The sequence below is a fragment of the Mirounga leonina genome, unplaced genomic scaffold (assembly GCF_011800145.1).
Source record: "Mirounga leonina isolate KUSES-001 unplaced genomic scaffold, KU_Mleo_1.0 Mir_101609, whole genome shotgun sequence".
Taxonomy (NCBI): domain Eukaryota; kingdom Metazoa; phylum Chordata; class Mammalia; order Carnivora; family Phocidae; genus Mirounga; species Mirounga leonina.
The window spans coordinates 8,197,692-8,269,780 of NW_023270164.1; positions in this window are offsets into that span (position 1 = coordinate 8,197,692).

The following is a 72,089-nucleotide window of genomic DNA, read 5'->3' on the forward strand; positions in this document are numbered from 1 at the left end:
GTCCGTGATATTATAATGGTGCTGTATGGTGACAGATGGTAGCCACACTTGCAGTGAGCACAGCATAAGGTACAGACTTGTCAAATCACTATGCTGTACACCTGAAATGGCTGTAACATTGTGTGTCAGCTATACTTCAATAAAAAAATTAAATTAAAAATCTGCTATGGAATTTAGGCAGGGAATGGTCATTCAATTCTGGCCAAAGTAGAATAATAGGGACTATATTTACCCCCCAACCTGAAACAATTAAGAGAGCAAACAAAATATATACTCTAAGGGTTTTTAGACATTGGATATCAGGCATAGGACAATGATTCCTATACAAGGGTAAACAGATAAGGGAAGCCCTATGACTGCCCCGGCTTACTGTCAAGACAAAGTTTCCAGGCCACCACACAGACAGAGGGAACTCAGGCAGAGCCCAACAGTGTCTCCAAGTTAAGAAGATGGTATGGGGGGTGGTCCAGGGAGGCCATGGTGGCTTAAGTTTACAGGGCAGGGCAACAGAGGAGACACCACAGAGACGGAGTTCCACAGAGTTGTTGAAGTATTTTAGAACGTAGCCTTATTTGAAAATAGGGTCACTGCAGATATAATTAGTTAAGATGAGGTCATGCTGGGGGCGCCTGGGTGGCTCGGTCGGTTTAAGCATTTGCCTTTGGCTCAGGTCATGATCCCAGGGTCCTGGGATCGAGCCCCACATCAGATGCCCCAGTCTGCTTGTCCTTCTATCCTTCTCCCAGCTCATGCTTGTTCACTCTCTCTCTCTCTCAAATAAATAAATAAAATCTTTAAAAAAAAAAAAAAAGATAAGGTCATGCTGGAGTAGGGTACACCCCTAATCCAATATGACTGGTGTCCCTCTAGAAAGGGGAAATTTGGATGCAGACACACACAGAAAGAATGCCATGTGAACATGAAGGCAGAGATGCTTCTACCAGCAAGGAATGTCATTGATTGCCATTAAACCATCAGGAGCTAGGGGAGAGGCAGAGAACAGGTTATTCCTCATAGCACTCAAAAGGAACCAACCCTGCCGGTACCTTGATCTCAGACATCCAGTCTCCAGAACCGTGAGACAATAAATTTTTAAGCCCTCAGTTTGTGGTACCTTATCATGGCAACCCTAGCAAACTAACACAATGGGCATAAAATAATACATCTTATTGTTAAGTCTTGTATTAGGTTTCTCTAGAAAAGAGAGAGTTTTTTTATAAGGAATTGGTTGACACAATTATGGAGACTGAGAAGTCCCAAGATCAGCAACTGGCAAGCTAGAGACCCAAGAAGAGCCAATGTTGCAGCTCAAGTCCAAAGGCAGAAAACACAGCAGCTCGGGGCGCCTCGGTGGCTCAGTCGTTAAGCATCTGCCTTCGGCTCAGGTCATGATCCCAGGGTCCTGGGATCGAGCTCCGCATCGGGCTCCCTGCTCAGCGGGAGGCCTGCTTCTCCCTCTCCCACTCCCCCTGCTTGTGTTTCCTCTCTGTGTCTCTCTCTGTCAAATAAATAAATAAAATCTTTAAAAAAAAGAGAGAAAAGAAAATACAGCAGCTGAAGTCATCAGGCAGGAGGAGGTCCCTCTTACTCAGCCTTTATGTTCTGTTCAGGTCTTTGATTGCATGAGGCCAACCCCCACTGAAGAGGATCTGTTTTCTTCCAACTACCAACTCAAAGGTTAATCTCATGTAGAAACACCCCAACAAACCTACCCAGAATAATGTTTGGCCAAATGTCTGGGCACTCTGTGGCCTAGTTAGGATGACATATAAAATTAACCACCAAGGGTGTGCATTTTAGCATCAACAAAATTGTGCAATTCTGGTATGTTTAGTGTTTTGTGGTTTGTTTGTTTGTTTGTTTGCTTGCTTGCTTGCTTCTTTTGTGAATTGCTTGCTCCTATCCTCGGCCCCATTTTTCTATTGGAGGACGCACTTAAAAGCTCCGTGCTTGTTTAAAAAAATAAATAAATAAAAATAAAAGCTCCGTGCTCACTTAATTGAAAGGCCATAGAACAATTAATAAGCCTGTTGAGAGCAGATACGAGCACCCATAACTCAAAACTATTTTTATTTTCAAATGTTCCCTTGCAGTTATTTTTCATTCTGAAAGCTTATTGTTGCATGATAGCAGACATAATATATAATTCTGTATTATGGTGTCTTGATTTATTTGACATCAAATCTTAAAAATATCATTTGATATCCTATCCTAAACTCAAAGTGGGGAGGAGGAGGCAGTTTGAAAAAAAGGCATTTGTTGAAATAGAACCAAAGGTGAAAAGGAAGCTTATTAGTTTTATTGTATTTCTTTCCCCCTCCTTACTTCCTACCTTAACGGCTTTTGTCTCTCTTACTACTTTGCTATACACTCTAGAAATGGCCCTGCGCTGTCCACGATTAAATAACTTTGTGTCAACTTTGACCAGGTGAGGCAGGTTCTCTTCTCAGATCTAACCTGGCAAAGCCTGCTCACTACAAATTGGTGCTACAGACTCTAATTTGAATGGAATGAGGCCCAGAATAGAAGGTTCTGGAAAACAGTGGTTTTAGTTTATTTTTGTTTTTTAAAGTCACATCCAATCAGGTCTGAAAGTCACATACATAGCAAAGGACCTTTCAGATATGCTGAGCCAAGCATGTCTGAAAGGCTGTATTTCTCCAAGGGGTTCAGGTTACTTCCCTTGTACCCAAGGCAGTTATCTCTTGAAAGACACAGCTGGAGAGCAGCTTGAGGCAATTTTTCTCCAGCAAAGCGGCCTAGGGCATTGGAAAAATGCATTTAGAATTAAGAGGCCCAAAAAACTGGGGAAAGAGAGTGACTTCCTTCAATTTACACCTGGAATGAGTACTGGGACAAAGATTCTGTTTCCTCATGTGTTCAAAGGAATTATTTGCTTGAATACTCTTTAAAGTTAAGGTAACCTCTATTCTACAATTCTAAATCTATTGGTTGGTAGACTGAGTTCAGATCACGACTTTGCCTCTTACTGGCGATATAATTTTGTTAAAATATTTATCTGTGGCTTTTACAGATAAAGAACCACCTCACTTATCAGTTATAATATACAGAAAATATGAAGTTCAGTGCCTAGCCCAGAGCAACCAATTAATAGCAGCAACAGATCATAAAAAAAAATAATTCCCTTTTCACTAATATACAGAAACCTTTTCCGTTTTACAGAATGATAAAAATGTTTAAAATCTAGGTTTCTACACTTGAACTTAGCCAACAGTAGTTGAATTTGCTACCCTTACACGTGAGAAATCTGAACGTGAGACCTGGTCAAATCACCCAGCTAGTTGTAGAACCAGAACTGGAAGCCTGGCTCCCTGGCCCTCAGCTCTGCCTGCTGTATCCCTCTCCAGGTCCACTTCTGGTCTGCCTTATTCCCAGACTAGAAACGCCCCGCAGTCTGGGTGTCCTGGTATCAAGGCCTCTACTTTCCCCTACACCTTCTTAAGGTTCCTCCAGGGAGAGGATAAAGCCCCTTTGGGTCTTACTCCTGATCATGCCTATTTCTAGAAAGGTAAGTCTTGCCCTTCCTGAACTCAACTCTCTTACTTACCTAGGCCATTCGGTCAACTAACTAGAGCAGCTCCCTGCTCTAGTTCTTTCTTTTCCCATTACCTGTGCCCTAGCACAACTCTTGGATAATCCATGGATCTGGTCACAGGATTGCTCTTTCCCATTTTGATTTCAAATAATTTATATTCCCAAAGGCAGGAGCCTGTGCCCTATGGAGGAAAAAAGAACACCTCTCTCTCTCTGCTTGATTAATGCATTTCCCCTCCTCCCTATTGGTGAAATCTAATCAGAGGACTTTTCCGACAACTTGCTTCTCCATTTAGTTCCCAACGTGGAATTTGTTTAAGTATAGATACTCCCTGGGATATTCTGGGTGTACAAGAAGAGAGAGAACAATTATTAAGGTTCAGAAGAGGTCACAGATCCTCCACTCCAGATGTCATCAAGAGAGAAACTGAGGCCAAGAGGGGTTCAATGATAGCTTCTTTGACTCAAGAGCTATGTGGTGGAGTTTATTGGATCAGACCCAAGGAGAATGGGTAAACAAGTCTTAGAAGTTTGGGGTTTCAGAACCATCTGCAATATCTTTCATTTCTTTCTGTTCTGGATGTGAGGGAGGAGGCAAGACAGGCTGGCAGTGCAAATGGAAAGATATGGTGGCAACCATGGAAGAGATGAATAGGGATTGTTTTCCCTATCTTCCTCGGAGTTTTCAATGTACTGTGGGAAGGGGAAACAAAGGCGGCACATCCCCAAGAGGAAGGGTCTGGATCACAGGTTTCAGAAGGGACCGAAAGCTGTATTTGCTGTGCTTTCTGGAGAAACTGGAACACATGTGCCTGAATAAGTGTTAGCTGGCAGGGGTGCCTGGGTGGCTCAGTCGGTTGAGGGTCTGACTCTTGGTTTTGGCTCAGGTCATGATCTCAGGGTCCTGGGATCAAGCCCCATGTAGGGCTCCATGCTCAGTGGGGAATCTGCTTGAGTACTCTCTCTCTCCCTCCCACTCTCTCTTTCTCACTGCCCCCCCACCAAATAAATAAATAAATAAATATTTTTTTAAACGTATGAGCTTGCACAGCCAAGTTCATCATCAGGGAGTGTGAGGCTACCTTATTTATGACCAATGAAATTCACATCAATGAACAGAATAAGAATTGAGAGCATAGCCTATACCAGGCTCCAAAAGCAGTCATATCTATGTATACTCATACACATACACACACATATGTATTTACCAATGCCTTTTCCTTCCTGGTTATTATATTTGTGTGTTTGCGCTATTAGAGGTGGCAGAATTTAAGAAGTCGTTCTGAGGCATGGACTTAAGTATTCTGTATGACATATTCACGAGGAGAAACACCAGAAGACAGTTTATATTTCATTAAACTAGTCACACAGGAGACCTGCAAGAGGGAACACTCAGAAATGTTCTAACTAGATATGGGACTATGGACATGGCAGGACGGAAGCCCAGGTTCAAATCCATAGATGGCTCAAGACACAAAATTCATTCCATTCCTTTTTTACCTAGCTATTCTTCTGTCTTTATGTTATAGAACTTTGCTTTGTTGAATACTGTCTATGTAAAGGTTGAAAAATAAAACTTCTATGCTAAGTAAGTTTAATCAAGATCATAACAGTATATAAGAATAGGTAAAGATAATAGATTGAACAAATTCACTTCAATAACTTAAAGGCACAAAACCACAAGGATGTGGTAAACAGGAGAGCACACAACAGTAACAACATTTTGGAAACTAGAAAGCTGACAGGCAAGCAAGGGTAAAGGATTTTAGGAGACATGAACACTTGATCTTAAGCCAGCAGCAAGGAAACAACTTGAAGTACATCAGTTCACACAACAAAATTCTCAAAGGCAGCATTAGATACCTCTAGAAGGGAGGACAGCTGGGGAAAAGAAAGATCCGAAATACCGAACATGAGCTAAAATCTATTTAGGCAGCAATTAGGTCCCCAGATCCTTTCCTTCACTCATTGAAACTTCTTCCACTCACCCCAGAACATCACTGAAGATTGATCCTCTAGAAAGGGCAAAAGTAGAGTCTTTGTGCCTGGTAACCTCCAGTTCAGTCAAGATACAAACAGACCGAGTAGATCAATACTAGATGGTGAGCTCTCCCCAGACGTCTGCCCTACTCTGCTCCCAGAAATACAGGTCATTATGCCTTTATCCTCAAAGGAAGCTACTGAAAAAGCCTTTGCTCGGGAATACGACCAGTGAAAGAGGTAAACCTAATCAAAGTTCCCCCAAAGAAATGGCCCAGCCAGATAACCCTACAGGGATATTTACAGTTGACAACTCCCACAGGTGCTACAAGCTTCCAATCAGCTTTTTAGTGTCCCTCTTGTAAATGGAAATGGACAGCCAAGGATCACCAGATATGGATGAAAAAGGCAATGAGAGGAAACATTCTCTGTCTGACATTTCTTCTCCCTGAACAATCCTCTATCGATGCCTCACAATAACGTATGTTACATGATAAGTATACACACATATGCATATACTCAGTCATCTCAAATACATACCAGGTTTCCCTCTGTCTTGTCCCTGTGGACAAGGACACACCCAGTGATGGCTAGAAGGTTCTTTAAACACTTCAGGCACCAAGACTGTGTACACAAAATCCCAAGACGTAACCCATGTGCATGAAATTACAGTCCACTAAAATAGTTTTCTTACACCCATTACTATAATTTACACCATTTACTGAACGGCTACTATGTACTAATAATTAAGCTGGGTGCCTTTTCTACATTCTCTCATTCTCTCATTTAGTCCTCACAGCCCTGCAAGGCAGTATTACTAGAGAGGTGAAGTAACTGGCTGGCACTCAGATGGTAAATGAGGGAGATGTGGGATATGCCCAAATCTCCCCAAGTTCAAACCCGTTCAAGTGCAACATGGGTAGTATGAAATCCATTCCATGGCTGGCCTCATTACCAGTAGATTTAGGGTCTTCGCATGGGCACAGCCTGGGTGGTCTGGCCTTGCCATGTTCTCTTATTCGTTCTCTTCCTCCATGTTGAATCGTCCATGCACAAACCATTCTTCTGAACACTCAAGACTAAGATAATACACTCCTTGGCTGAGATAATGTTATCATTTTATACCCACAGAGACACACGCAAGCACACATAATTTTTGCATTTCTCTTCCTTAGTTTACTATTGCTCTTCTCCCCCAGGGATATTTTTTCCCCAATTGTGTCTGGACACATAGGCCTAACAAACCCTGGCAGGATTGTAAATCCTGATGTTCAGAGCACAGAGTTGTCATCTTTCCTGTCGAGCTGGCCATTCTGGTAAGTAATTGTTTGTTTGTTTTTAATTGCCCAAAGTCAGTCTCGGAACCTGCCCTCCTGTGAACCAGTAGCAGACACAGAACATCCAGGTTAGAACATCTGTTCTGCCAAATTAAAGGCTACTGTAAATTGGTGGTTTATTCAAATGAAGCTTTAAGAATGGAATAGGGTTCTCAGCGGCACAAGTCTTGTTTATATGGGATACAGCAAGGAAATATCACATCCTAACCTCCTGCAGGTTATTAGCCTGCTGGCTTTTCCACCTCTTGACCACCTCCAGAGTGCCAAAGGACCCTGCTTAATGAAGGGGTGGCAACATATGACCCACAGATTTACAGGGCCTCAAACTAAATTTTCTCAGTGCACAGAGTTAATGAGGCTTTGAGAATTGAGTCACATTGAACCATCACCCAGATATCTTCTGAGGTCAGACAATACTAGCCATAGGATCTGGGTACTTGCTGACTTCAGGTACAGAGGGTGGTTTGTTTCTCATTCTGAGACTTCCTGTGGTTTTGGACTTCTGCTTATATAGCCCCTAACTTCAGGATCTCTCATATTTCTCTAGGATTAAAGTAAGAGGGTGGTGTGGGGAATGTCTTACCAAACAAATACATCAACATCTGATTTTAACCCATTCTTATTTGCACAGAATTTTGGAGAATTTCTCCAAGACTGGTTCATGGACCACTTACAACAGGATTACCCAGGAAGCTTGGATCTTAAGCTCTGCTCACTGGACACCTGACCTAAGACAAAGGTTTTGATATAGGTAGTTTATTTGGGGAGTGAACACAGGGAGCAGGAGTAAGGGACTGAAGGAATGAGAGGGAAGGAGGACAAAACAACACAAGAATGCAACCAGCGAGTTGGCCACTGCCACTGGTGACTGGTGGTTGATTTTAGCGAGATCCCTAAAGACCAAATTGCAAAGGGTTTTAGACCTATTCACCTGAGGATGAGAGAAAGAAGCTTTTACTCATTCGATTTCATCTCCCATTGGTCAAGTGCTGCCCATGGGGTATTAATTGACCCATACTTCTGAGTCATTCACATGTCACTACTGAGTGAGCTGTAGCAGGCATTCCACGAGATCGTACTGGAGAAACCTGAGCAAGAAGGAAGAGCTACTGTCTTTGTGGGAGGGCAGAGGTATATCCAGGTGCCCCCATATGAAATGGATCAAAATCTGCTTAGAACTGGTTGGCATCAGGATATTGGAGTCTAAGATGGAGCCAAAATTAATAAGCAGCAGCTCAAGAAGTTGTCAAAACAATATGTAAAAATGCCATTTCCTGGGGGCGCCTGGGTGGCACAGTCAGATGAGCATCCAACTCTTGGTTTGAGTTTGGGTCATGATCTCAGGGTCATGGGATCGGCCCCATGTTGGGCTCAGCGATCAGCGTGGAGTCAGCTTGGCATTCTCTCTCCCTATCTCTCTGCCCCTCCCGTTCGTGCTTGCTCTCTCTCTCTCTCTCTAAAATAAATAAATAAATCTTTTTAAAAATGCCACTTCCTAGTAACCCAGCCACTGTTACGGGTTGAATTTTGTCTCCCTCAAAATTCAAATGTTGATGTTCTAACTCCCAGTACACCTCAGAATGTGACCTTATTCGGAACTAGGATCATCTCAGAAGGGTTTAGTTACATAATTCTTCAGTTAGAATACAGTAGGCCCCAAATCCAATCTGATTGGTAAACTCATAAAAAGGAAAAACTTGCAGGGCACCTGGGTGACTCGGTCAGTTAAGTGTCTGCCTTGGGCTCAGGTCATGATCCCAGGGCCCTGGGATCGAGCCACACATTGGGCTCCCTGCTCAGCGGGGATCCTGCTTCTCCCTCTGCCTCTTCAGCTCCCCCTGCCTGTGCTCGCTCTGTCAAATAAATAAATAAATAAATCTTTTTAAAAAAGGATGGGGGGGACTTGGACACAGACACCCAGGGAGAACACCATGTACAGGCCCTAGTTATCCTGCCACAAACCAAGGAAGTACCAGAAGTTAACAGAGAGGGCTGGAACAGATCCTTCACCAGTGCCCTCAGAGGAAACATAGCCCTGCCGACACATCAATCTCAGATTTCCAGCCTCTAGAACAGTGAAACAATACATTTCTGTTGTTTAAGCCACCCAGTTTGTGATACTTTGTTAAGGCGGTCTTAGGAAACTGAATAAATCCATGCTCTATTGGACCATGGTCTGAAGAGGTATCATCTACACTTCTGCGTTTCTAACAAGGTCTACAGGGAGTTCTACGAACACTGCATTTTTATAAAACCTAATCTAGAGTGAAGTATTGGAGTACCTGTGCCCATGCACCCCAGGGAAAGTCAATCCAAAGGGCATGCTTTCACCCAAACACTCCTCTGAAAATCTAAAACACACTGGATGCCAAACCATATCAGATGTAGGGAATTCTCTTTTCAAATGTCAACTCAAGTAGCAAGTCTAGGCCAGGACTGTTCCTCAAAACCAGAAGCGAGAAAAACCATGAAGGAACAGAGTACAGCTATAACCCCACACACACCCAAAACCAAAGAGCAGAGTAGATCAATTAAGGCACACAGTGCCCCTGTACTTTCTCAGTCTCTATCAAAACATGTGTGCATATATGCGGTATAATCAGTTATACCTTGTGAAATAAATAATAAAGTGATGCTTGGAAAAGAGAGCACATTAACCTGTTATTTCAAAATAGAATGGAAGTGTTCAGTATATGTAAATGTTAAGAAAATGCAGAGCAGGGCACCTGGATGGCTCAGTGGGTTAAGCGTCCGCCTTCGGCTCAGGTCATGATCCCAGGGTCCTGGGATCAAGCCCCGTATCAGGCTCCCTGCTTAGCGGGGAGTCTGCTTTTCCCTCTCCCTCTACCCCTCCCCCCTGCTCATGCTTTCTCACTCTCTCTCTCTCTCTCAAATAAATAAAACCTTAAAAAGAAAAGAAAATGCAGGGCAAATGGAAGAGATGAAGTGAGAAACCCCAAAATGGGAGGGGGGGGCATTGAAACCATCAACAACAGCCTATTCTACCTTTGTAAACGAGTAAAACACTTGAGGGCAGGAAGCAGGTCTATCCCCCTCTGTAAGAGTCCCCACTCGGTAAGTGTTCACTGAGTGCAGAACCACCTGAGATGCAGTTCCTGCCCTTGTGGGACCTAGATTCTCGTTCCAGATTAACAGTCCCTCCACCATTTTGCAAGCACTCTGCAGACTGGCTGGTCTGCACTCCTATCTCTCCGGCACTGTGCTTCAGACGGAGATAGGATAGGACTCTGAACTCTGGCTTTGGGTTGTTCTCCTTGCTAGCCCTTCTTCCAATAGCCTATCATTCGTCATATGCCCAGACTACTCCAGTCCCAATACCTATCTGAGTGAACGAAATGTGCATCATTGCAGGGGGATTTTCTTTTGACCTCTGATGTAAAAAGGTACTAAATATTCTAATGAATTTTTAGAGAATGAACAAATGGGTGAATAGATAGGGCACAGAAGACCATCTGTTCACATGAACAAACATTTTTAGGGTGAAGGTAATGTAGACTGGAAGAGGATGACCACCACCTGAGAGAGTACTTTCATATAAATTATAGGAGGGGCACCTGGGTGGCTCAGTCAGTTAAGCATCCCACTCTTGATTACAGCTCAGGTTATGATCTCAGGGTCATGGGATTAAGCCCCACATCAGGCTCCACACTCAGTGGGGAGTCTGCTTGTGATCCTCTTCTTCTCCCTCTCCCCCTGCCCCTCCCTTTCTCTCTCTCTCTCTCTCTCACTCAAGTAATAAATAAATTTTTTTAAAAAAATTATAGGAAACAGCAGATACCAAGGCACATGCAAATCGAAAACATGGGTAAGTAGAAAGTAAGAGCCTTAAAATGAAGCCTGCCCAATACAGAGTAGAGAAGAAGAGTTGTTGTTTTTTTTTTCCTGGTGGACAAGAGGTATGGGGAGAGAGACGGAGATACTGAGAGAAGAAAAAGAAGAAAGGTATAATAGAGAACTCAAAGAGTAGTTACCTGGCAGATTTATAATTGAGAGGGATTTCTTATAAGCAATCGTTTTTAAATTTCTGACTTGAGTGACTTTCTCTTGTAACTAAACAACTCCTAATAGAAATGGCCACCAATAGGATGTAGGCTCAATGTGCATAGGAATTTTTGTCTATTTTATTCACACCAACTACAGCCTGGTGCTAAATAGGGGGCTCGGTAGAGGCATACCTAAATCTACAAAGTTGGAGGTATGACTCAAGCAAATAGATGACTTTGTCATCTCCTTGCGCTACACCCTACGTTGAAGGGGTTTCTAATAGGGAAGGTGCACCAGGATTTATCTTTCATCTGTCCCTTCAAATCTGCTCTCCATCCTGCTCTCCGCCTTGAAAGCCTGATCTGTATAAACTCTATCAATGTCTTCCTTGTCCTTTACTGTCCAGTGGGCTTGGCTCATGAAGACCCTTGCCAGAAGATCAGAGAGAAAATTAAATGAGGCCAGGGTATGTATTTCTGTTATCTCCCTCCCTGCCAATTTGCCTCGAGCTGGATGGTTTCTTCAACCAAAAGCAACCATCTCTACAAAACTCACAGCTTCTGGGTCCCAGTAAGTACTTTCTCATGTCCTTTCAGGCCAGGCAGTAGTAACATCTTTACAGGTACCAGCACTAAAGTCTTTGGTTCCTGAAGTATCTTTCATGGTTCCCCTATATCATACCCACATGTTTATAAATAGTGCCCTTAGTAATCCCTCCTTAAATCATCCTAATTCAAGAGCATTATCTGTTTCCTGTTGGGGCCCTGACTAATTCAAATGAGCTCTTTTCAAAAATAATCCCTCTAATGTGCATCTTGGCCTCTAAAAATTACAGTTCACTGAAAATGGATTTTCATTAGAAATCATCTAAGGAGCAAAGGAGACAATTATTCGTATAAGAAGAGGATTATACTTTATCTACAGAATTCTTCTGCAGATGTTTCTGATGGCTACAGCAAAGACAAACCAGTGATATATTTTTTGCAAACATATCCTTTTGCATGCATGATCAATCTGCCCATAACATACTAATCCGAAAAAGACCACACACTTTGAAACCCGGGAAAGATATAAAAATCTATAATAACCCAGTTTGTTCTTTGCCTGGAGCTATTGGTGACATTCTTTTCTTCCTGGGTTTGTAATGAATGTATGGTGCTGGGCAAAGAAGTGGGGGGACCCGAGAAATAATTCCCCCAGAATTGCTTGGTTTTGCACAGACTGAAATTAGTCTGATTATTTCACGATCTTACTTAGATGTATTTTAAGTGAATAGAACCTTAATCTCGGGTTCTATATCCCAAGGAACTTGGATTCTTTGGAAAAACATAAGAGGATTTGCAAGCATGTGAGCAATACCATTTCCCGAAAAATCTAACAGAACATTGGATTCGCCCTCTGCACATGGCAGAGGCTGCTCGATCCAGGCCAAGGAGCAAAGTTAGGTTGACCAGGACTTGAACTACAGCTAGACCCTGAAGCAAGGATAACATTTATCTTGTTCATGGTTACAGTAAGTGCCATATAGAAGACAATACATATTTGTTGGAAGAATTAATGATGAGTCACCAAAACCTCACAGTAAGAGGACATGGAAGAGGGAAAACATGAAAAGCATGAGGCTTCCCTTCCCTAGTTCTATGTAGACCAAAACAGATCTTTGGTTACACCTGAGGGACTGGATTGCTGCAGTCTAGCTTAACTTTGCATGTAATTACCTACATACTAGCGTGTCCAGTGCTAAATCATAAAAGAAACCAAAAACAGGGCCTCTGCTTTCATAGAGAGTATAGGACTGTTATAGCTCTTCACCTTGGTTTTTGCTTTTGTTTTCTTTTATGGCCCCAAGATACTTTGAAGAACTATGTGACAAGCATAATAGCCAGGGTTTCCATGGCTTCTATTTGTACCTCAAGCTACCTGTTCCTCCAAAATGGGATCCAGAAGAGTTGTCAAACTTATCTAATGCCTTCCTTGGTTCTAACGATAGCTTCTTTACTTTTTGGACTCCATTTAAAAAGTGGATGTATGGGGGTGCCTGGGTGGCTCAGTCGGTTAGGCATCCAACTCGATTTTGGCTCAGGTCATGATCTCAGGGTCATGGGATCGAGCCCCATGTCGGACTGTACACTCAGTGGGGAGTCTGTTTCTCTCTCTTTCTCCCTCTCCCCGGCCCCTCTGCTCTCTCTCTCTCTCTCTCTCAAATAAATAAATAAATCTTTTTAAATAAATAAATAAAAAGTGAGTATGTGGGGGCACCTGGCTGGCTCAGTCAGTGGAGTGTGTGACTCCTGATCTCAGGGTTGTAAGTTCAAGCCCCACTTTGGGTATAGAGATTACTTAAAAATAAAATCTTAAAAAAAAGAAAAAAGTGAATGTGTGATGAACACACCTAAAATCGACAGCAAAGAAGTGGCACTGGGAAATGTGCATATTCTCCCAGCGGGGAAGGGCAGATGAAAATGTGTCAACAGCAACAAGGGGAGACGAAGCCTAGCACACCAGCACTGTGACTGGGTACCAGAGGGGCTTTGGTTCTGCCAAGGGCCTTGGTGGCATTCTCAGCCAAAGTGCATTTCAAAAGTAATTTCAAAAAACCTTTCTGAAAGGCTGGAGCAGTGGCAGACTGCTAGGGACAGTTGAAAGTTGGCTTTCGCCTTGGTATTGAGCCAAAATTTCATATTCTGTTTCTAGCTCAACTTCTGAAAGGCTGAACAGCCAAACACCCACATTAACGTCACTTCTGGCATCCTTGAATAATGCTCATAATATTAAAAAGGCATGTTGTTTGTTCAGGTTTATCATTAACATCTCAGTATTTGTTTCTAAACATATAAATAACCTATAACCTGAAAGGAAAATCTACTTAATGAGATTTATAATATTGAAATTCAATCAGTCCACTAAAGTATAAATATGTGCTTATTATGAGAGTAAAATGTAATATAATTTTTTAAAGATTTAATCACTGTATTTCATCTAATATTTCAGCATCTGTAAAACTGAGCTACCCCCAATATGGGAAATTTCATACAATCATTACTTTTTGCCCATTTGCTGTTTTTCCATTAAAAGTCTTAAAAACACAGGAGGAATCATGGATACCTGAAGAGGGTAACACGTGTGGATCTGGGAGAAGGACAGATTTCCACAGGTAAGTGCTGAAGAAGTGCTGTCACTTGGTCCAAGTCCACTTAGATCAAGACTTCCAACTTGAGGGGGCACCTGACTGGCTTACTCAGTAGTATGTGACTCTTGATCTGGGGTTGTGAGTTCAAGCCCCACGTTAGGTGTAGAGCTTACTTAAAAAAATAAAAATAAGATTGTGTTTATAAATATACCTGGTGTGGGCACCTGGGTGGCTCAGTCAGTTAAGTGTCTGCCTTTGGCTCAGATCATGATCCTGGGGTCCTGGGGTGGAATCCCGCATCAGGCTCCCTTCTCATCAGGAAGTCTACTTCTCCCTCTGCTCCTCTCTCTCTCTCTGTCAAATAAATAAATAAATAAAATCTTTAAATAAATAAACCTGTTAAAAAAAGATTCATTAAAAAAAAGATTTCCAACTTGAGGAAGAGAAGGCTGAGAGAGTATGGGGTGACAATCCTGCAGTTATTCTATGGTGACCTAAGCTAGTCTCTCTCTCCCTGGGAACGGTCTGATCTGGAATTTTAATGTCCCTTCCCACACAGACCCAGGGATCAAGGAGTATAACATCCTTCTCCTTTCACAGGTGATAGATGCCAGCAAATTATGTGACATTTATTGTCACGGAGCTAAATTAAGTCTATCACTATTGAAGAAATAAGAATGAGATCATTAAATCAGGAGAAACTAAACTTTGATATGCAAATCTCTTTAATTAAAAATATATTTGGGGTGCCTGGGTGGCTCAATCATTTGAGTGTCCAACTCTTGATCTCAGCTCAGGTCTTGATCTCAAGGTTGGGAGTTCAAGCCCCACGTTGGTTGGACTGCCAGTTGGTAGAGCATCCATTTCTTAATTTTGGGGTCATGAGTTTGAGCCCACACTGGGGGTAGAGCTTACTTTAAATATATATATATTTTTATTATTTTTTATTTTTATATAATATTATATATTTTATATAATATTTATATATTTTATATATTATATTTTATATATATTTATTATTATATATATTTATATATACATATATATTTATATTAAATAAATATAGGTGGAAATGTGTCCCACTGGTACATTTAGGTCAGCACACTGAACAGGCATGATATTAATAAGTGAACCAATCCTTCCTACTAACATTGCACAACCTTCGAGTGTAATTACAATGTCATACCCTTTGAAAATAAACCCTCATCCTCCATTTAGGATAGTGATTCTCGAACTATTCAACTCAGAGGCCTCTCAGGGCCACAATGTGGGGATAATGAGACTTTGGGAAATGGACTTCCTCTGCTTCAACCAGAACATCCCTTTATCCTCACTTCCATTCATTTCATATATTGAGGAGGAAATGAAATTACATTATAGGTAGATAGATAGATAAACATAGACACACACACAAGTTTTTTCTTACTCTAAGATAGGTACAGGTAGGATGTATCTACATCACGTGCCTCCTGACATGACATCCTGAGCAGAACGTAGTATTTACTTCCTTGGTATTCCTGACAGAAATGCGTAACCTGTTCTATTCCTGAGAAAACAAGTAGCAAACCCAAACTGAGGGATATTCAGGGATGTGCTGGAGTTGGTTCATGCATACAGCTCATGAGAGCTGACCATACACGGTTCCTTCCAATGGCACATTCAGCAACATCACGTTGGTAGCCTGACGTCAGCCATGGTGGGAATATTGACACCACGGAAATCGGCAAATGCTACAGAGCAGGACTTTTCCAGACGGACATCTGTTAAACGTTTACCTGATCACTGCTAGATATTCTGAAGAATAATTACCCTGTACTCCAAAAATGCCAGTATCATGAAAGGCAAATAATGCTGAGAAATATTCCAAAAGAAACACAACAGCTAAGTGCATGCATAACCATGGATGGGTTCCTGAGCAAGAAAGATTTTATTCCCCAAGTTATTATTGAAACAATTTGTAAAACTGGAATATGAATTGAAGATTAGATAAAACTTAAATGTATTTCCTAAGAATAAGAACTTTCTTGCATAACGATGCTGTAATTATCAAAATCGGGAAATATAATACAATATTGTTAATGGGGAAAGGAGTACAATGTATTCAGCATGCTCTCAAATGGTTCAGGAAAAATTATACTGAGAAATAGAGACAGAGAGGGGCGCCTGGGTGGCTCAGTCCCCTAAGCATCTGCCTTCGTTCAGCTCAGGTCATGATCCCAGGGTCCTGGGATCAAGCCCAGCATTGCGCTCCCTGCTCAGTGGGGAGCCTGCTTCTCCCTCTCCCTCCACCCTCCCCCTCCCCACTCACACTGTCTCTCTCTCAAATAAATAAGTTCTAAAAAAGAAAGAAGAAAGAAAGAAAGAAAGAAAGAAAGAAAGAAAGAAAGAAAGAAAGAAAGAAAGAAAGAAAAAGAAAGAGAAAATGATAAAAAAAAAACAAAGTGGCAAGAGGTTTCCAGGTGGTGCATGAGGATAAAGGTATACAGAAATCTTGGTACTCTCCCTGGAATGAATCATAAATTTGTTACACATATTGTTTTCACCTTTTATTTTGAGAAAAGTTCAAACTTGATGGAGGGGAACCCATTCAACCTTGCCAATCCTCAAAGAAATACATGGTAAACAGTAAAGTCACTTTTTTTTTTTAAATTTTCTTTATTTATTTGACAGAGACAGAGACAGCGAGAGCAGAAACACAAGCAGGGGGAGTGGGAGAGGGGGAAGCAGGCTCCCCGCTGAGCAGGGAGCCCGACGTGGGACTCGATCCCAGGACTCTGGGATCATGACCCGAGTCGAAGGCAGCCACTTAACGACTGAGCCACCCAGGTGCCCCAAGTCACATTTTTTTTTAAACATTTTTTTTTAAAGATTTTATTTATTTACGTGACAGAGAGAAACACAGCGAGAGAGGGAACACAAGCAGGGGCAGAAGGAGAGGGAGAAGCAGGCTTCCCGCGGAGCAGGGAGCCTGATGTGGGGCTCAATCTCAGGACCCTAAGATCATGACCCAAGCCGAAGGCAGTCGCTTAACCGACTGAGCCACCCAGGTGCCCCAGTAAAGTCACATTTTACACCATGAAAATAATAGAACCACTTAAAATGTTGACACCCAAGACTGGCAAGTGAGGTGGAAATGTTTGGTGCATTTTAAATTGCCACAAGCATTTTGGAAAGCAATCTAGCAATATCTCAAAAGCTGTCTAAACATTCATAACCCTCTGAATAGTAGTCCTTCTTCTCAAATTTGAGTCTGCTCTGAGGTGCAAAAATTACAAACCAGCACAATTGTCTTATAGAAATACAATTGAGTAGGGGCGCCTGGGTGGTTCAGTTGGTTGAGTGTCCGACTCTTGATTTCAGCTCAGGTCGTGGGATCAAGCCCTGCATCCGGCTCCACGCTAACCGGGGAGTCTGCTTGTCCCTCTCCCTCTGCTCCTCCCCCTGCTTCTGCTCTCTCTCTCTCTCTCTATATATATATATGAATAAATAAAATCTGAAAAAAAGAAATACAATTGAGTAAAACTTGGCACAGAAATCCATGAGAAATTATAATTATTAAGACTACATAACAACAGGAAAAAATTATCTTTATGTGAAAAAATCAGAATATAAAATAATCTGTAACTACAAAATTATTTAAAATACATATGAGAGGGGCGCCTGGGTGGCTCAGTTGGTTAAGCGACTGCCTTCAGCTCAGGTCATGATCCTGGAGTCCCTGGATCGAGTCCCGCATCGGGCTCCCTGCTCGGCAGGGAGTCTGCTTCTCCCTCTGACCCTCCCCCCTCTCATGTGCTCTCTGTCTCTCTCATTCTCTCTGTCTCAGATAAATAAATAAAATCTTTAAAAAATAAATAAATAAATAAATAAATAAATAAATAAAATACATATGAGAACAAATATTGGAAGGGGCACAGAACAATGAAAGCTGTTGCCCCATGAGTGTGGTACAATTAAGGGAAAGATATTTTCTACTTGAAACATCTTTTAACTTATGATTTAGTTAAATGGTTACAAATATTATAACTTTTAACTTGTTCTTTACGGTTAGAAACACTGCAACATTTAACTGTACAAGTTAAGTTCAGGGCAGGATTTGAACTCACAACGCTGACTCCACCATGCCATCTTCCCATGGCCTGAAGCTGCATTGCAAAATGGGCAATGCAGATCTTTGGGGACCACTGATGGGCTTTTCCTCTCTTTTTCTGGCACCCTTCCTCCGAATGTCCCTCATTTCAGGTGCATACCCCGTGCTTTCAAAGAGATAAGGAAGGAATGTATCACATGTAGGCACTCCCCACGAAACATAAGCTGTCGAGTTTCCACTCTTAAGAGGATTCACATTTTCAGAATAATCAGAAAGTGTTAACAGAATACAGCCAAAACACGCAGGCTCGTGCTAGCTGCTGTAGGTTTGAAAATACAATTACAAGGCAAGAACGGACAACCAAGTCATTTCTAAGAGCAAATTTCAAAGGTAGGTGGCGGGGCGGCGGGGAGAGAGGGTGGGAGAGACTTTTCCAGCCGCCTTCACCTGGCACTCCTGTTCTGAGGCACAGACTTCACACATGTGCTATTTTTCTTCCTCCATTCCCCGTCCGCTCAGGCACCAGCAAATGCGATAGCATTCTTCATTCTGAGTTTTTCTTTCTACCAGTCACTTGTTCGTAAATTTCCCTCACTGCATCATTGAAATCTGTTGCAACGTTCCTGAGAAATTCCTCACGCCCTCACCTCCCATCATCCATAATACTACCCCTTCTTTTCGAGGACTGCGCTTGATATTCAGCTCCAAAGACACCAGCCAGTGCTTTCTCACTGTTCATCTTCTTACACATGTGGTGGGGGGGAGGGGAGGAGAGAAAAATTCAGCTCTCCAACTAATTGGATCGTCCCCATGCATTTTTAAGAAAGGGTGCAAAATGGTCAAGCTTGCTTTCAAGAAGTCTTCAAGGCATCTCTTCAACATTTTTTCTGAACTCCATTTCACTGCTCGCTCTCTCTCTCATTAGCTCTCATTTCTTCCCTTGCAAAGCTGAAGAGTGAGGGTCAGGGAGATAGGATGTGGGACAGGCTGTTTTGACAAGTGCAATTGCAAAGGAGATGTCCGTTGTAGCCATAAATGAGCTGTTTTGGAAGCTTTCCCTCTGAAATAGTTTCCGTAACGTAGAGAACACTTAATGCAATCATATAGCTTATAGTAAATGTGTAACAAGTGTGGGCATAAATACTGATCTTTTTATTCTCTGGCTATGCATAATATGAGCTTGCACAGAAGAGAAATACAGAGACCTTACCATCTGAGTGAAGAAATACCCTTTCTGCCATGAGATTGGCCAGTGTGGAAGCTGACCAAGTCTCTTCCAGTCACCCAAGAGGAGCTGACCATACGATGGAGCATCACATTATCATCCATGCTGTCTCCTTCATCCTAACACCCTCCTTCCTTCTACTGCTCACTTCTAGTAGAGGTTGTGATTTGGGTATAATCCACATCCCACCTGAAAACTGAAGGACATCTCCAGCTACAGGGAGTACTGATGGTAGATAGCCCTCTGCTTTCAGAACCCCTCTGGGGATTGCTTCAGCTAGAAAGAGTCCCCTATCCAAGATCCTCCCCACTACCCATCCAGTAACTGCCCAACATAGGAGTATAAAGGCCTTGTACACTCACACCACATCTTGGTACAACTCTGAAGGACCATCCCAGCTTCAGAGCTCCATATGGGGTTGACTGGGAAGTCAGTTGAGATTGCATTGCAACCCAACTTCTCCCTCTGCCCAAGCCTGCTTTCATCCTCTCCTTGCGTATAATAAATACCCTGTGTGCTGATCTTTTATCTTGATTCCCAGGGAATTCAACCTGCAACACCACTGTGGGTGTTTCAAGAAGAGATTTCATACACAGAATTAAGCTACCAAAGTGTTGGATAGTCTGAGGAGTAAAGAGGGGAAGGTAGGGATTATTCCTCAGAGGTCAGGAAGAAGCTTCTCCTGCCCAGGTAGATTCCAAGCACTATGTTGACTAGTCTAGGGAAGAGATCACATATGGAGCAATTGATGAAATGAGTCAACACCCAATTTACTGTATGATTCTCCACAACCATTCTCCAAGCCTCGGATGGCCTCTGCCTAAGACAAACAGTCAAATTAAGTAAGGATGTGATAGGAATCATCCTTCCCACCATCTTTCAAAATTTTCATGGTGACAACAATATTTACAGTTGCCCTGGGAAAGTAAATACTGCTTTGTGTTTATTCTCCTGGTTGCGGTGGGGGGGGGGGGGGGGAGTCCCAGTGGTTTTCACTTGGCCATGCCTACCACAATGGCAGTCAACTCTATGAATACAGGAGCCAAAGCAGGGATTCTGCCGGATGCTGAGAATGTCTATCCCAGCCATAATTCCAGAAACTGGGAAATAACCATAGTCTCAGCCTGAAACTCCACCTGTCAGCTAACTTCTTGCTATCATCTGATTGGGAAGCTACAGCAACATCTGACAATTCCAGGATTAGGTGAGCCTCTAACTGACAATCCCTAATGAGGCTCTATTTCCCATTCCCCAGTCTGTGAACACTCTGATAAATGGCTCCACATCCCTGGAGGAAAGTTCTGAGGCAAATTGGTAGCATATGCTTAGGACAATGTCACAGGGATCCTCCTTCCAGGGGACCCAATACCTGTTTATTCAAGGGGCTCTGTTTCTGTGACCTGGCTGAGGTCTGAGGACAGGGCCAGAGGCAATGATTCTCATTGAGATTCTCCTTACTCGACCTAGATATCCCACCCCCAAATTATGCAGATCTTACACTACTTCAGTAGGTGTTGTGGGTACTTAAGGGCATCCCTCAAAAACCCACCCACTCCTTTTAAGACCAGAGCACTCATTCCCCCTCATTGTTGAGGGTTGACAGCCAACAGTTCTCAACTGAGTCCCTCTTTGAGGCTTGCCTGTGCCTGAAAAAAGAACAGCCTTGCCGAATATCATGTACCCTTTGAGGAGCAGCCTGTACCAAATGACTGGCCACTGAAGATGCATAAAGGCCAGGCAACGTTGCTCCAGATCAGAACCCTCTGCAGGTCCACGGAATGAGCTTTAGAGCTCACTGTAGGATTTAGCCGTAACCTCTGTTGTGACCATGTCACAATTCAGCCTTTCCCTCTGCCTAATCCTGCTTCCTTCACTCCCCTGTGGGTGTTAATCCCAACAGCAGTCCGCAGTAAAATTTCACAGTGCACATCTTGCCTCGGAATTTGGTCCTGAGGAAGCTGAACTGTGACAATGAACTGATAACTTTTTTTTCAGTGAGGGACGAGGGAATCAAGGAGCCATCCCCAGAGCTCCCTACACAACAAAACATCCTCATTGCCACTCTGGCTCTGCTGCCCATAACAGTTATTGGACCCATTCTGTCTCTAGTAGTTAAATGTCTCCCCTTGGCCTTTACCACTCTGAGATTCCATCCTTCCCGGTGAAATGAGGAAGTCCAGCTCGACGGGAGCCTCTCCCACCATCATTGCAAACCTAAAGAAGGCAGCTCTGACAGAGTGTTCAAGTCCCCATCGCCATGCCTTTCTCAGTGCCTTGTGAAGAAGGGTGTAGGTCATTTTCATCTTGCCAGCGGATACAGTGGGAGAAGTAGGGGAATGGGCACACCCAATAAATTCACTCCTATGTACTCATTTTTCCTGAGTTCCTTGAGTTCCTTCAGGCTACTTTTGGCATCTCAACCTTAGAGGCCCACTCTAGTGTTAGGTCTTAGTCAACCATCCCAGCCATTTCAGGTAATACAGGTAAACCAAATCTGTCTGGACTGTCCAGACTGTTGAGTTTCTGGATGAAGCAGAAACTATTTATTAATAGGTAGATGTAGCCAATGTTACCTTTCACCTTCTCTGGTGTAGTACCTTTAGAATTCAGTCTCGTACAGACTTCCCAGACTATCGTGGGTACAATTTAGTCCTGCTAATGTTTAAGCTATCTCCTCCCCACTCTGCCTTTGAACTTGTCCCTTACTGAGCGTACTACGGCAGGACTCCAGTTATGGGTCTGACTGAATGGAAGGTGGTGGCCGTGGGTTTTGATGAAACTTGGCGTCCTCTGGTAAGGTAACTTCCTCCAACGAGGTTAATACAGGTTCTTCACACAAGAGAAGAGCCACAACCACCCTGAGACAAGTGCCTGGGTGTTTCTGCCCAGGTATGTATTCACAACTTAGCAGTTCTCCCTCTGAATGCAAAGTTGGGTCTCATATTTCTTCTCTCCCCACTGACCAGCGGATACTCACATACACAGACACAGCACATCTATACTTTTGTGGAATTTCGCCTTAAACTTGTCATTAGGTACCATCCTTTTTCATCTCTCATTGTCATTAAGATTTACTCAAGGTAAAAATCACAAGAGAGATAACCCTAGACTCTATAGCATATGGGTTCATCCTGCCATGAAGCAGTTAAAGTTGAGTGACCAGAGCCCAGAGACAGATGCCAGGTTTCCCACATTGACCTTGGGCTGCTTTATTCATCCATGTAAAGAGGGTTTAATTATTGGCATACATATCTCACTTTCCTAAGTCCTTGTATGTGCACAACTGTGTTACCAAAAAAAAAAAAAAAAAAAAGGCAAGAGTTCTTCTAGGACTTACAGAGCTGATACATTAGGGGTGAGTAAGAACATTACATCTTTTGTAAATGGTAATAAAGCTCCAAATCCAAGCCCTAAATCCTAGTAACTTGCCTGAGGTCACACATTTAGAAGAGCTGGATTCTACACTCAGATTTGCCTCTGCCTAACTCCGATTGTGGTCTCCTGTCTGGACAGAAGAGGAGGTACATCATGCTCACACTCAAAACAAAGGTAGAGGAAAACAAATCCCAAAACATAGTAATAATAATCAAGGTAGAAATCCCCATTTAGTTTCTGTTTAAAAAGCAAGAATCAGGGGCACCTGGCTGGCTCAGTTGGTGCAGCATGCAACTCTTGATCTCAGGGTTTTGAGTTCGAGCCCCACGTTGGGTGTAGAGATTACTTAAAAATAAAAATTTTAGGGGTGCCTGGGTGGCTCAGTTGTTTAAGTGGCCAGCTCTTGAATTGGACTCACGTCATGATCGCGGGGTCCTGGGACCGAGCCCCACATTGGGCTTTGTGCTCAGTGGGCAGTCTGCTTGCAGATTCTCTCTCTCCCTCTCCTTTTGCTCCTTTCCCCCTCACGCTCTCTCTCTCTCTCAAATGAATAAATAAATCTACAAAATAAAATTTTTTAAAAATAAAATAAAAAGCAAGAATCCGCACTTGAGAAGCAGCATGAAATAGGGAGTTACAGATGACTATTCATTCTCTAAGGAGCACTTAAAATCAAATCACATGGGTCGGCATCCTAAGACTGGATCATTTAATCCAGCAGGATCTGGCTCCTCATCTGAATGTAAAACCCAAGGACTCTGGAACCTGAGCATATTCACACACAAAGCATCATGCTTTGGGAATTCAGCATATGTTTGTGGTAAGATATTTCTCTGCCGTGAATGTTACCTATTCTTCTAATTAATCAATTTCCTTAGATTCCACTTACATGGTTTAAAAAGAGGCAGATCTTCAACAAAGCATCCATTTCATTATTGCAACTTGCAAGAGGGTAATTCTTGTCCATGCCATTGCTTGAAGTTGGGAATTCATTCTTAGTTTGTAATACGAAAAAATCCCTTAGCCCAATGCAAAACAAAATCATGTAGAAGAAGGCAGAGTTCTTGCCTCCCCCAACTCATTTGCAATTCCAATGTTCACTCATATTTTAGGCACTGATGTATGATGAAGCTGCTTATTTTCCGGAGTCAAATGTGGCATGATTATTTTTTTCCCTTCTCTCTTCTTCAATCTCTCAGGGGCACTTAAAATCAAACAGTCTAGCTCACCATCAACTTAACTCTAACATTTTCTTTGCAATGATTGCAAGATTTTCTCAAAATTAAAATTTACTCTAATAGCAAGCCACTTCTCACTGTTTTTTTTTTTTTCTGGTTTTAATAGTGTTAAGATATTAACAAGGACAATGAATACAATGATTACATTTCTGTCTCATTTGTCTGAAGTATAGCAAAAAGGATAAGTTAAGGATAAGTAAAGTCTTGAAAAATCCTAACTCCTAATTTGGATAAATGAAATCTATTAATGTAGGGCTGGTTATTACGGATAGCATATTTAAAGACTGTTTTCCTAGAAAATGTATAATTGAAGATGCTAAGAGTACCAGACACTCAAAATCTTTCAAGGAAATATATCCATTACTAAATTTTTATTGCTGCCTTAGAGATCCCTAATGATATAGCAAACACTGTTGGCCTTCTATTGAAAGCATCTTGCCAAGTAATTTTGAAGTGATGGGGCGAATACTGTTTTGTCTGAAGAATGTTATAAAAGGACCCTCTGCCACTTCTTTTCAATAATTAGTGAACAGGTCCCCAGCAGCCCTGTGGCCCAGAGGTAGCAGAAAGACAACCCAGGTCGTGCCTTCTTGTCTAACTGGTAAGGAAAAGAAGAACGGGAAAAAAAAAAAATGTATAGCACAGGGGTGGCTCTGCAATCTCCAAAGAGTATACCAGACCTGTGCACAAAATGAGCCTTTCATGAGAGGAAGTAAATAATGTACCTGGGATCCTAAAAAGTTACAGTCAATTTGTATTGTTTATAGATATAAGAATTGGGAAACCTTGTTCACCTATTTGACTAAATGAATATATAGATTTATTCTAGCAAAGTCACTCCAATCCAAGTTATATGCTCAAAGTCAAACAGTGGTTATATCATCAGAAAGCATTTTTAGGGGCACCTGGGGGGCTCAGTCAGTTTAGCGTCTGCCCTTGGTTCAGATCGTGATCCCAGGGTCCTGGGGTCGAGTGCCACATAGAGCCCCACATCGGGCTCCCTGCTCAGCAGGGAGTTTGCTTCTCCCTCTCCCTCTGCCCCTCCCCCAAACTCATGAAAGCACTCTCTCTCTCTCTCTCAAATAAATAAACTCTTAAAAAAAGAAAGCATTTTTTAATGATGTAGTAGTCGATAACATAATTAGGTCCTCCTTCAAATAACTTGAAAAGAAGGAGCCAGAAAGCATGTGGGGTTTTTTTTTTAAAGTGATTTCTTTTTTTTTTTTTTAAAGATTTTATTTATTTTTTGACAGAGAGAGAGACAGTGAGAGAGGGAACACAAGCAGGGGGAGTGGGAGAGGGAGAAGCAGACTTCCCGCCAAACAGGGAGCCCGATGCGGGGCTCGATCCCAGGACCCTGGGATCATGACCTGAGCCGAAGGCAGACACTTAACGACTGAGCCACCCAGGAGCCCCTTTAAGTGATTTCTATACCCAATGTGGGCCTTAAAACTACAACCCCGAGATCAAGAGTCATACATTCTACCAACTGAGCCAGCCAGGTGCCCCGCAAAGCAGGTGATCTGCACATGGATTTGTTATACAGTCAATTCAGTCATTCACTTTCTCATTTTCTGGGAAGCATGTACAAAAGGCTTTACTAGGGGCTCCTGGCTGGCTCTGTCAGAAGAGCATGCATCTCTTGATCTCGGGGTCGTGAGTACAAGCCCCATGCTGAGTACAGAGATTACTTAATAAATCTTAAAAAAAAATTTTTTTTAAGACTTTACTAAATTCCATAGAATGGCAATTCATTACTCCTGTTATTCTTTCACTTAGAGGCACCTTGTCTAATAACATATACATAGAAAGGACTGGGAAAATTGCAATATTATTTAGTTTTTACATACTGCTTTTATCTTCTCATGCAAATTACTGTTTTCACTAAAACCCTGGAGTGAAAACAGACACTAAGACGTTGGGAAATGAAATGTCTCATTTTGTTATCTTGTTATTGAGAATGTAAAATGCAAAAGAAATGAGCTTTGTAAAAGATTGATGTTTCCCATCATAATTCTTTTTTTCATTTGCTTTTTTGTTGGTTTCCCATTATGCTTTAAACATTTTTGTGAATATTCATATTCTTAGAAAGACATTTCAGACTTCTGACTTCCAGAACCATAAGAGAACAAACCTATGTTGTTTTAAGCCCTTAGATTTATGTTAATTTGTTACACCCAGTAAGAGGAAACTATAAAAGGTCTCAGCCAATTCCAGGAGGAGCCTTGAAACTCGGATGACCTTCAGAGCTGTACCAAGTTGGGCTGATGAGCTGGGCCCTTTGTACCCCCAAACAGACCATCCACTGGATGCAGTCTACCCCACCACCACCCCCAAAAAAAGTGTGACCTTGAGCAAGGCATTTTATCTTTAAGTAAACTCTATGCCCAATGTGGGGCTTGAACTTACCATCCCAAGATCAAGAGTCACATGCTCTACCGACTGATCCAGCCAGATGCCCCTAGCAAGGTGGTGTTTCCAACCAAAGGCAATTCCCAGAGAGGGCTGACAGCACTCCCAGAAGTGGGGGGTATCAGCACTTAAGTCGTGGAAGGATGAGAAGGTAGATCTGGACAGCATACCATGGAATCCACTGTACCCGGAAAGTCTATGTATTGTCCCCACCGTTACCTCCAGCTCTTACAGTACTGATACGTAGTTCCAAGGAGGGAAAACAAATTTGGTTAGATGTGCTATTATTACCAAGCAAATTAAATTCTTTTATCCTATTCTCATTCCAGCATTCTTGAGCTTACTGGCTTTACTGGGAGGGGCAAGCCTCCATTCCCCTGGGTCTCTGAAGTTAAGAAAAGCTTCAGAGTGCAGATTTTCCCAGAAACCACTCAAGGAGCCAGATCAATACAATTATTCTGAAACATGTGAAAAGTAAGAGAGAGACTGTTTAGCTGAGAACTCTAGAGGAAAAATTAGGAATTCATTTTCGCAAACACATTTCTAAAGATTGAGTTCTTCAAAGACCTTATCAAAGGATGCAATACTAATCTCACACATGTTGTCAATGTCATTGGTTGAAGTATTAGGAGAAACTGTTCAATTAGTATTTTAAGGGGGAGTAAAGAGTGAGTTTGTTTTTAATGCAGCAAGAGTTACTTTGTCGGCCAGTCCGCATTTTATCACTATTATCTGTTAATGCTTGAGCCTTAGAACATAAAAATACAACTATACCCAAATCCTGCCTAGGGTGTGAAATATTTCCATTCCCACACGTTCCAACCTTCATTACACTTTGAGTTAGTTCAGTAGTCTCCTCCACTTGTCCTGCTACGAGGCACCATTCCAATCCGTTCTGCATACCATCACCAGATTCATCCTTCTGAACGACATCTGCTGTCATGCTTTCATTCAAACCCTTTGAATATCTCCTCAATGTCAGACTAGTTTCAAAGTCTTCTCCCTGGCATTCGAGGCCCTCCATGTGAGGTCTCCAGAACACCTTTCCAACTCTCCCACTGGCCCTTCTATGCTGGGATCCTGCCAAATCATACCGCTTCTTTAACTTTTCACTGGTCTGCTTTTGTTACTGTTCTTCCTTCAGCCAGGAACACTTTACCCATTCTTGGTAGTTTATATCTAAGCCATCCATGAAAGTAAATGTCACAAACGGCCACATAAAGCCTTTGTTGATTCAATGAACTAGATGTGATCTCTCCCACTTGAGCATTCTCAAGAAGGCTCCTGTCCTGGTTAGGCATTACTTTGATTGCAAGTAAGAGAACCTGCTCAAGTGGTCGAAAGAAAAAGTACGGTTCATCTGAAACATAAGGGGCTATCATAAAATCCAAAGTCCCAAAGTCACAGCTCGTGAGATTCAAGAGAAAATGAACCCAGAAAAGCAAAACAGAGTGCTATGAAAAAGACGGAAGCAGTTCTCAGAAACTGAAAACATGATTTATGGCAATACGAATAAATGGGCTGAGTAGCAGAATGGACATAGTTAAAGAAATTACCTGAGAGAATCACACTGCTCCATCTTCCAGTGCAACAATTAATTCAGCAAAAAGATGTTGAGAGAGTAAAGGCAGAAAATGAAAGATGAGGGGGTAGGATTACAGATATTGAAATTTTAAATGTTGATAGATAAACATTAATTCAGGGGCGCCTGGGTGGCTCAGTCATTAAGCGTCTGCCTTTGGCTCAGGTCATGATCCCAGGGTCCTGCGACTGAGCCCCACATTGGGCTCCCTACTTCTCCCTCTCCCACTCCCCATGCTTGTGTTCCCTCTCTCACTGTGTGTCTGTGTCAAATAAATAAATAAAATCTTAAAAAAAAAAAGAAAAACATTAATTCATAACCAAAAAAAAAATTTCAACTTAATAGCAAACACTAGCATGGATAAAAGATGAATAGCTTCCAAAATATTAGTGGTAGGGTGGGGTTAAGTCCGGTTTGGGGGGCTTGGTTAGGAATAAAGGAATCTTGTTTGCTCATTGGCCATTATTGCCAAAAATAACAGATGGCAAGGGATCTTATTTTTAATTTGCACTTTCGCATTACTGGTAAGTTACTCATATGTTTATATGTTTTCATATTTTTGGGGGTTATTCATATTTCTTCTGAAAATTGCCTGTATAGATACTTTGCCCATATGTCTATTGGGTGTTTTGTCTTTTTTATTGATTTATAGTACTCTTTATATGTTATGAATATTAAAACTTGGTCTGATAGACTAGGAGGAAATGAAGTATATATTTCTTGTCTTTAAACTTTCTTATTTTATTTTTTTTGCCATAACACATTTTTCATTATTTAAACAAAATGTGCTAGAGGAAAATATAGGTGAAGGCTATCATGATATTAGGGTTGGAAAGTCTTTTTGTTTTTCTTCCTCTGTGATTTCTTTCCTTAAGGAAAAAATAAACAGGAAAATATGAACAGATCTAAGCACACAGGAATATCTAAATTCTACATGGAAAACAAGGAAGAGGAGATGCTAAATAGTCATATGATGCTTACTACCTGCCAGGCACAAGCCTAAATTCATCTAGATTAACTTGTTCATTCAGCACAACTACTTGTGATCAGACATTATCATTGTCTTTTTCATTTGACAATGAGAAAATAGGCACAGAGAGGTTAAGTACTTGCCCAAGGAAGTAAGAGCAGGTAAATGGCAAAAGTAAGATTTGAACCAAGGCAGTCTGGTACAAATGTTACTTTGGCCTATGCTTTAAAGCTCTGGGCTGGGGCGCCTGGGTCGCTCAGTCGGTTAAACGTCTGCCTTTGGCTCAGGTCATGATCCCAGGGTCCTGGGATCAAGCCCCATGTAGGGCTCCCTATTCAGCAGGGAGCCTGCTTCTCCCTCTGCCTCTCTTCCCTGCTCGTGCACTCGATCACTCACTCTCTCTCTCTTGCAAAAATAAATAAAATCTTAAAAAAAAAAAAGCTCTGGGCTGTAAGTCTACCTCTCACAGAAACTGCAGAAAAAGAACTTTCCAGAGCATGTGGACATATGTTCCATTGCCACCTGAGTACCGATCCTGCTTTCTTCCCTATGATGATGTTGTCTTGGGGGTGCTGAACTTGGCTCAAGAACCAGGAGAGGCCAATGTTTGTGAAAACTGCCATAATCCGAACTGCACAGATTCTGGGTACCTGTTCTTGCAGAGTAGTTATGTCAGGCATAGTACAAAAGGTGTATAGTCTAGCAACAAATGAGCTGTTTTGTCATTTCCATACCCTCATCAGGGCACCCAGCTGCCTCTGATAATCTTCGAGCAAGTCCAAACCAAGACATGCTGCACCTGTCCCTTCTCTGTGTAGTACACCTCACTTCCATTAAGTTCTGAATCCTAGATATATACACTGGGCATTATAAAAGGGGAGAGAGAGTGTGTGTGTGTGTAAATCCAACAGACCAGAATCTACATGAAAAAACAGTAACAATAACAGAGAGTCCTGCTGTGAATCATAAACTTGCATTTAACGGAAGAAATAATAAATGTAATATCCGGTGTCAGTCATGGTCCCAGGAGGAAACAGATGGCACACTCAAATTAGGAGAATTTAAAGAGGGATTGTTATAGGTAATATTCCCCGGGAGGCAGACTGAGATGGAGATTCTCAGACGGGAAGATTATCGTGAAGCGCTCTGAAGAGAAATACGCCGGGAAGAAAGGGAAGCAGAACTGGGCAGAGGGAGAAGGTGAGCCATCCCAGCCAATGTCTTGGGAGAGTGTCATGGGAGCCCTGGAGCCGGAAGGGTCCTCCAGAGTTGTCACAAGTTGGGCTGAGGAGGCCAGGCCTCGATGCCCCCTGCCCTGACCAGTCACTGGCGATGGGCTGCCCACGGGAAAAAGGCAGGCAGCCCCTTCAGAAGAGAGCAGTTTCCAGAAAGGAGAGTCTAGTGGAGTCAGTCCTCCCTTTCCTGAAGAGGGATCTCAGCAACACAGCACAGTGGCCACTACGGAGTCTCTTGAAGAAACTACTTCCCAAAGCGCGTGCACAGTGTCTGGAAAATTATCAGAGAACTTCATTCACCCTGAGAGATATGAAGTGTCAGACCTCGCCACTGAGAGACCAAATGGATAACGGACAATGGCCGGACCGTACATAAACCTTGAACTCTCACCCATAATGCACAGCGACCAGGGCAGGAAACCAACACATGATGGGCAGTGACCGGCCCAGAAAGCCAGCCTACGGGCTAGAAGTCAGACTTGGAAGCGTCCGATTGCTGTCTCCAGCAATAATCCAGGAGGCCCAACAGTAACACCTATAATAATTGGCTCGAAATGGCTCAGAGTTGGCTAAATCACTGGCAGTTTCCCTAGTTTTTGTCCCCACTTCCAAGTTAGGACCAATGGGAGAGAGCCAAACACGCACCCCTCACCAATTTGCCTCGTCTTGAGGCATCTGGACCCAAACCTGGAGTTTCAGAAAGCCAGCCAAGCACTTTCTTGGCTTTACAGAGGACATATTCGGCATCGTAACTACACCAACTTGCTTTTAAGACACATCTAGGTGGATGGCAGGAGTGGACAAAAAGAGCAGATCCGAGGCTCAGGACACAAATGATTAAAGGAAGAACTTCCAAGATACAGGAGTAGAAAACAGACTTCAGTGTTAGCAGGCCAGGTGACAAGCTACAAATATTTCGCAGGAGCAAATACTCCGGGGTAAGGGACTTTGCCCAAGTTCCAGATCTGATGTGAGGGGATTCCTTTGAGAGGAATGAGATTCAGGGGGAAAGAAGTTCCTTTCCTTTCTAAGTACAAAGAGGACACTTCCTGTGTTCTCTTCTTCCCACCCTGAATCCCATGCCCATGGAAACCAAACTGGGGAGTAGCTTCTGTCAGAAACGAGGGGCTTCTCCTATCTCCTTGTCGTTCCAGTACATCCCCAGTTAAGAACAGAACTTTCGAGCCACACACTAGCTTATTCGCCCAGAGAAGTGACTCATGCTGGACATTTTCCAAATTACAACAGGCCAGTGGGAATGGGGAGGGAAGAGGGGAAGGGGCAAGTTGCGCCATCAAATCATTTGGTAGCAGTTAACTGTATCACGTCAAGCTGGGCCTGGGTGAGACAAACTGGTTAACCCTCATTAACACCTTGGCAGCAGGCCTTAGTTTACCCTATTAGCTGGCTTTAGAGCTGAGCCCCTAGAGAAGGAACTCTAACTGGATTCGGCTCAGGAAGGGAGTTCTGGGAGGCTTGGGTTACCATGACAATACTGACAAATGGCACATGGAATATATAGTCGGGCATGGGTAGAGAAAACATCGATTGGAGAGCAAAATAGAGGACTAGGAAGAAAACCAGCTTTGCTTACGTCTGACTGTGACCCTTAGCTTGAATATAGCTCAAGAGCCAGCACTGAGGGCAGGAGGAGTGGCCATGAGAGATGACTTAGGCAGCCATCATTCCTAGTCTGCCCAGCCCAACACAAGCCCTCCTAACCACCGGCCAGGCCCTCCAGCCACCAGCCCACTCTAAGCCCTATGGGTAAAGGAAAGGTCTTCGGTCTTCAGCAAGGCCAGGCCTTGCTCCCTGTGGCTACTGGACTGCCTGCCTTGGCTTCTGTGGGGAGCTGGTTCAGGAAGGCACTCCCATTAGCCAACGATCCCCAAAGAGCATGCATGTACTTCCCGAGCCATGGGGTTTAAGACCTGCTCCCCTATCTCACCAAGAGGGAAAAGTAGCATTTATAAAATGCTTACTAGAGTTAATCCTCAGTAACAACCCTTGGAGTTTCTTACACTTTACATGGAAAGGGATCAGCCTATGCACCCCAAAATATGCCACTTTAGCAAAAAGATTTATTTTGAGCTGAAAGCAAGTAAATAGCAGACATAAGAACTCTCTGCCCTCCCCCTTTCTGCCTAAAAGCAGGGCATAAACTTTTTGTGAAGGTATCCCCCTCCCATGTCAGCAAGAGATGGACCTAGAGATGGCATCAGTTTGAGTCTGCATAACAAATCTTACTAAATAACCCTTAGCTGCTATTAGTAGCCCCCCAGCTATTTACTTTCCCACAATTTATAGCCCCTAGAAGCCCAAACCCCTTTTCCTTTATCCAGTCACTTCTCCACAATATATTGCCCTTTGAGAAAAATGGCATATAAACTCTCAAGCCTCACCATTCCTAAACTAGGGTTTTTACTTCTTTCCTGTAAAGCTTCTGTGTGCATGCATAATAAGTCTTTTTTCCTGTTAATCTTTCTTTTGTCAGTTTAATTCGCAGGTCCCCATTACTGAACCTAAGAGGGAGAAGAAAAGTTTTTCCTCCCCTACAAACACTAACCCCACTTTACAGATGGGAAATTGAGGCACAGAGAGATTGAGGACAAAACAGCTAGTAGCTAGTGCCAGGGTGTGGAACCAGGCAGTCTGATTCCAGTCCCTATGCTCTTCTTTTTAATCCCTGTGCTCTTGCTTCAATACTCCACTGCAATTTTAGTTTAAAAAAACAGAATTCTCCCATGCGGCCCAGTTTCACAGAGGGGTCACCTTGTATTCAAAATACACACTGAGGGGCACCTGGGGGGCTCAGTTGGTTAAGTGTCTACCTTCGGCTCAGGTCCTGATCCTGGGGTCCTGGGATCGAGCCCCGCTTTGGGCTCCCTGCTCAGTGGGGAGTTTGCTTCTCCCTCTCCCTCTGCCCCTCCCCCTGCTTGTGCTCTCTCTCAAAAATATAAATAAAATTTTAAAAAAATGCACACTGAATCTTTAAATACTAGAATCATAGTGAGGCAAGAAAGGCTGTGGGGGCAGAAGGTGGAAACATTCAATCTGCTATCCCCTTAGGAAGTCTCAATCTGGAGCACACTCCCATCGAGTGGAAGACGGGCAGAGTCTCTTGAAGTATTTAAATCCCTCCTCCGAATCTCCCTTTGCCGCACAAATACAGGAAAATTCATGTATGTTAAATGTGCGCCTAAGGCTAGGCCACTGTGTATAAAACAAAGCACGGTGTACACATTTCCAAAAGGACTCGGAAATATAATGACTAAGAGAATAGATGGAGAAAGACCTGCCCGTGTTTTCCTCTACTCAGCCCGTGATTACAAAATGTGATTTCTGCAGGCAGCGCTGAAGCCTCATGCAATCAGAAAAGTGCTGGGCAGTGCTTCTAACAAGCTCGGGAGGAAAAAGCACAGCCAGGAGGGTGAGAGAAGGAGGGCGAACTTCAAGGAGGACTCCTCCCAGCAAGGCTGCTGTCGGAGGCAAGGCACTGGGTGTTCTGATTGCTCTCCAGTTTCTTTCAGCCCCAGTTGTATTGCTAAAATACCACCGCATGGGGGCGCCTGGGTGGCTCCGGCGGTTAAGCCTCCACCTTTGGCTCAAGTCAGGATCCTGGAGCCCCAGGATCCAGTCCCGCGTTGGGCTCCCTGCTCAGCGGGGAGTCTGCTTCTCCCTCTGCCCTTCACCACACACTCTCTCTCAAATAAATAAATAAAATCTTTAAAATAAATAAATAAATAAATAAAATAATAAAATAAAATAAAATACCACCGCATGGCTTCAGAGCCCCGGACCTGGTAAAGTGCTTGGATGGGCCGTGATGACATCACATCCATGCAGCTCTCGGAGGCTCAGGATATTTCTCCGTCAAGGAAGCTACAGCCCATACTTTCACCATATGAGTAGGACATTCCAGGCGGCGGGTAGGGGGTTGATGTCCATCCGCACCCCTGACTTGGGACAGAGCTACTGGACCTCGCATCACAGGATTCCAGCCAGAGACAGAAATGGCAGATGCTCCACGCCCCACCTCATGACGTCATCCCTTCAAATGAAAAGGGATAAGCACCCTGCTACCTTCACCGTGTGGGGTCTGTGCCACCTTAATCACAACTCTGTGCTCCAGTTGCAAGTACTGAATTTCAGGTTGTCCCTTAATAACAATTCATTAATTTAAAACAGACAACTGGGGCACTCATTTGAAGGGTGGCTACTACATTCGAAGCCTAAAATAGCCCTTCCAGGCTTCGCAGAGCTCAGGATCAGAGGAGTCCACAATGACAGACTTGGGAGGCACGCATCGACCTCACTAGCAGAGAATTTTCCAATATCTGCATATTCCAGCAGCAGCAATTGTGGGGGAGACAAAGGGAGAAGAGGAGAGAGAGAGGGACAAACCAGAAAGGATATGAGGAAGAGAAGAGGAAGGAAGGAAGGAGGGAAAAAGAGGGAGACAGGAAGGGGTAGGAGGAGAGGGAAATTTCGAGGAGGAAGGAAGAGGAGGTAGAGAGAGGAAAAGAAGAAAGAAGAGGGGCGCCTGGGTTGCTCAGTCGGTTAAGCATCTGCCTTCAGCTCAGGTCACATTCGTAGCGTCCTGGGATCGAGCCCCGCATCGGGCTCCCTGCTCAGCAGGGAGTCTGCTTGTCCCTCTCCCTCTCCCCCAGCCCAAGCTCATATTCTCTCTCTCTGAAATAAATAAATAAAATCAAGAGGGAAAAAAGAAGAACTGGAACTTTAGGAGAAGAAAAACAATAACATAAAGGGTCTTTTGTTTTGTTTTTTTTTAGTGTGTTGCTTCTTAATGCAGAGAGGATCTTGGTTGTCACCGCTGTGGCTGGCTATACTCCATGGTGACAGAGCATTTTTTTTTTTTTTTTTTAGATAAAAACCAAGTAGAACGACTTAGGCACGCCTAGGAAAAGAAGAAACACACACATACAGGAAAAGGAAGGTTGAAGAAGAGAAGATGAGGAGGTTTTAATGTATTATTATTGCTATAAGGCAAGGGCACCCCAGGGAGAACAGGTTCCAAAGTATTTGCTGGCCTCTTTTTAGTGACATTTCTAAACCTGCCTAGGAGCACTCTGTAATTGTCAGCAGGTAGATTTTATTTGAGAGAAAGAGGAGGGAGAAGACATCAGTCATCAAATGCTGTTTACGGTTTTGGCTCCCATGTTGCACCAAACCAAAGGTAGAAAACAGTGTGAGAGAACGAACACATGTAATGCTGGGAAGGCTCCCAAGGTTTCTCCCAGCGCGACATTGCAGGTCTGACGGATGCAGTGGGCAAAGGAGCAGGGCTGAGCACTGCACAAAAGATACGCTCAGATTCTGCGGTTAATTGCCCTGCAGCGTCCTTTGCCAGGTAGCGCTCTGTTTTGAATTTTTCTTCGTAAAATGGTATAGTATTTTCTTTTTGCTAAAAATATTGTGGTGGGGAATTGCAAAACTAAGGCAGATAATCAAGTTCAGAGGCTGGGTATTAAAACGGAGGCCCGGGGACCAGCAGCACCAGCATCACCTGGGAGCCAGTTAGAAACACAAAATTTGGGGCCGCCTGGGTGGCTCAGTCGGTTAAGCGTCTGCCTTCGGCTCGGGTCATGATCCTGGGGTCCTGGGATCGAGCCCCACGTCTGGCTCCCTGCTCAGCGGAGAGCCTGCTTCTCCCTCTCCCTCTGCCTGCCACTCTGCCTACTTGTGCTCTCTCTGTCGAATCAATAAATAAAATCTTAAAAAAAAAAAAGAAATGCAGAATTTGGACCCAGAGCCCACTGAATCCGAATCTGCATACTAGTTAAATCCCCAGGGGATTCCCACGCAGATGAAAGTTTGAGTAGCCCGGGCCAAGAAAAATAAAAGTGACATGCTAACATCTCAAGTGTTTATTCATCTGTAGTCTTGCCTCTGCCTGGGATCCACTGTGCCTACCTGGGCATGCCCTTGTACCTGACACGGGCAACCTCCATCCCCTTCCTGCACAGCCCAGGCAGACGGTCCTTAATTGATTAATCAATAGTGGACACTTGGAACACTGTCCTGAATTGTGAAATGAAATCTAACTCGGCAATAAGGCGGGGTGGGGGGAGGGAGGTGATCAGACTCGGCACCCTGGTTTAGCTTTGGTGTGTGTGGGACGTACGCATGTGCATGGGTATGTCTCTATCAGTGGTTCTCAAGCTTTCAGCCAGGGTCAACATCACCCAGAGAACTTGTTTAAAACAGATGGCTGAGTTTCTGAGTCAGTAGGTCTGGCACGGAGCCTGAGACTTTGCGTTTCTACTCTATTCTAAATGCTGATGCCGCTAGTCCAGGGCTCACACTTGGGGACCACTTGTCCCTATCCCCCACCATGCCTCTCTCCTTCCTAAAAAGACGCTGTTCTCTATCCCTTCCCTTCAGAGCCTTGTTCTCTGCAAGCAGAGGTGTAGTAGCTTGATGTGGTAGCAGATATTAGTTGCTTACCTTGTTATACTTAAGAGTTTTATAAATATTTTCAAGGGGACTCTTAAGAATATGGTCTTAAGCAAACAGTCTAAAGAGGATAGTTTACAAGAGCCACGTGTTAGAGACAGGGGATGGGTGGTTGGGGGCAGACAGAGCTGCACTGCATTCCCCAAGTAATCACCTTGACAGTCGACTCCCTAGGCCCTACCAACAGGACCACGGGCCAGCTCCTGTGACTCTTGCCAGCGAGACTCAGCCACGGATGCCCTTTTCTTTACCCTAAAAGAGAAGGGAAGAAAACCTATAAAGAAGAAGGAAAGGCTGTCTTGCAACATCTTTGGGAAAGAAGTAGAGTTTTTCTGTTATTTTAAAATGTGAAGGCTTCTTTATTTCGGGGACTATAATAAGAACTAGAGACAGAAAGTCAATGATATGGTCTTCAGATACAAACACGCAATTACAGGATATTGTGGATAATGCAGTACAGGTAAGAACCAGGTGCTGTAGAAAGAGAAGAAGGGAGACTCATCCAGCTCAAAGGTTAGGGACAGGGCCTCCTACAATAGGGGGTGGCTAACCTAATTATCAAAAAAAGATCAGGAGTTACCCTAGGCAGGAGAATAATGTAATAGATGCACTTATCTCGATTGAACAGAATTGAGAACCCAGAAATGGACCCTCAACTCCACGGTCAACTAATCTGCCCCAAAGCAGGAGAGAATATCCAATGGAAAAAAGAGAGTCTCTTCAATAAATGGTGTTGGGAAAATTGGCGACAGCCACATGCAGAAGAATGAAACTGGACCATTTCCTTATACCATACACAAAACCAGACTCAAAATGGATGAAAGACCTAAATGTGAGACAGGAGTCCATCAAAATCCTAGAGGAGAACACAGGCAGCAACCTCTGTGACCTCGGCCACAGAAACTTCTTGCTAGACACATCTCTGGAGGCAAGGGAAGCAAGGGCAAAAATGAACTATTAGGACTTCATCAAGATAAAAAGCTTTTGCACAGCAAAGGAAACAGTCAACAAAACCAAAAGACAATCGACAGCCTGGGAGAAGATATTTGCAAATGACATATCAGATAAAGGGCTAGTATCCAAAATCTATAAAGAACTTACCAAACTCAACACCCAAAGAACAAAGAATCCAATCAAGAAATGGGCAGAACGCACGACCAGATATTTCTTCAAAGAAGATATCCTGGGGTGCCTGGGTGGCTCAGTCATTAAGCGTCTGCCTTTGGTTCAGGTCGTGATCCCAGGGTCCTGGGATGGAGCCCCAAATCGGGCTCCCTGCTCCGCAGGAAACCTGCTTCTCCCTGTCCCACTCCCCCTGCTTGTGTTCCCTCTCTCGCTGTGTCTCTCTCTGTCAAATAAATAAATAAATAAATAAATAAATAATCTTTTAAAAAATTTTTAAGAAGAAGATATCCAAATAGCCAACAGACACATGAAAAAATGCTCGTCACTCGGCATCAGGGAAATCCAAATCAAAACCACCACAATGGGGCACCTGGGTGGCTCAGTCGGTTAAGCGTCTGCCTTCGGCTCAGGTCATGATCCCAGGGTCCTGGGATCAAGCCCCGCATCAGGCTCCTTCCTCAGCGGGGAGCCTGCTTCTCCCTCTCCCACTCTCCCTGCTTGTGTTCCTGCTCTCGCTATCTCTCTCTGTCAAATAAATAAATAAAATCTTTAAAAAAAAAAAAAAAAAACACCACAATGACATACCACCTCACACCAGTCAGAATGGCTAAAATTAACAAGTCAGGAAACGACAGATGTTGGCAGGGATGTGGAGAAAGGGGAACCCTCCTACACTGTTGGTGGGAATGCAAGCTGGTGCAGCCATTCTGGAAAACAGTATGGAGGTTCCTCAAAAAGTTGAAAAGAGAGCTACCTACAACCCAGCAATTGCACTACTGGAGATTTACCCCAAAGATACAACTGTAGTCATCTGAAGGGGCACCCACACCCCAATGTTTATAGAAGCAATGTCCACATTAACCAAACTATGGAAAGAGCCCAGATGTCCATCAACAGATGAACGGATAAAGAAGATGTGGCATTATATATATACAATGGAATATTATTTAGCCATCAAAAAAAATGAAATCTTGCCATTTGCAATGACGTGGATGGAACTAGAGGGTATTATGCTAAGCGAAATAAGTCAATCAGAGAAAGACAATTATATGATCTCATTCACATGTGGAATTTAAGAAACAAAATAGAGGATCATAGGGGAAGGGAAGGAAAAATAAAACAAGATGAAATCAGAGAGGGAAACAAACCATAAGAAACTCTTAATCATAGGAAACAAACTGAGGGTTGCTGGAGGCAAGGGAGGTGGGGGGATGGAGTAACTGGGTGATGAACATTAAGGAGGGCACATGATGTAATGAGCACTGGGTGTTATATAAGACTGATGAGGGGCACCTGGGTCGCTCAGTCAGTTAAGCATCTGCTTTAGGCTCAGGTCAACATCTCGGGGTCCTGGGATCGAGCATCTGCGTCTCCCTCTCCCTCTCCCTCTGCAACTCCCTCTGCTTGTGCTCTTGCATGCTTTCTCTCTCTGTGTCAAAAAAATAAAATCTTTATAAAAAAAAGATTGATGAATTACTGAACTCTACCTCTGAAACTAATAATACACTATATGTTAATTAATTGAATTTAAATTTAAAAAAATAAACAACAAAAAAAAATAGTTCTGGCCTCCCATCAGTTTCTTTACACTTCCTAGGAGGCCCAGGTGGAATTAAGACCCTCTCCCTCATAGCAGTGGCCTCAATTATGTACCCTTATATTGCACTTTCCACCTTCCCTATCTCACTTCCCCACTTCTCCACTTCTGCCCCATGAAATCAACTCCCAAATAAACCACTTGCACTTGAGTCTTCATCTCAGTTTTGGCTCCCCCAGGCAGAGTCTAAGATAGTCAGATAGTATGTTTCACACTTTCATATAAAACTACTCTCCAGGGGGCACCTGGGTGGCTCAGTGGGTTAAGCATCTGACTTCGGCTCAGGTCATAACCTCGGGGTCCTGGGATCGAGTCCTGGATCGGGCTCCTGCTCAGCAGGGAGCCTGCTTCTCCCTCTCCCTCTGCCAGTTGTTCCCTCTGCCAGTTGTTCCCCCTGCTTGTGCTTTCTCTCTCTGTCAAATAAACAAAATCTTTAAATAAAACTAAATAAAATAAAATAGAGAAATGGTGATATTAGGCACAACAAGGAATTTTATATGCAGACAGAAAGTCCAAGGCCCAGGTTATCAATGTCCTTTTAGAGTGAAGGACCAATCCTCAGGCAGACCACATACACAAACTTAGAGCTCTTAGTAAAAAGGGTTACGGGGGTGGGGGTGTGCCACCAAGGTACTCAGCATCATAGTCTTTAAATTATAATGTGACGGTTCCTCTGGAGTAGTACAATATAAAGACTCTGACATGAAGAAGTAATTTGTTTAAGATCCATTAGTCTAGTGGTTAAAAAAAAAACCAACCAACAAACAAACAATTGTTGATCTTTTGGGGGAAACACAGGGTAAAGAAGAACAGAGAGTCAGGAAGAGAATATGTATGTGTTTGGAAAGAGATGAAGTGAGCGTTAAAAAGCAATTGACAGATTAATTGATCCTTAATGCCTTCTGCCAGGAACTGTAAGAACCCAGATTGGCAACATGCAAAAAATACGATGTAGACTCATCATTAGCAGATGCTGTTGGTGCCTAGCTCATAGCCTCCCATATTCACTCTGGTGGTTTTAAAATATATCCACAAATTCTTTAACACACCTCCTTTCAAAAAGTGGAGACTGACAGCCCTACCCTTAAGCATGTATTGGAATTCGTGATTTGCTTCTAACACAAATAGAATATGGCAAAAATTGATTATGGTGCGTAACTGCCAAGACTAGGTCATAAAAGGCATTGTGGCTTCCTCTTTGCTGTCTCTCAGATCACTCGCTGTGAAGAAGTCAGTTGCTAGGACTTAAAGACACTCAAGTAGCCCTAAGGAATAGCCCTTGTGGCAAGGAAGTGAGGCCCCCTGCCAAGCACCTTGTAAGTAAGTGATCTTGCAAGCAGAGCCTCCAGCCTCAGTCAAGCCTTCAGATGACGGCAGCCTGGCTGCCATCTTGAATGAAATTTCATGAGGAAACCAGAGCCAGAATTACCCAGTTAAGGTGACTTCCTGACCCACCGAAACAGTGGCTTACAAATAATAAACATTTAATACTTGAAACCACTAAAACTCATAGAAGAAAATATAGGAATAAAGCTCCTTGACGTGGGTCTTTGCAAGGATTTTTTGAATAGGACGCCTAATGCACAAACAATAAAAAAGAGTAAGATGACAAACTAAAAAGCTTTCACACAGAAAAAAAAAAAAGATGAAAAGGCAACCTACAAAAAGGGAGAAAATATTTGCAAATCATATCTGATGAGGGGTTAATATCCAAAATACAGAACTCATCAACTCAATAGCCGAAAGTCCCAAATAATCCATTTAAAATGCGCAAAGCAGGGGCACCTGGGTGGCTCAGTCATTAAGCATCGGCCTTCGGCTCGGGTCATGATCCCAGGGTCCTGGGATCGAGCCCCGCATCGGGCTCCCTGCTACACAGGAAGCCTGCTTCTCCCTCTCCCACTCCCCCTGCTTGTGTTCCCTCTCTCGCTGTGTCTCTCTGTCAAAAAAATAAAATCTTTAAAAAATAAAATAAAATGGGCAAAGGATCTGAACAGACATTTTTGTAAAGAAGACATATATATACAAGTGGCCAACAGGTACATGCAAAGGGGCACAACATCCCTAATCATCAGGGGAATGCAAATCAAAATCACAATGAGATGTTATCTCACACCTGCCAGAATAGCTATGATCAAAAAGACAAGAAATACCAAGTGTTGGAAAGGATTGGGAGAAAACACCCTTGTGTGCTGTTGATGGGAACATAAACTGGTATAGAGACTAAGGAAAACTGCATGGAAATTCCTCAAAAAAATAAAAAAATTAAAAATAGAGGGGCGCCTACGTGGCCCAGTCAGTTAAGAGTTCAACTCTTGATTTCAGCTCAGGTCATGATGTCGGGGTCTTGAGATCAAACCCGAGTCAGGCTCCTCACTCAGCTCGAGATTCTCCCTCTCCCTCTGCCCCTTCCCCCCACCCCCCACCCCCATTCATTCTCTCTCTCTCTCTCAAGTAAATAAATCTTTAGGGGCACCTGGGTGGCTCAGTCAGTTAAGCGTCTGCCTTCGGCTCAGGTCATGATCCCACTTGGGATCAAGTCCCACATAGGGCTCCCTGCTCAGCGGGGAGTCTGCTTCTCCCTCTGCCCCTCCCCTGCTCATGCTCTCTCTTTCTCTCTCTCGATCTCTCTCTCAAATAAATAAAATCTTTTAAAAAATAAATCTTTAAAAGAAAAACAAAAGAACCATTCTTAACCCCACAGTGCAACTGTACCCCTCACCACCATAAATTCTACAGCTCACTGCTAAAGGTTGGAATGGAAAAAGAAAAGTTGACAACACAGAGGCTATGTCGGCTTCATCTCCAATCTGGTATAGTGGAGATCTCTAGTTCAGGGGTACTGACCTTAAAGGAAGTGGGTTTGGGTAAATCACACTTTCAATTGACTACTCCACCCCCCTCACTCTATCTGATTTGGGTGGAGATTGCCCTTAACAAGATCTTTTCTTTTTTAAAAGTAATCTCTATGCCCAATGTGGGGCTCGAACTCACAACCTGAGATCAAGAGTCTCATGCTCCACTGATTGAGCCTGTCAGGCGCCCCAATAAGATCTTCTGAATTAGAATGAAGGACAGACAATTCACTAGCAGTGCCATGATTCACATAAATACGCCTCCCCAGCTCCACCACCAGAGAAACAGGAGACCTGATTTGTTGCCTTGGGGAAAATGAGAGCCTGAGAGAAGCAAGCTGAAACAAAGAAGCCAAGGAGGAAGGTGAAGACTAGGGTCCTGTGGCATTTCCACCCCTGGTTCCAATGACTTCTGAATCCATTATTATCTCTGGCCTTCTTACAGATTGCTTACATAGGCCAATAAATTCCTCTTTTGCCTTATCTCATTTTTGGTTGCAAGAGAAAGAAACCTAACATGAGAATACTGATTAAAATATTTTAATAATCCTGAGATCATCAGGCATTTCTTGAACCTTCAGCTCCCAAACTGGCCTTAATCAGGCTAATTGAGCTTAATTAAAAGGTCAGCTTTCACCTAAAAAAAGAGAAAGATGATGCACTAAAAAATTATGTCAGTTGCTTTACACGGCGAATTTTTTAAACTGAAATTTAACCCTAACAATTATCACTCCACGTAGACATTCCCATTTCATATATCAGGAAACCCGAGGCTCAGAGAAGTTAGGAAAAGCCTTGCCAAAGGTTACCCGCCACCAGTAAACGTAGAACCACAGAGGATCGCATAGCACCAGTCTTCCCCCAAGCGTCATTTATCTCAATCCCTGACCATAAGGACACTGAGGTCCTATTTACCACCCTGTCATTATCTTTGCATTGGTGGAACCCCAAGATGAATCCATGTTGCACTTACAGAAAGATGACACCACATGTAACAACCATGGAGGCGCACCCTTTCGCTCTCCCTTCGAGAAGGTACGCGTCACGGAGCTGTGATAACTGCAGTTAGCTGACATGACGGCTTCCCTGCTTTGAGCCAAGGCTGTGCTTCCCAGGAAGCCCCAGCTGCTGACTGAGCATGGCAGGGGCCCTAGAGCCTAAGCATTTCTGCCCAGTGGGACGGTGGGATTCCTCCAATGAGTTGCCTTCACCCTGGGGCTCCCCGTGGGGCTGTCCAAGATCTGCTCATATAGACATCCAGGTCTGAAGCCATCCTGCCCCGTCCTGCATCTTGGGGCCCCTTCCTCAGGAATCAGCTGGGCATCACTGTCTGAAGGTTCTGCCCGGGGAAATCCTGCTTCCTCTGGCTTACTTTCTACGGGCATGTGTCCCCCCACCCCAATAAAATGACTTACATTTTTAACTCCGCCTCAACCTCTGTTTCCTGGAAGACCCCACTGGAACACTAACCAGTGAGTGAACGAGCCAGAGAAGTAGAATTCAAATCAAATCAAATTCAAAGGAAAATCATCCTTTCCAAGACCTCTTTTCCTCCGGGTAAATCAGCTGTGCCCCAGCAATGTACTTCTAGTCCGGTAAAGCAGATCGTGCTGAATATGCCACATGGCTTCTCTTAGCTGGAAGGAGCGGCTCCTCAAGACCTGTCAGGTGCTAATATTTATGGGACCATTTCTCTCTCAGTGATCCAGTCCCTCTTTTTGGAGAAGATTGCCTCACAGCCCTGCCATAGGTATTTACCATCAGGGCTATTACAGCCCACTGAGCCATCCAGGAGAGAAATCCAAGTTGATAATTAACATCCTGAGGAAGGTAATTGTGGAACACTTAAGCACGGGGCCGTAACTTCTGGTTCATTGTCAGTGAGGACAACCTGTAGGGCGTATCATACTTAATGAGTCAGTAGCTGCCAAAGATGATTATAAAAACCCAAAGCATATTATTTTTATCACCATGTGCGGGAGCTACAGATTATGTCCTTTTGACCTATTTTGTGTTCTTGTTCCCGGCTAAAGAATAACCATCCAGGAGTGGAAGAAACAAATGGTTCTTCTCATAATTAAGGAACATTAGACGCCCACAGTATGTTCCTCTACACAGGAAACTTGCAGGGTAGGAGCTTTCTTCTTTTATCCTCATGAGTTAACTTTCTGTTTTAACTGTGAAAAGGATTCTCTTTACTTCGGGGTAGCGGAGAGGGATGGATGGCCACACATTCTGGTCCATAGATGTAACATCCATTGAAAGGACAGAGGTTGGGTTTGGCCTTGGAAACAAAAGCTGGAGGAGTAGCCTTCTGATAATGGGGGGGGAGACACGTTCAAGGACAGAGCAACTATCTAACCAGCATTTCTAGCCTTCATAAGGGCTCTGCTAGTTTCAGGCACTGATGTTGTTTAAAGGTAGCTATGTGTTACCCTTAAGGATATTAGTTCATCCTTGCTCATTTCTCATACTTTCCTTCCCTTAGTATCCTCTATGCTACAGTACATATGCCTTGCTCACTCTGGACACAAAATTGATGGCTTTTACCATAGCAGAATGGTATCCATTTGGATCCTCTGGTAAATAGACACCAGAGTATAAGACATGTGTTGCAGAGTAATGTGAATGATAAATAGGGACAAGGCAGGATTCGGGAGAGAAAAGACTTCAGACCCCCAGACTCCAGTGAAAGGAAAGAAGGAAAGAGGACTCCCACAGGCAGAACCTCAGGATGCAGTGGTATGATGAGTCTGACCCACACAATGGAGAGAAATGAAAAAAAGATTGTCCACATTGGGCAGAAACAGCCAGGCTCTAGTATACCACCCCCGCCCCCACCGCCATGCTCTGTCCTTGTCTGGGGGCTACTCCAGAAGAACATGGCCTTGGCTCAAATGCTGCAATGGATCCCAAAGGCACTCCAGCTGGAGGCCAGCAGCTATACACACTCCTGGCCTCGCAGGTGATCGGCAAGTTCTTTACTGAAGAGCCATCCAAGGAACCCTCTGCCACGGTTGCCACTAGAACCCAGTCTATAGGGAATATGAAACAAACAGCAAACATTCATGTCTTGATCACATCTTTTTTTCGTTTTCAAGATTTCTTTATTTATTTGAGAGAGAGAGAGAGTGTGTGTGTGTGTGTGTGTGTGTGTGTACAAGGGGGAAGGGGCAGAGGGAGAGGGAGAGAGAAATCCCAGCAGACTTCTCGCTCATCACGGAGCCTGACACAGGGCTCCATCTCCCGACCCTTAGATCACGACCTGAGCCAAAACCAAGAGTTGGATGCTTAACCAACTGTGCCACCCAGGCGCCCTGATCACATCTTCTTCATGGGTTTATTCGATGGGGTGGAAGGATAGCTCTAGAGGGCTTCACACTAGTAAGAGCTCATAATTCCTTGGCCAAAATGGGTCACATGATCCCACCTAACAACAAAGGGGCAGGAAGTTCAATCTTACCAGGATCCAGAAAGTAGCCTGAAAGGAGCAACAACAATGACCACAACAGTGAACAAAATGGTGAACTCCCCAAAGTCTCCTTTACATTCTACATAAACAACAAAGGAACAATTTGTGGGGTACTCAATAAGGCCAAATGTTTGGATTTTTTTCCCTGGTAACTTAATAAGTAATCATTGTTCTAAGAATCATCTCTATGTATAGCAATGGAGACATTAAATCACTTTGGAGCCAACCCTCCTCGTTTTGCAGGAAACAGAAGTTCCCTTTTGGTTGCATAGAAGCACGGTAAATAGGAACTCACTGTTAGGGGAAAGAAGATATGGAGCTCTAGCCCTTTCGATAATTGGGGCAGAATCACCCAACCACCCCCACACACACCCCTTGCCCATTTCCATTCATTGTAAGACTACGTTTTCTGAGAAAGCCATGGGAGATTTTGCTAAAGACCTTCTGTGACGGAGGAGGTTAAGACCACAAACTATTTCCTGAGACTCAAAGTTACTGAAACCCATTTTGGTGGTTAGAGGTGTTTCTGGCTATGACCTGGTGATAGAAAAGATTGCCATGCCTTGATCCTAAAACCTTCATGCCAAGTGGCACAACCAGGATGGTAGCTCCTTTGCCGCCATCTCCAATGCTGAAGGGGAATATGGTTATGGGTTTGTGAAAAAGCCAACTGAGGAATCTGCCCCAAAGCGCCTCCTGCTCGTGAAATCTGACCAGGGAAGTGCCTGTGGGTGAAGGTGCTAAGTAACAAAGCCCTTGTAGATAAAGGACGGTAACTTGGAGACCCCAGGCAAGTGCTGAGATAGTCTATAACTGTGGGCAACCCCGGAAGTACTACCTCCAGATCAAGCACCTCAATCACCAAAGGTCACGTGATAGAGGCAGAATCGAAATGCATGGCAAGACAAATGGTACCCCTTGGAGTTCCGAGCAAGTTCTTTGCTTTTCTCCTCTTTGAGGTACAGCAATCAGGATGGACCCTTAGGGCTAAGTAAACCATTATTCTTGGCTTATTACAAAAACGGGAACCCAGAGAGAAAGGCTGAGCTCTCTGCTCCTATGAATATAGGAAGACAAAAGAAACTCAGGGCGTTGTATCTTGGGACATTATCTTTCCCTGCATCTAATGGGATTCGGAAACAGTAATATAGAAAGCTATGTTTTTACATCCCAGTAAGAACCCCTGAGGGCAAATTTCTCTAATTTGTTTTTAAATGGCCTGTCCTGATTCCTGGGGATCCTATGTGGAGATGGAACTGTACAAGTCACAATCGTCAGTGATACTTCTCTGAATCTGTTTCCCACCCCTGCTCCAGCAGGATCTTCAGGCTTGGGCGGAGGTAGAGGAAAGGAGGGAGGCACTATTTCTGGGCATCTCCAGGGACACCTCGCCTAAGCTCACAAGTCTATTTCTCTTTGCCATTCCATGGCATCAGCCATCTCTCTCTCCTCCTGCTGTGCTTCCCTGGAGCTGAGATGTCACCGTGCTTGGGCCCTCGAGAGGCATTACCCTTCAGTTTATAAAAAACCTGACATCATCGGTGAGGGCCCGGGGAGTAATGGTGGAACTTAGTAGGTTATATAGAGCTTCTGCCCCAGCACAAGTGTGCTGTATTTTCCTCAGAAGTGAGGACAATTACTCCCCCCTCATCTTTGCATTTTCAAGGTTACCATTAACTCCTGAGTCGCAGACATCGGAGTGTGACCATTCTACCCACTTTTGCCTGCAGCCTCTCACCCCGAGATTCAGGCACTGGTCAGTGGAGACTGTTCCAGAGGACTGACAGGAGTGGTAGGCCATATGGATAGTCAGAATCATCCCAACCATTCAAGCCAGGGGTGTTGTTTCTCAAAAGGATTAGTTGAGACCATCCAGTTTGTTCTGAGGAGTTATTTCTCAAGAGACTTCTAGGTCCCTTACTGAAGAAGAAACTTGGTGACCCTGAGCCCTACTGAGCGAAGGCATGAAGCTCACGAGAGATCGTCCCTACGCATGCAGAGATCACATTGTCCCATAATCAGTGAAATGCAGTGTTGGGACAGCAGGCAGTGAAAACTGAGGGACAAGTGTCCCAACACTTTGACAGCAGGGTCAGATGTCGCTACTTCTCGTAAGCATTCAGACCACACCCTTTCATATCTATTGTCCCCATGGCACTCACCTGCTGTTGAGGAGGCAGAAAGACAGGGCGATACCCTCCTTTCAGTTGAGGGGCAGACTGTGCGCAAAGGAACTAAGATGGGAAGGTGGCCGATATGCTGAAGGAACAGTAGGTTGGTCAGGTTAAATGACATAAGCAAAGTGTGGAAGAATTTGCCTTAGAAATGTAGCTTGTGGCCAAAGGGTGGTTATCAAACTTCAATTTGGTATTTTTTAAATCATCTACAGGATTCCTAACCCAACAGTCTTGTTTGTAGCCAGTGTCCTAGAACCATATCTAGTACCTACGGTAAGTATTAAATTCCAATTATTTTTAAATGCCAATTTTGATGAATATTTGTTTCTCTGATTTTCCAGTGTAATTGTGACGGAAAGATGATCCACCGTACGCTCTGATCTCGAAGAGCTTCGTCTCTCATGCCTTGTTACAGAAGACCAAATTATAAAACAATGCGAGAAGTGTTACCAGAGAGGGTAGGCAGGGCATTGTCCGGGCACAGAGCTGAATCTTCTTATTACTGCTCTGCCTGGTGGAGTCCAGTAAGGCAGCATGGATGAAGTGATGTCGAGGCTAAATACCCAAGAGTAGGCAGCTTTTCACCAGGCACAACAAAAGGACATCCTCAGAAGAAAGAACACGCACCAAAGCAGACCAGGCATGAGACAGGAGGCAGAACTGCTTGATTAGAAAAGTAACTAGTCCAACCTTAATGCCAGGGGTTTTTTTTCTCAGGCTCTGCTTTGGAGGGACCCGGGCTAAGGTTTGTGAGTAGGTAATAAGGAAGTGAAAACCAGGGGCACTGGCTGGCTCAGTCAGTAGTAGAGCATGTGACTCTTGATCTTGGGGTCATGAGGTCGAGCCCCACATTGGGCACAGAGATTACTTAAAAAAAAAAAATTCTAAAAAGGAGCACCTGGGTGGCTCAGTCTGTTAAGCATCTGCCTTCAGCTCAGGTCATGATTCCAGGGTCCTGGGATCGAGCCCCACATGGGGCTCCCTGCTCAGCGGGAAGTCTGCTTCTCCCTCTGCCCTTCACCCCACTTGTGCTCTCTCTTGCTCGCTCTCTCTCTCTCTCACTCTCTCAAATAAATAAATAAAATCTTTAAAAAAAAGAACCAATAACTGAATTACCCCTGGTGCCTAGCGACATCCACATCAGAACTGATCCCCACTTTGTTAAATCCTCCTCAGGATCAACCAATACAATCCCCAAGCCCTGTAAGAAGCCCCTCTCTATTCCCTGTTACTGAGAGGTCCCTGGAATATATTCTCCCTTGCTCCAATAAGCAAGCCAAATAGACCTATCTTTTATTATTATTATTACAGGTGTATTCCTAGTGGTGTTTGGTCGTGGGTTCTAACAGCAGCTTATTTGGAGGTACTGTCCAGAAAGCAGGAGTGTGGGACAAGAGGTGGGTGATAGAAGGAGGGAAATTGAACATAGGGACATGTTATCAAGTTGGCCACTACTAAGGGTAACTGTTGATACCTGGCTTCAGGACCTTCTTTAGAAACTTAGGAAATGGGTCTGAGAATTATCTGTCTAGGGAAGAAAAGGAAGCACTTGCCCATTAGTTCCTGTCTTCCTTGAATCAAGGGACATCCTACTCGTAATAATTCCCTTGTAGGATATGAATAGGAGTCAGAAAAGCCCCAGGGCATAAAGCAAGGCAGATCCACCGTGGGCCCAGGGCCAGGGGCTATTTCGTGGCCCCCCCACAAAATGGCTACTGCCTTGTCAGAACTGGCCACCACAGCAGTTACTAGAACAAGAGGTAGAGCCAAGAATGTTTGGAAAGATGTCCAAGAGGTTTCTTTTCTTTTCTTTTTATAGATTTTACTTATTTGAGAGAGAGAAAGAGAGCACGAGCAGGGTGAGGGGCAGAGGGAGAAGCAGACTCTCGCCAAGCAGGGAGCCTGCCGCGGGGCTCAATCCCGGGACGCTGGAATCATGACCTGAGCTGAAGGCAGACGCTTAACCAACTGAGCCACCCAGGCGCCCCAAGAAGTTTCTATTCTGCCAAACTTCAGTTCTACTGTGAGAAGTAGTGTTGCCAAACTGTCAATGATACAGCTGAAGGGTTGTAAATACGCCACCCCAAAATATGTCTCGTCGGCATAAGATTTATTTTGAGTGGATTATTTTGGGAAACAGCAAACACAGGAGAAACTATTAAAACAGAGTAAAATGTTACCCTTTCCTAAGAAACTTTTACCTTTATAAGGGAAATCTCCCTTTGCACGGATGTCTCCCTTTCTGTATCAGCCAGAGGAGGATGAGGCTAACTCTCTAGAAACTCTTAGGAATGGAGAAGGCAAACTTCTATCTGCCTGACAACCTTCGTTTACTGTGCTTTTTCTGGTAACTTCCCATAACTGGCCTCCCGGGACCCCACAGACACACCTTTCTTTTCTCTTGTCTTTAGTTGAAGATGGCATTGAAGTCTGAATTCTATGCTGCCTCTTAGAGCTACTCATTTTCCCCTAGGTATCTCCCATGTGTACATATTAAGAAACGTTTTTGTTTCCCTCTTGTTAATTTCCTTTTATCACAGTGGTCTCAGCCAGGAACTCAGAAAGGTAGGGGAAAATTGACATTTTCTCCCCTACACAGCAGCTCAAAATTTCTAAAGGAAACCCAATCATTAATGAAGATTAGTAAATAAGTTTATAAACTGAGGGCCCAGATCCAGTGAGAGAACAGAAATGAAAACCTGGGAGCAGGGGGACAGAGATGCCAAAGACACGCAACATTAGCAAACAAGGGTCTTCTTCCTGTACACCGTAAAATTCAGAGAAAGTTTGCAAAGCGGCAGGGTGAGAGAAAATTTGGGTTATTCTTAGAAACTGATTTAGAAAACAAGAAGTTTTTTGTTTTTGTTTTTTTGTGGGGTTTTTTTGGTTGTTGTTGTTTGTTTGTTTTTCAAAAAAAGAAAAAAAGGCTTGTTACTAGAAGATACAGCTGACCTCAGAAATAAGCAGATGTGTCTCCACCACCGGAGACAGTTTTAGAAAGGATTCCCCCTTCTTAGCTCAAGTTTATTCTTATTCCTAAGCACAAACCGCCTAGGGGATTTGGACATGGGTTGATTGCGGAATTGCATATGCTGAGAACCAGAGTAGCATAAGAGTGGGGAATACAAACTTTGGAACCGGTCTGCCTGTTTGGAAAGACCATGCTTGTGACATTTAACTAGCTGTCTGCTAGTGAGCAATTTATTTAACCCTTCTAACTCAGTTATCCCTATCTGATGGATGAAGTAAAAAGGCTTACCCCACACAGCTGCAGAAGAATTACCTGACAGCATTTGAAAAGTGCTTAGCACAGTTCCCGGCACATCATCGTTCAAAAGTTGCTTGCTCTCAACATTTCAAGATTGGCACAGGAGAGAACGGAAATCTACCAATGGCTCTGACATTAAGACTCAGAGCTTAACTTGCTCTGAAATTCTGTTCTGAAGAATAATAGCCTTTGCTTATTCTAAGCTTGACAAGTTGTTTACACAAATGTCCAGAAATCCATAATCGTATTTACCTTCTGTGATTAAGACCCACCATCTTGAATCCTACGGAAAACAAGTTCCCAGCAAAGCCGGACTTCAGGATTGTGGTACAGTACTGGCATCTGGTGGTGGCTGGCTCTGAAACAGGCAACTGAAAGGCTCTCAACTGAATGCTTCGGGAACCGCATCAGTCAACACACTCCCCAAGCTTTCAGCAGTCACCTATTTGAGAATCCCTTCACATTCTAAAATATAAAGCAGTCCTAAGCTTTCTATAGAAAGGAAATCCCAAATGACCAGCAAACATGTAAAAAGATGATATGGTCTCTAAAATCAAGGACATGAAAACAATGAGCTACCAAACAGATTGTCCGATATTAAGAAGTCTGATACCAACTGGTGGCAAGAATGTGGAAAAATGGAAACTCTCCAAACCTACTGTCCAAGCTGGAAGTGGTATTTTGTTATCTGGACAGGAATTTGGCAATATCTAGTAAAATTGAAGGTGTATGTGGACTATAGCTCAGCAGGACAACTTCAGTGGCTATATTCTAGATCAAAAGGTCTCAAGGAGAGGTGTTAGAAGGATGTTTGTAGCAGCATTATTTGCAACGGCAAAAAAAAAAATTTTTTTTTGAAAAATAAAAGGAAACATCCTAAATGTTCCGTAGTAGGAGGATGGCTAATTTGTCATACGCACACACTTAAATACCATAAAGGAGAAAAACAGAATGAATGAGAGCTACATGTATCAACATGGATGAATCTTCAAAGCAATAGCGAAAAAGAAGCAAACTTCAGAATGACGCATACAGTATACTGTTTAGCACTATAAAAGCACAATGCTCCATATTGTTTTTAGAAAACTAAACACGTAATAAAATATTAAAATATACAATGGAAAGGGGGGCCTGGGTGGCTCAGTCAGTTAAGCATCTGCCTTTCGCTCTGGTCATGATCTCGGGGTCCTGGGATCAAGCCCCGCATCAGGCTCCCTGCTCAGCAGGCGGTCTGCTTCTCCCTCTCACTCTCCCTCTGTTCTCTCTCTCTCTCTCTCTGAGTAAATAAATAAATCTTTAAAAAAATATCTAAAATGGAAGAAGACCCAACTTCAGCACAGTGGTTGCCTTTGGGGAGGGAGGAAAGAGAATGGGATTGGAAAAAAGGAATTTAACTCTATCTGCAATGTTTCATTTCTCGAAATTGCCTATTTTCTCTGGCATTTTTATATAAATCGGTGTTTACTACATTCTTCTCTCTTTTGTGCATATTTATATCTACACAACAGAATATAACTCGGCCACAACAAGGACGGAAATTCACACACATGCTACAACATGGATGAATCTTGAGAACATTATGTTGAGTGGCGGAAAAAGCCAGTCACAAAAGGACAAATACCGTAGGATTCTACTTACATGAGGTCTCTAGAGTAGTTGAAGTCATAGAAGCAGAAAGTTGAATGTGGTTGCCAAGGGCTGGGGCGAGGAGGAAATGGGGAAATGGACACATTTCTGTTTGGGAAGAAGAGAAAGTTCTGGAGATGGGTGGTGCTGATAGTTGCCCAACAATCTGAATGTACTTAATGCCATTGAATTGTATATGCACTTTATTTTTTTATTTTATTTTTTTGAGGGGGGGCAGAGGGAGAGGGAGAGAGAGAATTTTAAGATTTTATTTATTTATTTGAGAGGGGAGTGAGAGGGAGCACGAGAGAGGGGTAAGGGGCAGAGGGAGAAGCAGACTCCCCGCTGAGCAGGAAGCCCGATGCGGGACTGAATCCTGGGACTCCAGGATCATGACCTGAGCCGAAGGCAGATGCTTAACTGACTGAGCCACCCAGGTGCCCTGGGAGAGAGAGAATCTTAAGCAGGTTCCACATTCAGTGTGGAGCCCGACACAGGGCCTGAACTCACGACCCTGAGATCATGACCTAGATGCTCAACCGACTGAGCCAGCCAGGCGCCCCCTGTATGTGCACTTTAAAAAACGATTAAGATGGTAAGTTTTATGTTATGTATATTTTACGATAATAAAAATTTTTTTTTAACTCGTAAGCCAGTTCCTGCCCTTTGGGTAACCACTGAAGTGTGGCAGAGAAGGATGCTCTCTCCAGGCTCACAGTCATAATACAGATACCAGTCAGGGTAGGAATGAGAGGATGGCTGCAGCTAACATTTCAGCCTTTCATTAAAGCTACAGTAGTAATAGGATAAAAATCAAGATTTGGGGTTACCATAATTCAAGACCAGAACAATTTTATTTTGCTGCTCCTTGAAATACTAGCTTCTCCTGCCCTCTTACCAACAACAGATTAGGGCCCACTGGGGCCTGCTGGTTTTTAAACAAGGTCTAATCTTCATTCCCCCCAAGCCCCACCCTCAGCAACTGAGGTGTGACTACAATTTCCAGAAGAGTCTTGGCCACGGTGACAGGACAACCAGAAGATGGCAGCAAAAGCTTATCTAGTGGGAAAGTCCTTCTGCCAGATGCCCAGGAGAACGGGGAGAAGTGGGAAGCTGGTTTAGTCACTAGGTCCCCACCTCAATTCTGGACTGAGCTTAATGCTCTGTCACTGTGTAGTAACACCATACCTGGGGCCAAGAGAGTCACACCAGGCACAAGGGCATCAAAATCCAACCATTCAAGAAAGGACACTTGCCAAGTGAGGGGAAAGAAGAATCAGGAAAGATGAAGGAGAACCTGATCAGTTAAACTCATCAAACTTCTAGGTCCTAGGCTTGGGGGATCCGAAGCTGGGTAACAGAATCTCTTCCCTTGAGACATTCAGTCTAGTGGGAGGTGTAAACCACATGTACTTACATGAAGAAAAACAAAATGCCCAAGGTATTCGGAATGTCACCAGGGTTGGGTTATTTTCCAGATCCACTTCCAACCATTTTCCTCACCGCTCTTCCCACACACACACCCCCTGAGAAGCTGAGGTATATAGCATAGAAGCCAGAGGACACAGGAGACTGTGAATGCAGCAAGATCAGAAGGGAAAAGAGGGCCATTGGGCTTTTATTCCCATGACTCTCTCCTGCAAGGTTGCCTTGGACTTGTCCTGTTGCAGAAGGTCACAGTTCCTCTCGCAGGACCTGCAATATGGGATTCTCTCTCATTCTAGTTTCGACAACGGCTTCATCCCCTCAGCTCTTCTGATCTGGTGGAAGGAACGGCAGCTTCTGATTGGCTTCCTGTACTACCTCCTGAAGTTCTCTCCCCTCCACCTGTATTTTAATTAAACCTTTTCTAAATAAACCCTCCTTAAATGATCCTCATTTGCGTGCCATCCGTTTCCTGTTGAGACCCTGCCTGGTAAGGTACCTGGCTAGATCACATTCCTCCTCCAAGACTGAGCTCAGGTAAAGAGGAGAAATAGCAGGAGTGGTTTACATGGAGTTACTACCAGTTCTCTGCAAAGTTGTGCTCTGAGAGCCTGTGGTGGGGAACAGTTGATGGACAGTTTCCAGCTGGATCCACCATGGCATTCACAGCAGGTCATGCTTTTCTGGGGCTGTTCCCCACCGAGCACAGCCGCCACAGAAGAGCTGCGCCATTTTTGCCCAGTACGAGGCTCCTAATGGACAACTTCTGCTCTGTGACTCTTCATTAGCCCAACCAAACCTTCCTCAGAGTTTACCGTAGTCTGAGGCTCTTCCTGTCCAATCCTTCTTTTATGTTCCTTTCCAGGCATCAGACCTGCATTGTGGTCTGAAGTCTCTCCTCCTCCTCTACTCCTGGCTCCTTCGGGCCTCATCTCTCACATGCCTTTCTCCTGATAAATCCCTTCTTGGTTTCGGCCTCTCTGAAAACCTCAATCAACTTATTATCCAAGGACATTCTATCCAAGGAAGTAATAATACCAGAACCAAGACTAGCAAGAGCTCACGAGACATCCTCAAATTTTAAGAAAGATGTAAAACATTGTGGTTTCCCATTAATATGATGGTAAATGAGCAGCTAATTACCAGAGTGTGTTCCTAGTCAATATCGGATAGGAAAAGTCAGAACTTACATATATTATTTTTTTAAAAATATCACCTCCGTGGGGTGCCTGGGTGGCTCATTTGGTTAAGTGTCTGACTCTTGATCTCAGCTCAGGTCTTGATCTTGGGGTCGTGAGTTCAAGCCAGCATGGAGCCTACTTAAAAAAAATATTCCATCCCCATTACTAGGAAAAGATGGATTTTCCTGGCACATCATCAATACCGTAACAAATGCTTTGCTGCTACCCAAGCAAGTTATTTGCAAGTTCAATGTATAGTAAATAATTTTCATGACCCTGGTCATCTGGGGATAAAACAAGGTTAAATTTGTTAATACTAAAAGTGACAATTTGTCCCAGCACTATCTTTGCTGTTCAAACCAGCAAGATAAATTCTGTTTCTGAAGTCTGAACCTTTAAAGAAACCAAAGGAAGCTTCTCAGATCTTCCAGAGTAGCATCTATCCCACATGAATCAGAACAGGCAGTAAATGAAGTTTCTCATCCATGTGACAAGTATGCCTACCTTGAGTTACGAAATTAAGAAGTTTCCATCATACAAGAGGAAGAGGACTCAGTTATTAGAATAAATTTACTTCCAGGCTTGGGGTATAGGCACATAGGACTGGAAACACCAGAGATCAGGCTACACTTCTAAGGCACACAGTCATGTCTGTGGGAACCCCCACACACACCTGCTCTTCTGTCTGTTCCCTATCTACCCAGTCATTGTACCACAATCTCTATGAATCACTTCTTTGATTTAACGAAGGACTTGGAGGGTGGCTCAGTTGGTTAAGCGTCTGACTTCAGCTCAGGTCATGATCTCAGGGTCCTGGGATCAAGCCCCACGTCGGGCTCTGTGCCCAGTGCAAAGTCTGCTTCTCCCTCTCCCTTTGCTCCTTCCTCTGCTCATGCTCTCTCTCTCTCTCAAGTAAGTAAATAAAATCTTTTTTAAAAAAATAAATAAGGCCTTGGAAAGACAGCCTTTGATTCCAGAGAAAGTTTTAAAATCATTTAATCAAGCATACTCTCCTAACAACAAAGATGTTTCATATCCTTTCCCCTTAGGATTAGGAAAATGAAAAAAAAAAAAACCAGCAAGGAAACAAAACCACGGGGAGACAGCAGTGTAAAAGGCCTAGTCCGGGCAGACTGCAGATGCAGGTGAACGGCAGCATGGACCCCATCAGTCAGTGAGACGAATGAGAGCTGAAAGGCTTTCTCCAGGGCCAAGCCTACATAAGCAGGAGGTTTTGCTGCCCAAGGCAGACAAGTAGATGTCGGGGAGATTTCTATTTTAGAACGGTCTACTTTAGTGAATGAGTGGCAGTCAAACCCTGTTGTTAGACTTGAAGGTCCTAAATTAAGCAAAAAGTCTTATCACCAACAGACTGAAAACAAAGCCATTACTCTAATTGGGCATTGTTAACAATGGAAACCAAGGATGATTTACTGGCAAAACCTTGCCCATTGAAGAAGAGGAACAGACTGTGAGCTGTACTTGCTTTCCTGCTCCCCATCCCCCGCCCCACCTCTTCTTCTATGTCTGGGCTTGTAGGGGAACTGTCCCCAAGAGCATAAGAACCAAGTGAAAGTGAACATCCACATTCTAGAGATTCCACTTCTAAGGATACCGCCAAAAAGAACAGGACAGGTCTACAAATGTTGAGAAAAATTAGGCAAAACTTGGAAATAATGCAGCAGAATGGATCCATGTTGCTTTCGAATGTCACACTGAAGTGTGTTCTAAGAGAGCCATTCATTGATTATTTCATTATCTAGGAAAAAGAGGGAAAACTGAATGGGAAGTCATCAGAGAGGGAGACAAACCATGAGGGACTCTTAACTCTAGGAAACAAACTGAGGGTTGCTGGAGGGGAGGCGGGTAGGGAGATGGGGTAATTGGGTGATGGGCATTAAGGAGGGCATGTGATAGGATGAGCACTGGGTGTTATATGCAACTGATGACTTATTGAACACTACATCTGAAAGTAATGATGTACTATACATTGGCTAACTGAATTAAAAAAAAATTAGCTAGGAAAGCATACCATTCAATTCCATTTACTAATATTGTGGTTTAAGACCATGTAGTTACACATTAACATACAGACTTTTGTCCTATAGAGATGCGAGTGATTTTCTTTTCCAGTAGAAAAATAACCCCACAGGCATTTTGTTGCCATTAAACAGTTTGGTATCAAATTTAGCCATCTTATTCCAACATTCTTTCAGGACCTACATATATTAAATCTCTTGAATTGTCCTCTGAACCAGCTTTATCACCACCTGCTAGATCCCTCAATAATGAGTTAAATATTTGACATGAACTTGCCACATTATATATAAATGCATTTTTTAACATTTTTAAAATATATATACTGTGACCAAGATTAGGCAATCAGAACATTAAAACAAAAAATTAGATGTCTAATTCTGGACAAGATGGAAGAGGTATGATAACCTTATTCTCCACAATAAATACAGCTAAAAATTCTGGAACCACAAATATTAAAAGGTGCTGAATGACAATGAGAAGACAACCATCTAAGGACCTTAGGAGCTGAGGGATGACAAGGACAGGAATTCTGTGGGTTTTGTTTTTGCCTCCAATATTCACTGGATTGGGCTCCAAAGTCCACAATCCAGACAGAGAAATGAGCAAGACAAAAATGTCCCGGGAAAAGTTTGCAGTCTCTGGCCAAAAGAACAGTAACAGGTAGTCTCACAAGACAGAAATGTTTTGTATTTCTTTTTAAACTCAATTAGCCAACATATAGTACATGATTAGTTTCAGATGTAGAGTTCAATAATTCAGCAGTTGCATGTTAACACCCTAGTGCTCATTCCGTCATGTCAGAAATGTTCTTTAAAAGATTGATTGATTGATTGATTGATTGATTTGAGAGAGACCGGGTGGGGGCAGAGGGAGAGGGAGAGAGAGTCTTAAGCAGACTCTGCACTGAGTGTGGAGCCCAACGTGAGGGCTCAATCCCACAACCCCGAGATCACGACATGAGCCGAAATCAAGAGTCGGACCCTCCAGCCGACTGCATCATCCAGGCATCTCACAAGACAGAAACATTTTGACAATAGTCACCCAACTGCAATCAAATACTCCTGAGAAAAAAATGAATCTCTCTTGTCCCCACGTGAGCAGAGATGGAGTAGAGCATGGATGGCCTTCCATCTCCACTTAGGGGTAGTGACATAGTGAGCTGAACTCTCAAGAAAACGGTGAAAGCAGCTAAAGAAATAACACGTTACCAACAGTGCAATAATGATTTGAACAGCAGAGGATTTCTCTTTGGCAATCATGGAAGCCAAAAGACATGGGAACATTTTTTAAAGTAATAAAAGAAAAAAATACTTCTTAACCCAGAATTCTATATACAGTGAGAAGGTTCTTCAGGAATCAAAGTGAAAGAATCTTCTTACATGAAAGAAAACAAAGTATTTGTCATTGGAGATCTACGCCGAAAGAATGGCTAAAGAAAGTTCTTCAAGCAGAAAGGAAATGGTACAACTATGAAACTTAGAAAATCAGGAAGAATGAATGACAGAAAGGGTAAAAATATAGGTAAATATAAAGGACTACCATCCTCTTGTTAAGTTTGTTAAATTATGTTTGATGGTTGAAGCAAAAGTTGTATTATCTGATGCAGTTTTCAATATATTTAAAACAATGACATTATCAAGGAGGAAGACAAAGAATAAAATGGAGGCAAGTTTTCTCCATTTCACTTGAGGTAGTAAAAATGTCAACATCAGTACATAGTGATCTGAGCCCTGATTCCATCGTAGTCCAACACTCAAACAAGGACCATTCCAAGGGCTAGACATACAGCATTGAACAAAGTACTCCATCTCTGCCCTTACTCAATTCACTTTTCAACTGTTGAGTTCACTTTCTGTTTGAATGCCTTTCTCCATCCATGGTATGAGAGAAACTTATATTTGGCCTTTGCCTCCAGTTCCTTGCAAAGAGCTCCTCAAACCCTTGCAATTTCCTGATAGGAGTGTCTTTTGTTATTCACAATGAACTGTATTTATGCTAATTGGGTAACTATTGGTTGGCTCCTAAATAACTTCAGGATGGGGTGGGGCTGGTTGCCAAGGGAACCAACCCTGTGATTAGAGGTTTGAAACTTATGGCCCCACCCCCTGATCTCCAACGAAGGTAGAGGGGCTGGAGGTTGTGTTCAATCACCTACTGCCGAAGATTTAAGAAGTCATAGCTACATAATGAAACCTCAATGAGAACCCCAAAACAATGGAATTCAGAGAGCTTCTAGGTTGCTGAACAGGGGTGGCATGCCAGAGAAGATGTGGAAGCTCTGTGCCCCTCCCCCCATACTTTGTCCTACACATCAATTCTAGTTGGCTGTTCCAGAGTTGCATCCTTTATAATAAACTGGTAATGGTACAGTAAGTAAAGCATTTCCTTAAGTTCGGTTAACTAGTTCTAGCAAATTATCAAACCTGAGTGAAGGTTGGGGGAAGCTCTGAATTTGTAGCTAGCTAGGCAGAAATGTGAACTGCCTGTGTACTCCATCTATAGCTGCTATCTGAAGTGGGGGCAGTCTTGTGGGACTGAGCCCTTCATCTTTGGAGTCTGACCCTAACTCCAAGAGTTAGTATCAGAATTAATGGGGTGCTTGGGTGGCTCAGTCGGTTAAGCATCCTACTCTTGGTTTCGGCTCAGGTCACGATCTCAGGGTCGTGAGATCGAGCCCTGCATCAGGCCCTGCACTGAGTGGGAAGTCTGCTTGACATACTCTCTTCTTCTCTTCTTCTCCCTCTGCCGCTCCCTACACACTCACTCTCTCTCTCTCTCTCAAATAAATAAATAAATCTTTTAATTTTTTTTAAGATTTTATTTATTTGACAGAGAGAGACACAGCAAGAGAGGGAACACAAGCAGGGGAAGTGGGAGAGGGAGAAGCAGGCTTCCCACCGAGCAGGGAGCCCAGTGTAGGACTTGATCCCAGGACCCTGGGATCATGACCTGAGCTGAAGGCAGACGCTTAATGACTGAGCCACCAAGGTGCCCCCTTTTAATTTTTTTTAAGAATTTTATTTATTTGACACACAGAGAGAGAGCATAAGCAGGGGGATGAGCAGAGGGAGACAGAGAAGCATGCTCCCTGTGGGGAGCAGGGAGCCTGATGTGGCACTCAATCCCAGGACCCTGGGATCACGACCTGAGCTGAAAGCAGATGCTTAATGACTGAGCCACCCAGGCGCCCTAAATAAATCTTTTAAAAAAGAGTTAGTATCAGAACTTAATTCAATTGTTGGACACCAATTGGTGTTGGAGAACTGAAGGACTGAGGTTGGAAAAGATACCCCATATTTGGTATCTGGGAGAAAAAATTCTCACCATTTTCCAATACACTGTTTATTAGTCTAATTAATTGTGGAAGGAAGAGGGAAAGGTTTAGAAAAGTATTCAACTGGGAGGCCAGGGTGAGAGTGAGCTACAGTTGATGCCCATGCCATGAGAGAACCACTGGCTAGGACCCTCTTAACTATGTGAGAGATTTACCTCGAGTATTCAAAAGCTCTGGTCCAGACTTCCACTCTGGCCAAAATGGAGTAACAAGGACTGTATTTATCGTCCAACCTCAAACAAACGAACAAAAAAACTGGGCTAAGAGTCTAGGGAGACCAAGGAGGCTAGAGTTTGTAGACAGAGTACCACAGAGGAGAGCGCTTCAGAGAGAGAAAACTACAGAGATTTGCAAGGGTCCCTCTTGAATATTCAATACCATCTGAATGGAAACAGTACCTGGTGCTCAGACAGGGCCAAAAACATTGCCTGACTCCACCTACCAGACTGGAAAAATAACAATTTATAGGGCACTGGGGAAGCATACTCAGGAAGATATTAAAATCTTGCCTTAGTAATGGAGAATAATTAGACCAAGACTGTATGGCGTTCCAGAACCTCCTAACAAATCATAAAAGCAAGACCAGAAAAGAGTAAATTGTTATCAAGTACCATAACTAGATCTTAGAATCAACCTCAAGAAGATTTGTAGCAATACTCAACGCAGTAAAACTCACAATGTCCGGCATCCAATCAATAATTACCAGGCATGTGCAAGGAAGCAGGAAAATACATCTCATAATGAGGAAAAATAAATCAAAATAGACCCAGAATGATACAAATACTAGACTTGGTAAAAAGGACATTACAAGTTATTATAACTCAGTGCCATGTTCAAAAGATATAGACATATAAGATTAAAAAGGGCCTAAATCGAGTTTTAGAAATGAAATACAGGGGTGCCTGGTGGTTCAGTCAGTTAAGCGTCCAACTCTTGATTTTGGCTCAGGTCATGATCTCAGGGTCGTGAGACTGAGTCCCGTATCAGGCTCCATGCTGGACATGGAACCTGCTTAAGATTCTCTCTCTCTCTCCCTCTGCCCCTGCCCCCCAACTCATGCACATGCCCTCTCTCTCTAAAAAAATTAAATTAAATTAAAGATTAAAAAAAGAAATGAAATACAATGTCTGAGATGAAACACACACTGAGTAAGATTGCCAGCAGACTCGATACTGCCAAAGAAAAAGTAAACTTTTGAAGATGTAGCAATAAAAACTATCCACAGTCAAACACAGTTTGGCAGTTTTCTAAGAAATTAAACATATACATACCCTGTGATCCACCAACTCTGCTCTTAAATAGAAGAGATGAAAGCAGATATCTATACAAAGACATGTACATGAATACAAAGCTGTTCATAACAGATTTATAATAGTTAAGAACTGGGAACAACCTAAATCTCCATCAGTGGGTAAACAGATCAACAAATTGTGGTAGACTTATAAAGCAAAATACTACTCAGCAATAAAAAGGAATGAACTATTGATACACAATATATGAATCAACACATTACAACAACATGTACCTCAAAATAATTTTTGAGGAGAGGAAGCCAGACTCCCTCCCCCAAAAGTGCATAGTCTATGATTCATTAATACAAAATTGTTGAAAAATGTGGTTTTGATTTGAATTTCCCTGATGGCTAATGATGATGAACATTTTTTCATGTGTCTGTTAGCCATTTGTATGTCTTCTTTTGAGAAGTGTCTGTTCATGTCTTCTGCCCATTTTTTGTCTTGATTATTTGTTTTTTGGGTGTTGAGTTTGAGAAATTCTTTATAGATCTTGGATATCAGCCCTTTGTCTGTAGAAGACATAGTACATCTATGTCTATGTTACAAGTACCAAGATTTTCCGCCTGGGGGCTAGAGAGCCCTCTTCCCAACTCTTAATTTGTATTTTAATTCTTCCTAGACTTTAAACTACCAACTGCCTAGACATTTTTTACTTGGGTAAATGGTAAACCTTGCTTTGGAGGACTAGTTATTTGTAAAGCACTATTGTGCGTCCAATACATTCAGAATACCAACAGGCTAATTAGGTCATCATCCTCTTATGAGTTAACTATTACTACCTTGGGACCTAGAACTATTGGAATTAAAAAAAAAAAGGTTACAATGCTTTTGCAGAGACCTTAGGAATTTTTGGCATTCACACCAAAATTCACTTGGCATTGGAAAAGCACTAAAATGCAGTAGTACTTTTTAGTATCCTTAACTCAAAATGATAAGCACTAAGAAAAATAACAGTATTCTGGCAGGATGTTCATCCTACCAGTGATGTCCTTTATGATTTTGTATCAGTAGGAACCAAGTTGATGTAAAGGACAAGGATATATGGGGCGCCTGGGTGGCTCAGTCGGTTAAGCACCTGCCTTCAGTTCGGGTCATGACCCCAGAGTCCTGGGATCAAACCCCGCACTGGGCTCCCTGCTTAGTGGGGAGTCTGCTTCTCCCTCTCCTTCTGCCCCTTCCCTGTTGGTGCTCTCTCTCTCTCTCTCAAATAAATAAATAAAATCCTTAAAAAAAGAAAGAACAAGGATATCAAATGTTTATTCGTGGAACAAAGCCAATCGGTTCATCATCCTTCATTAGGAGAATGCTGGCTTAGCTAGTGTCAGACTCACCAATGAATCAGACATGGCTTTCCAATCTACAGCACTGACACAGGATCCTGTGATCTCACGGAAGTGAAACAAGGGCTCAGTGTTGGTGGTCTACTCTCTACCAGCATGATTAATACCAAAGGCAGCAGAGGAGTTTGGCCTCCGGTCATCTCAAAAGAGGTCACAAAAACAGAAATGGCAAGCCCTAGATCAAAGCACAATCTCAGAACACCTGAAAGTACCATGTGGCTCCTTGCGAGAAGGCTGCTGGTTCACAAAGGGAACACCAAGAGCTGCAGGAAAGGATGCAGGAATACTCGGTGGAGAGTCTCCCCAGGCAAAGGTTAATACCATTTTCTAGGGCTCATTCAGTGGACTTTTCCTAGGCGGGCTCACGGGGCCCATTTAATATGAACTACGCGACTGTTTAAGCATCGTGCCTATGTGGCCACCATGCTCACATCTTTCAAGCCCGCCCTCAAATTTCTCCAGCTGAGTTAAAAGTCATAGTCACACCAAGGGGATGGGATAACACAGCCACAGCCTGGATTCCCGAGGGTATCTGGAAAATGTGGTCAAACAGCTTCGGGAGATTTTTTAAAGATTTTATTTATTTATTTGAGAGAGAGACAAAGAGAGAGAGCGCACCAGTGGTAGGAGGGGCAGAAGGAGAGGGAGAAGCAGGCTCCCCACTGAGCAGGGACCCCGATACAGGGCTCAATCCCAGAACCCCGGAATCATGACCTGAGCCGAAGGCAGATGCGTAACCGACTGAGCCACCCGGGTGCCCCCTCAGAAGATACTTTAAGCAGTTGAAAAGGATTATATTCCTTCAGAAGATAGACACAGGGGTACCTGGGTGGTTCAGTGGGGGGGGGGGGTCTACTTCTCCCTCTGCCTCTCCCTTCCCCCCTACTTCTGCTTTCTCGCTCACTCTCTCTCTCTCAAATAAATAAATAAAATCTTTAAAAAGAAAAAAGATACACAGGAAAGGCCCAACTCTGGCTTTCTGCTAATATACATCTCTGCATTCCCACAGACCTCAAGTAGCTTTCACACACAAGGAGAGAGATGACTAAGATGGTCCCCTGCCTCTCAAGAGTTATTATGTCCAGTAGCTGAGACAGACTAATATACTGAATTTCGATGTTGGCATATGAAGTGTTTACCAAGGCAAAACAAATGGTGCTACATGAAGGAGAGGGTACTCAGAATGGCACCTGAGGTCTCTGCCTGCCCTATACAAAGCCAAATGACTGGACAGGCTGCCAGGTATTACTTGGCATATACTTAGATATTAGAAAAGTCTTACTGAGCAATTCATGCTCCAGAAGATAGTAGCTCAGGCTGTCACAGGAACCAGAACTTAAGTCAGTAAAGCAAGAAATTTAAGCAGTCCGTTTTCATAGGACATCTTGGAAGCAGGCGGCAGGCTTTCTCAAGGCCCTAGGGAGCTCTATTTGGGGCACAACTACTTGCTTTCAGCTGTTCCCTGCCTCTTGGGGAAGACGAAGTTCCACCCAAAGATTGGGCAAGTCCAAGGCTGCAGCCAAGTAAGCACAGGATGCCCAACAAATCCCGAGTGCTCTAGTGAAAAAGAATTGTACCAATGTCCCTCTCCTGGCTTTGACCCTAGACTAGAGTTAAATAAGATGATACCACTAGGGTAAGAGGGTGAAGGGTACATAAGACATTGTTCTATTTTTGTAATTTCTCATGAATCTATAATGACCTCAAAACATAACTTTTTATTGTTATTGTTTTAATGCAGTAAAGGGGTCTCAGAGATCTTTCCCAAGGTCATAGAGCCTTTGAAAACATGTAATTAGATCCCAGGCCTGACACAATAACTTATCTGATTAATTAGCCTTATAAAATACACTGCCAGAGTAGGGGTCACCCCCACCCACGTGCCGTAGGCCCAAATACGCAATCTCTCTTTTACTGTAGGTATTCTTAATTTCAGGACCCAAAATATTATAATATCCATGGAATCTTAATTTGGGAAAGCATTCAGCTTTATTTTTATTAACCTCTAACTTAAATTTAGTACTCTTTTCAGCTCATATACTCAAACCACCGCACCATTCGTAGAATCCATGAATTTGTCACAATAGAAATGAGCTATTTTCATTCCATATCACCCTGTTGCAGAGCTCAAATCTGTGTTTATCACCACCTCAAAATTACGATAGTAATTAGACTAGCCACCAGATGTCACATGATCACTATCTTTGTGCCTGCAGATATTAGTACAAAGCAGCTGGGCAGTTGCCCAATGCTGGGTTGAGCAGATTTTCAGCTACTAAAGAATGAAATAGAAAGCCATTTCATGGCTGACCAAGACTGCCATGTTGCTTTCCAGTAATCCCTATCTACAATTATTTTTCAATCCATACATGGAAGGTGGGGAGTCATTCTCATTCAGTTTTTGCAAAACTAACACTCTCAAATGAAAACACAGCTCCCCACGAGTCAGCAGGACTTTTCTAACAGACAGTACATTGACTATAAGGGTAGACTAGGCAAGTTCAAACACATATGACTGTTGAGGTAAATTTAATACATTTTAACAGATTATGCACTGATAGAGGTCATGCATGGTATAAATGTGGTGAATAACACATGTTTTTCTTCTTATACTCTTTTTCTGCACACAACTGTGTATGTGTGTGTGAGGTGTGTGTGTGTAGGTGTGTATGTGTGTAACATATGGGGCTTGAACTCATGACCCCAACATCAAGAGTTTATCGACTGAGTTGGCCAAACGCCCCTTTTTGCACAGTTAAGAAGTAAAGACATGCACCAGAGTAATACGAGTTATTTTAGGAAGGGTATTCATATATTATTCTGTGGGAATACCCCACATTAAAAAAGAATAATTTCTGCATGAAAACCAATCACATGGAAACAATTTTTCCAGGAAGGCACAGAAGGCCACATTACCGGAATGCTAGAAGTTCTTAACCAAGATGAAGCTGCAATTCAAAATTCTATTTCTTTGACAAAAGACAGCTGCTAATACTTGGAAACATTGCACAACTCTTTCAAAAGGAGATTTCTTGGTGGTAAACTTAAACCATGGGTCCATAATCTTTTCTTAAATCTGAAAGTATATCAAAGAATTTGGCCTAGCCAAAGATGACCTATTAATTTCCTTTTAAATAATGGCTTTGAGATTTAATTCAAAAATTAAAAAATTAAGTATACAATTCAGTGGTTTATTAGCAGAGTCACAAAGTTGTGTAACCATCACCAATTTCCAAACATTTTATCATCCCCCAAAAGAAATCCCATACCCATTAGCAATCATTCCCCATTCCTCCCACCCCCGAGCCCCTGGCAACCACTAATCTACTCTGTTTTCCTGGATTTGTCTCTACAAGTGGAAACACAGAAGATGTGGCCTTTTGTGACTGGCTTCTTTCCCTTAGCATGATGTTTTCAAGGTTTATCCTTTTTACTGGTGAATAATATTCCACAGTACAGATATGCTAAGTTTTGGTTATCCATTTATCACTTGATGGACATTTGGGTTGCTTCCACTTTTTGGCTATTATGAAAAATGCTGCTGGGCGCCTGGGTGGCTCAGATGGTTAAGCATCTGCCTTCGGCTCAGGTCATGATCCCAGGGTCCTGGGATCGAGTCCCACATCGGGCTCCCGGCTCAGCTGGGAGCCTGCTTCTCCCTCTGACCCTCTCCCCTCTCATGCTGTTTCTCTCTCGCTCGCTCTCTAAAAAATAAATAAAATCTTTAAAAAAAAAAAAAAAAAGGAAAAGAAAAATGCTGCCATGAGCACTTATGTATAGGTTTTTGTGTGGACAGATACTTTAAGTTTTCTTGGATATACACCTAGGAGTGGAATTGCTGGGTCACGTGGTAATTCTATACTGAACATTTAAAGGAACTGACTGTTTTCCACAGCAGTGACACCATTTTACATTCCCAGCAACAATGTATGAGGGTCCAATTCTCCAAATCCTTGTTAATACTTGTTGTGGTCTTTTTTTTTTTTTTTTTTAATTTCAGCCACCCTAGTGGGTATGAAGTGGTATTTCATTGGGGTTTTGATTTCCATTTCTCAAATGGCTAATGTACTTATTAGCCATTTGTATATATTCTTGCGAGAAATGTCTATTCAAATCCTTTGCCCATTTCTTAATTGGGTTATTTCTCTATTGTTGAGTTGTAAAAGAGCCTATTGATCTTAGTGTGAATGCTTTAAGACAATTGGAATTTAACTCAAAAAACCTTGGAGAATAAGTGTTTTTACCCTGCAATATGAATTAGAGAAGCTCTAATTCCTTCGGAAACAATTTGTGAAATTGAGATTTTTCAACCCTGCAGTCCATTAAAACAAGAAAATTTGAACTGATTGGTTGTCCAATAGGACATGCATATTGTCTTATCCAAAGACCATCCCAATTTAATGTTGTGATTCAAGCTAAGCAGCCTTCACACTGGTGTCTTTCAACTTTAATTTGCCTCTGCTTGAACGTACTGTATTGGGGCATTTGGCTGGCTCAGTCGGAGGAGCATAAGACTCTGGATCTCAGGGGTCAGGAGTCCAAGCCCCACGCTGGGCATAGAGATTAGTTAGATACATAAAATTTTAAAAATAAATAAACTGTACTGTCTTCTTATTTAATGCATTCAGGTACATATTTTTCTATCACAAGCTTGTTTTAAAATCGGTACCTTTCAAATTCTTTTCTTTGAAATCCCATGTGTTTTATTTAGACCTTTAGACACAGGATTCTGAACAGATCTCAGACTGCCAAACTGGTCCATGGGAAAAAGAAGCCAAGCCCTTGCTGCCAACTGCACAGAGGAAGAACATAACCTTCCGAAGGGCAGGAGGGGGCACTACGGCATTTTTTTCTTAATGTTATACCAAAATATAGCTAGTGACAATGAGCTTCTGGATTTTTCCGACCTCGATCTCATGTTGTATACTGGAATGGCCAATATTGCCAATTTGATTGGGAGCAAAAGAAAAGTTGAAGCTCTTCTACATGAAAAGTCTTTCACCTTTAAAGAGCAACCAAATAGCTATTTCCGAGATAGCTTGTTTGTAATGATTCCAAGCAAGTCTGTAAAGCAGATTCTTCTATCAGCCCAAAATGGCAATGTCTGCAGAGCTACATGTGATTTTTCAGAAAAATCTCTCACCTTTTTTAGCACCACCACTATGGGTAGCAAACATGATGCTAGTCTGTACATCTTCACTGCTGTCTTATGGATGTAAGGAAGAGGAGTTTTTCCAACTAAGTCAGATAGTAGAAATAGAAGCCAATGTCCCTGGGATTGAAGGCATCTAACTGAATGCTCCCGCTCAAGTAAAAAAAAAAAAATCAAACAAAAAAACAACAATAACAAAAAACTTATAGAAATCCTGGGTTCATTAGCTCTGTGCCTAGGGCAGCTGGGAGTTATGGGTCGATTCCTTAGGGAAGCCCCAGAATCTGGACTCACACACAATACATATAGATACTTCAATACAGTGAAAAGAAGCCGCCACAATTTAATCGACAAGGTCCCTATCCCGTGGTCTCAGAGACAAGAAGAATGAGTCAAGAAAGAATGAAAGTTTACACATTAGGAAAACTAGATAATCTGAAAACAAAGGATGGAGAGGAGAGGGCTTCCTACTGCAGGGCATGGTGCATGGGCAGAAATAGTTACTTTGGGGTGCCTGGATGGCTCAGTTGGTTAAGTGTCTGCTTTCGGCTCAGGTCGTGATCCCAGGGTCCTGGGATCGAGCCCCTCGACGGTCTCCCTGCTCATCAGGGAGCCTGCTTCTCCCTCTCCCTCTGCCCCTCCCCCCCACTCATGCTCCCTCTCTCTCTCAAATAAATAAATAAAATATTTTTAAGGGCGCATGGGTGACTCAGTCGGTTAAGCGTCTGCCTTCAGCTCAGGTCGTGATCCCAGAGTCCTGGGATCGAGTCCCGCATCAGGCTCCCTGCTCCGTGGGAGGCCTGCTTCTCCCTCTCCCACTCCCCCTGCTTGTGTTCCCTCTCTCTCTGTGTCTCTGTCAAATAAATAAATCTTTTAAAAAAAAATCTTTTTAAAAAAAGAAATAGTTATTTCTCCCATTTTAGTGCCTGCTGAAGATACAAAGATAAATGATGCCCTTGACCTCAGTGAGTTTGTAGGATGCCACTTTGCATATGTAGGCATATCAGAATCAACACATTCCAAAGAAAACTCCAGGATCCCCATGCAATACCCCCCAAAACACACAGCCTTACCCATCTCAGCCAATGTCACCAACCACCCAGTTGTTGGGGAAAAAATTTGCATTACCCTGATTCAACACTCATGCCACAATCAATCCATCAGTAGTCACGGAAGTTCATGCTTCAGAGTTTTCAAATTTAGATCCACTTCTCACTACCAACCATCACGTCTGCCTGGGTTACCACCACCTGACAGACTAGTGCCAAATCCTCCCCACTGGTCCCGTTCCACTCTCACCCCTGCACAAGTCAGAGTGACCTTTCTACCAGGTAGGTCAAATAGCATGCCCCACTTAAACCCTCCCAATGACTTGACAGTATACTTAAAAGGAAATTCCCACCTCCTTACCACGGCCCACAAGACTCTACATAATCCAGCCCTTTTGCCTTATTTTCTTCCACTTTTCTCCTTATTCAAAATTCATAGGGCACCTGGGTGGCTCAGTCAATTAAGCATCCAACTCTTGGTTTCAGCTCAGGTCATGATCTCGGGGTCATGAGATCAAGAGTCTGCTTGATATTCTCTCTCTTCCTCTCCCTCTGCCCCTCCCTCCTGTTCTCTCTCTCTCTCTCAGGTAAATAAAATCCTTAAAAAAAATTCTTCAGGGGCGCCCGGGTGGCTCAGTCGGTTAAGCATCTGCCTTCAGCTCAGGTCATGATCCTGGAGTCCTGGGATTCAGCCCCGTGTCGGTCTCCCTGCTCAGTGGGGAGTCGGCTTCTCTCTCTCCCTCTGCCCTTCCCTGTCCCATTCATGCTCGCTCGCTCTCTCTCACTCTGCTCTCTCTCTCTTTGTCAAATAAATAAAATCTTTTTTTTTTTAAAAGATTTTATTTATTTATTTGACAGAGAGAGACACAGTGAGAGAGGGAACACAAGCAGGGGGATTGGGAGAGGAAGAAGCAGGCTTCCCGTGGAGCAGGGAGCCTGACGCGGGGCTCGATCCCAGGACCCTGGGACCATGACCTGAGCCAAAGGCAGACGCTTAACAACTGAGCCACCCAGGCGCCCCCAAATAAATAAAATCTTAAAAAAAAAAAAGATCAAAGCATTACCCATCCTTTAATTGCTCTTGATCTTTCACATCTGAAGGTCATAGGTCTTTATTAAACTATACTTCCGGGATACCCCTAGCCTTGCCAGCCTTCAGGAAGGTCTTTCAGCTATTACTAAAACTGGAGAGAACAACCTGGTTTGAACAACGAATGGATGCACACCCAAAGCAAAGAAAAAAATGCAAGGCTATGGAGGAAATTAGGACAATCTACCTGAGCAGTAGTCTCCTTAGGATCTTGTTTCAAGTAGTGTCAATAGCTCCAAGAGGCTTGCGCTCACCTCTTCCTTCTGACACACCTGGAATAAAGAGATCCTTCGTGATTATACTTGACAGAATAGGTAACCTTTGAGAAACTCTTTGTGACACCTGAATTTGGCTGAGAACAGGGCGTAGGAACATGAAGATCTGGTACTCGTCCAAGCTCTGAACATCTCTGGCTCTTGTATGAATTTTCTCATGGCTATCCTGGCACTAGCCTTTTGGACATCTTCAAAGAAATGGCCTATTTCAGATTTAACACAGGTACCACATTGACCCTAGCCACCACCACCTTGCTTAGCAAAACTTTACCACTTGTGGACTAAACCACTTCATTTCCAGTCCAAGTCATATTTTGAGAATAAGCTCAAGGCTCTTCAAAAGTCTGTACCTAAGGGTGCCCAGGTGGCTCAGTCAGTTAAGTGCCCGCCTTCAACTCAGGTCATGATCCCAGGGTCCTGGGATTCAGCCCCGCATGGGGGGACTCCCTGCTGGGTGGGGAGTTGGCTTCTTCCTCTGCCTCTGCCCCTGCCCCATTCATGCACACATGCACGCGCTCTGTCAAATAAAATTAAATTAAAATCTTAAAAAAAAAAGTGTCTGTACCTATATCTCCTCCCCCATCACCCCCAGGCATCTAAGGTACATTAGTGGGGTTTGAGGAATACCCATGCCATTTTGTTTCCCACAAACATGAATGTTGCGCCCATTCCACTTTAGGGGGTAATTGCTCAGCCCCAAAACAGTTCCACCCACACCAACTACAGCTTCTATCCCTCTGGCATCTACCAATGAATGCTCACCAGAGAGACAGTACCTGGGGGAGACGACTCCTCCCCAGTATCCTAGGACCTAGAAGTTCCCAGCAGCCCCCAGTCACTTAGTCTCCTCACATCGACAGGCTCTATTGCTCACGTCTTCCTGGCTTTCTGGACTAGTCACCCTTGTGAAAAGAGTGCATTCTCCTTCATCAGATTTGGCAACTTGACTTTGGAACCAGCCATTGGCCTTGAAGATTTCTTACATTCACGTCTGACACAGCACGAGGTGCTCGCGGGTCCAGCCCTCCCTCGGCTTCCATCAGCATCTGGCCCTCTTGTGGAGCCACTCGGGCCTACCAGGCACCCCCAGCTCCACAACCAACCAGGCTTTCCACACCCTCCCCGGTATCCTACCCCATAGGCCTCTTCTATCCCTAAGGGTTCCCCCACTGGTTTT